We start from the raw sequence: 62,462 nt of genomic DNA, 5'->3' as shown, positions 1-62,462 counted from the left end.
ATGATCCACGACAGCTATCATGGTTTTGGGTCGTAGAGACCCACGACCAAGTTATGGTCATACGGTCGTAGACTACCGCTTGGTCGTGTGTGGAGAAGAATAAGCGAGTTGAAGTTGAAGTTGCTCCTTACCATATTTTTTTTTACAAATTGTACGTCAATTTGTGTGATTATTTTTATATAATTTTATTGTAATTTTTCTTTTTTAAATATTTACATTTTTTTATGCCTTCTGCTCTCTGTCTCTCTTGGTGGGATAATCTATTATGTTAGGTGAGCATCTCGATGGAATAAAATCAGGGAAGTTGCTCCTTACCATATTCAATCATCAGTTAGGTGGGTGTCCTTAGTGAGAGCTCTGCTACATTTTACAAACTGGACTCCATGCCTCACCATGTGCTCCTTTTATAAACAAATTCAACAATATTCTTTAAAAATAAAGGAAAATTAGTATTAAAGCAAGACAAATTAGAATCACAGGACTAGGGTGACTGCTATGTGCCCTGGCTTTTCATGCAATTCATGCAGTTTGATGAGAACATCCAACATGTTACATGTGACCCATCTCTATATAAGTGGAACTTTTTTTTTTTTTTTTGGAAGCTGTCCAAATCAATATCATTTGAAGTGTTTTGTGCAGAGCTTCTTGCGTGTGACAAAGAATGAAGTATGGAATTGGAAAATAATAAAAATCCTTCAATGTCAAAGGACCATTTTTTGTGTGTGGAAATTGACATATGAGGCTTCCATTAATGTTTTTTCCCAACGACAGATTTCCACAAAACAGCATAAATTCTTAAAGGGATTCTTGGAAAATAAAATGAGATAAAAATTTTGAAAATAATAGTAAGATAGTTTGTGAATAATAATAAAATAGTTTGAGTTAAATATTTATTAGTTTTGATAAAAAGCACTGTTACATACACAAAAAAATTATATAAAATTAAACTTACAAATTAATGTGATTTTTTAGAATTTGTTAGATCTACTTTACAATTAAAGTAACTTTACAATCTGACGTATCACATCAAACTATGTTAGTTTGTGTATTTATTTTTGTGTAATTTCTTTATGGTATTTGAATGATGTTTGCGTAGGAAACATAAAGTTTTAGGACCTAAAATAGAATAGAGATAGACACATAAAGTAATCTCACAATACTTATGACTACATGAGTAAATCTATCGAACAACATTAAATGTTCAATACATATTGTAAAACCAACCCTATACTCAATAAAGTCCGGACAACAGCTCTTAAAAAAATGAAACGAATACGTTTCTCTTAATTAGGTCTATAAATAAGTCAGCACGCATGTTTTGTTTTTGAATATCATTAACTTCCCCAATTCAAGCTTGAGTTTGTTTAAGTTTGATTCATTAATTCTGGACCGTTCGATGATATTACTCATAACTTATATAAATAAATAGGTATAATTAAATTCATATTTGAAACAGATAATCCAACCCCAAATTAGAATTCTCTCTACTTAAAAACAAAACGTATACGTTTAGTTTAATATATCAGAGTGTTGTATGACCTAGAACGTGAAATATAGTAGCATATAGTTATAATTTAAATGATTAAAATCGCTATTTCTTATCTGTTTAAACTTTTGAGACAAGTGATAATATAATAATAATTGATTTAGGTGCCGTTTGGATAATGAGATGAAATGAGTTGACATGAAAATTGAATAAAATATTATTATAATATTATTTTATAATATTATTATTATTTTGAGATTTGAAAATATTGAATTGTTTATTATTATGTGAGAATTTAAAAAAATTATAATAAATAAATGAGATAAGATCACTTCTCAATTCAAACTGGACAACTTTGTGTGTTTAAATTGGAACTGAGATGAGATTGTTTTAAATTATTAGAGAAGAGATAGACGTAGGTCTCACAAATGATTGTATAGTATTTATAATAATTTTATTTTATTTATAAATAAGTTTTTAATGGGAAATGGCCAATTTGTTTTGATAATAATAGAAACCAATAGAAACCATTTTAGAAGTGAGATTTATAAACTAAGTAATTTAATTTGATGTGTTAGATTTATTTTATATTAAAATAATTATAATATGATGTACGAAACCTCAAATCATATCAATTTATAAATATTTGTTTATAATATCAAATCATGTTAGTCTATAATTTTACTAGTAAACTATTTATATTGTTTAGCTTTAAAGATAAATAATAAAACTCGAACACCTATCCAAATAAAATTATTGTTTTAACATCCAACCACATTTTTGAATATGAGTATTGCTACGGCCATTGAATTTTTCCATCGAATGATGTGGTAGAAGCCACCTGGCAGCCTTCTTCCTCGTTCCAGCCCCCACACCTCGTCTAAAACCTAATCCAAAGCTATCAAATATCAAAGTTAAGGGTGTAACCGGTCCGGTCCAATCCAATCCGATTTTAGATAAAATTTAGGACCGAATCGGTATGTACCGGTTTTATTTTTTTCAAAACCGATTACGCACCGGTTACCCTCCTAAACCGGTACTTCCAATTTTACCGGTTTCCGATCCGGTTCGGTCCGGTTTTTCAGTTTTTTTAAAATGTAAATTTCACAATTTGTCACTAAAAATTTGTTCATAAAAAAAAAAAAAAATTGATTTAAAAAAAACTGTTTTATAATTTTATTAATATATTAGACTATATAATAGTATTAATATTAGACTATTGGTATAGTTATAAATTATATATTAGTATTATTTATAAACTTTTAGTGATTTAGTATTAACATTTTATGTAATAATTTATAAATTATAATAAGAAATTATTTCATATATGAATATATATGTTATATATAAAATTTCACATAAAAATTTATAATTATACATTATATATAAAACTTATATATATTAATATTTAATATATATAAAATATTTCGTATAAAACTTATATATAAAAATATTATTTTTTATTTTTTTTAATCAACTGGTTCGGTCAGGTCCAAAAAATCGGGGAACCGACCGGTTTTTATGTTTTAAAAACCGGTTCCGGACCGGACCGGTTCAAAACCGGTAAAACCGGTCCGGTTCGGTCCGGTCCGGTCCGGTCCGATTTTTCAATTTTTCGGTTTGAGTTTACACCCCTAATCAAAGTAATGATATACACCTAACATATTATATAATAACATTATAAAATAAGAGTATTTTTGTAAAATAATATTATTTTTATAAAATTTTTTACAAAAATATCTCTCATTTAAAATAAAATTGTATAATGTATTGTGAAAAATATTATGTGCAAATCATTTTCTTTATCGAAACCAAGCCAAGACACTCTCATTCCTCGAGAAAAACTATTTTGACACATAATTTTGACACAATCTATATATATATATTTACTTAATAATTAAGAAAGTAATTATTAGTATATTGATATGTTTTTAATATTTTTTAAAAATGTTTAAAATGTTAAAAAAATGGGAATAAAAAAATTAGAAAAAAATAAGAAGACAAATTTGTGCTAGGCGGCACACCCAATGGTCAATGCTAGGCAACAGCCTGGCACTACTCCTCATTCCTCTCTCTCCCCCTGTTCTTCATAAAATCAGTTACCTCGTCTGAAAACCAAGACACCATTTTTGAAGCTGCTCGTGAGAGCTCCATTTTCGGCTCCCCTCCCGTCTCCCTCGCTCTCCCACAACAGTAATCTTAAGACTAGGTTTGGATACAAAAAATATTTCATCTTATCTCATCTCATCATATATAATTATTACAATTTTTTCAAATTTCTTCACAAAATACAATAAATAATTCAATTTTTTTTCAAATTCTAAAATAATAATAGTATTAAAAAAATAATATTCTAATAATATTTTATTCAACTTTCATCTTAACTCACTATCCAAACCTCTCTAAGTGTTACGAAATTAATTAATCAATATATATATGAAAAATTACATTTATAATCATAGAATACGTAAATACTGTTCACTTTTTAAAAAAAAATAATAAATATGAGATCTATATAAAAAAATTAATTTTTTAATAATAAACTTCACTAAATCTAAAAAAGAATGCATAATACTTACAAAATGCATGAATGAATATACCATTAATCCGAGCGTTGGAAACAATCACAATAATCACAATAAAGCAACACAGGGCAAGGTTACCTAAGTCATAGTTCGTTTCGATATGAGTTGTTCTATGATATTTTTGCAACATATATATCACTTTTTTCTTTCTTCCATGGTGAGTTCTCCCCGTGGCGGAGCTCACTATGGAAGAAAAGCTAACATCTATAGTAAGTTTGTTTAGATTTAGAGAGTATTTAATCTTATCTTATCTCATTTCATAAAATAATAATATTATTAAAATATAATATTTTATTCAAGTTTCAATTTTCAATTGAAACTATCTTATTTCATTTCTGAATCTAAATGAGTCCAATGCTTTCGACCAAACAAAAATATAAAGAAAGATGTATTTTTTTTAATAATCCTACATATAGTCGTGGATTGTGCAAGTATTGTGCAGTCGTTTTAAAAAAAAATGAGATCTAATATTAAAAAATTAATTTTGTTCATGTGGATCCCGTATTTATTTATTTTTTTAAAATGATTGTATGATACTTGCACAATAATGCCTGCAAGTATCATTTTTCATTTTTTTTGGTGATCTTTTATTTTTAAATGACCAACAAAAATATTTTATAAAAATAAATCTAGAAATTGATAGGACTTGATGTGAAAAATTATTTTTATTATAAAATATATCTAACATATCATATGAAATTATGTCAATTTGTGAGTTTATTTTTAGGTACCGTTTGGATAGTGAATTGAGATGAAAATTAAATAAAATATTATTATAATATTATTTTTTAATATTATTATTACCTTAATATTTAAAAATATTGAATTATTTATTATATTTTGTGTGAAAATCTAAAAAAATTATAATAATTAAATAAAATAAATTTAGATGAAATAAAATACTTTTTGTATTCAAACGAAACCTTATACACTTCTCCGTACAAAATATGAGCAAAACATTTTTGGCATGCCTACGGTTTTCATTCGTTCACTGTCTCTGAAGTGTGAATATAAGCATTTCTTAAAGAGTAATGTTATATACATTCGTGGAATGCGTAAATATCGTGTAGTCATTTTGAAAAAAAGTAGAATTCACTCATAAAAAATTAATTCTTTTTATATGAATTTCATATTTATTTATTTTTTTAAAAATAATTGTATAATACTTACATATTCACAATTATAAATATTATTTCTCTTTTTTAAAAAATGTACCTTGTCGTGTACTTTTCACACAAGAGGCCAAAAAGGAAAAAAAAATAAAAAATAAATTCCGCTGCCGGGATTTGAACCCGGATTCTTGATAATGATTAGAATTGCCGTAGTGCTACAGCGGATTCATGTTCTCGTTCTCTTTCTTTTTATCATTTTATTAGTTTTTTTTTTTAAATTTTAAATTTCATAATTTTTAATATATTAATAATTTACATGTAAAAAAATAAATATTTTATAAATTTTTTTAAATATATTTTAATATTTTTCTAACATCATTTATAGCTGGACCATTACAATCTTAAAAAAGTCAAAATACTAATTATTTCTTAATATAGCTGATATTGAAGGTTTTTACATAAAACGATGTGTTAGATCTGTAAAAACTGAGGCTTATAAATAGGTTTTCTCGAAAATATATATCTCAAGTGTTATGAAATAAATTAATCAATCCATTTAGGTCTCGTTCACTTTTATAAAATTTATCATCTCATATCATCTAATTATTATAATTTTTTTAAATTTTTACACAAAATAAAATAAACAATTTAATTTTTTTAAATTTTAAAATAAAAATAATATTAAAAAATATATTCTAATAATATTTTATTCAACTTTCAATTTTTATCTCGATTCATCTCATCTTCAATTGAAAAAACAAACAAGGCAACCACAAAAAATAGAAAAGAAGAAATCGCATGTTGAAGACATTGTTTCATCACCAACAAACTTCGACCAATAATCTACAACAAGGAAAAAGGGTGGCTCGATGTGTCTAGTGCACTTCCGATACCCAAGTCAGAAATACGAGTGTATTTCTTAACAATAGTGGGTGTGGAATCGTACTTTGACTGCTGGTGTTAGCCCCTCATATAGGGGTGGACTGTTGTTGATAAAAATAATTTATTTTCTCAAAATCTCGAGATTCTGATCGCTATATTCTCGAGATATGGTTGTCAAAAGAAATGGTTGACATATCGTGGACTAATATCTCGAATATCTCGTTAAGAGTACATATCTACTATCAGTGTTAATTATTATAGTAATCTTGTATGGGGGTGATTCGATCTCGTGGTAACGAACATACGATGTTCCTGCATGCTTGTGGAACTGTTGGGCCCATTACAAGAGAGATTCAAATGACTCTCCATCGCCAACATGAGTTTATACATTAAGTTTGGAGTCTACAAGGAACCTCGAGAAATAGGTTTGTTTCTACACCAATAACACCATCACGTTCTTGTGGAAAATATATTTTAAAAAATGTTGTACAAATGTATTTTAATTGACTTATCAACACCTAATTATCCTAATTTTCAATTCTTCACAAGGACTTTTATGAATAATGATGACAATTATTCAACACGACTCATGGCTTTTATTGGAATCCCTTTGTGGCTACAATCTTCACCAAAATGTCTCTCCATACTTGTAAAAGCTTCTCCTTCTACTCTTATATAGCGTTTTCCAAGCTCTTTTCTTTCTGAATTAGTCTATATACAGTCCCCAAATAGAGATTATTTATGCAAATTTATATAGTTATGTTTTAAAAAAAACTTAAAATTACAATAATATCATTTTTAAAATATTTTTTCTTTTACCCTCATTAATCAATGAGACTGCATACGCAATTTTCCAATCAGGATTGCAAATAAAATTTCTCTTTCTTCAATCCAAATTATTGAAACTCTATGAAAAGATGCGCGAAATGTCATTTTCTTATACTTTTCTATTTTAAAGAACAAGATAAGAATAGATGACCAGAATTTTAGCTAATAAATAATGATATAGATACAACTATTTTACAATCAATCAATTTGACAATATCAGTTCATAAAACATAAAAAAATATTTTAAAAAATCTTATTTGAATTTCAAACTTTATATAACCATTCCATTTTAAATAGAATTAAAAAAAAAAAGGCTATATACTTGTCACCCCTCAAATTCTTTTATTTATTTATATAGTGGATTGGACCTTGGGCGAGGAGATCTTTTAAGGCTTTTTTTGTAGTTGGACCTAGGGGTTCATGGGTATTCACAGTCCATTTATCCAACAATATCAAGCTTGTTACAAGCCTCACAACTTTTTGTATTAAGAATAATTCTTCTCATAAGTTACTATTCACTGCACACATCTCATATCTAATAAAAAAATATAAAAAAAATTGTCAAATATAAAATATAAAAATAAATAGTGACTGATGCATAACAAAATCCTTATACTAAAGATATCAACTACGAATAAAGCCCGTTGCCAACATCATAACTACTCATGTTTAGCCGTTATTCATATCCGTTTTCTTAATCATGGACCCCCAACTTTATTCAAAATTCAATCCCAAGCAGTTTGTGTGACAAAAAGAGAAAACCAAGAAAACAGAAGAAGCTGAGCATTTATTTGTTCTAAACATTCATCTTAACTTATCATTTATTCCAACAGCTTAATATTGTTTTAACATTCCTTATATGTGAGCTAGACTCCCTTCAATAAAGATGTTTAACATGTAGAATACTTAATTAAAGTTGTAGTTTTAATTACTTAAATCATTTCTTAATATTTTATCATTCGTGTGAGCCAGACTTTTCTTTAATAAGTACATACAACATGTAAAATATTTAATTAAACGGAATAAAGTATAGAGTTAGAGTTTAAACAAAATTGTGCTCTAATACCATATTAAATCACATCTTAACAATTTAATTACCCAATGTAAGAGATAAAATATCTCCGACCCAACCTATCAAAGGGCCCCTGCTAAAAGACAAATGAATAGAGAGAAGGAATGGAAAAAGAGGAGACCAGGAAAAAGTAAATGTTAGAAGGAAATGAAGGTGGCCACGTAAAGGAAAATGAGAAAGTGGAGAAAAGTGAGGTGGTCAGACACGTAAGAGAAAAGGTTGTCGTTCTTCACCACGCCCAATGTAAGGGATAAAAAAGGATTAGACCAAGCGACAAAGGGGATTCTTCTTCTTTAGCTTCTTTAACCTCACGATGAGAGCTGCAGCGAGAATATCTCTTCCAGCGAATAGATCTTCAACTTCCGTTGTATAGTGAGAAATGAGAGATTGTAAAATAAAATGGATTTCCTCTCCCCAAACGCCCGTGGACGTAAGCATTATGCTGAACCACGTAAACTTGTGTGTTTCAACCTCTTTTATTTTTCCTGCATATATTTTTCATTCACTGCCATGGATGTTCGCATAGATATTGTACAACTGTACCGAACTACCGTCGGGAGCTCTAAACCACACCGATCGAGGCTTGAATCATCATAGCAGGCAGAAAATTACTCTTTCTCTCATTTTGACCTGTTATGCGATTTTTCGGCATTGGCGCTCAAATTAGATTCTTCATTCTCAAGCAAATTTAATATTTCCTAGCCAGATACAACTACTCATTGCAAAAGCATTTCAAATCTATATGACTTGGAGTTAATTAAGCAATCACAATATAATTAAATGCACTTGTCTTTTTCTTTTTCTTTTTTTTTTTCAAAGCAAACAAATTTTATCAGTAAAGGAAAAGATTATACATGTGGAGGGGGCGAGGTTCCCAACAAACACTCCAATACTATAACCACAATAGAAAAGTGATGGAAAAAATGAAAATAAAATGAATTTTGGGATCAATTTCTTGGTTCACACCGATGCCCTACAAAGAAGGCGCCATCTTAAAAGACGGTTTTTAAGTAAGCCACTGCTGGAAGCAGTATAAGTTGTGGGTATATTGCAGTTTGTTGTCTTGAGATATTTTTTGGAGAGATTCGTAATCCCTATTTCAATATCATCGGTTAGGAAAAACGATAACATAGTAGAAAAATCGACATCGGATGGACTGATCTGCGATGGATAATCTGTCTTTCCTAGCCTCTGTGGTGGCGCGTGGAGGCCATGTGCTGATGGTTAGGAGGTGAGGTGGGGCAGATCTGAAAGATCGTGAGGTGGGAAATCTATTGGTACGGCGCGTGTAGCTAGTAGAGTCATTGTGGTGCGGCGACGCATGAAGACCACGCGTGGAAGCATGCCGTGCATGAGGGTCACGCGCCGAGATTTTTGACACGGTTCAGTGTCATCCCAGTAGATCAGCGACAGTAGGGTTGCATGGTGGGACGTGTGTCAACTGATGGTGGCCGGAGTGCAATAGATATGACGAAAACCGAACCGGTGGAGGGGAGGAGCGAAAAAAAAAACTACCATATAAGCATATTCATACAGTGGTAGTGGAAAGGAAATGGGGATGGAGAGGAGGGTGAAAAGTATATCATAGCTCTCACCCTCTTCTCCTGCAGAGACACTCGGAGTGATTTGGACTTTCTAGAGAGAAAGAAGAGGTTCTCTTTTTAAAGAGAAGGCAAGGGCCGGATATCTCTATAAGGGAGGTTAATTAAATGCATTTGTATTATCATTTATCACTACTATTTTGTTAATTGAACGCATCCTTTAATGCAACCCTGGCCCTTACGGCTTTACATCCCAAAGAGCCCCCAAGTTTTTACTTAAAACCTAGAGTTCAAAAAGTATTGTTTCAATGTTTGGCAAAAAAATCATAAAATTTAAAGAGTAATGTTATTTTAAAATCTTTACACCACACATTATTTATGTGACATAATTTAATTTATAAAATAATTTTCCTACAAATCAAAATTTACTATTTAAATATTGTGAGTGATGTACTTTATACGCCGACTTAAAAATATAATAACTCAACCTTGAATGCTTTTCCACTTTTGGTGGATATATTGTACTACCACTTAATACTCTCCCTAATTAAATAGTTTGTTCTTGACTTCTCATGGATAAATACCAATTCATATTAAAAAGAAAATTCAATTTGATGGTATGATATTTTGTGAGTAGGTGAGCTCAGTATAATTACTACATCATTTTAAAACTTTGAGCTTAGTATAAGAAGAAACTCACTTTAAAGGTTTTTTTTTTTTTCGTAATCTTTTTATATCTGTAATACTTCTCAAACAAAAATAATAGCATATATATGTTTTGATGAAAATATGAATAGGTTTCAACCGAACTAAAGGTAGTTCGAAACTTGATAGTGTCAAGATCAGCGAATATGGCCGCTATTGAGCAAATGATAGAGATTCTTTATGTCAATTCTCATTTCAGCTCCTCAAGAGTTCTAAGTACTATTGCAAATTATGTGGGCACGATTTGGCAAAAGGGACAGTCTTTCTCTTAATTGAGAGAGGCGTCATTGCTGTAAGATCACTTTGATTATTTTGAGTATATTTATATAATTATGTTTTAAATTGATGATATTTATGTAAAACAATGTTATTCTTATTAGTTATTTTATAAAAATGCCGTTCATTTAAAATAGGATTGTGTAAAAAATTGTAGGTCATAAAGCTTGCATACCAATGGTCGCAAATGTGGGTCTTTAACTGTTATGATCCACGACATGTATCGTGGTTTTGGGTCGTAGAGACCCACGACCAAGTTATGGTCATACAGTCGTAGACTACCGCTTGGCCGTGTGCGGAGAAGAATAAGCGAGTTGAGAGGAGAAGAAGAGATGATAGTTACTAGTGAAACATAAAATTTCAGACAGGGTTTTTTTTATACATTTTTTGTATGTATGCATGTGAGTGAAATTTTGGGCACGTATGGTACTAACCTGCTCCCCACTTTTATACTCTCTTTTTTTTTAGTTAGGGTTGCCCGCCCGTCCTCTAGTGGGACGGGTGGACAGGCTGTCCGCTATCCAATTCTAATTGTTTGTGTATCATTTTCTAATTAATTTATCCCATTTATGCGTTCCTAAAACTATTCTTAAGAAGTTTATTTGCTAATTAAACTGAAACAGACACAAAAGTTTGACAAAGTTGAGTGAATTATTAATCAAGCTAGTACGTGCCTGATTAGCCAGTAGAGAGTAATAGACAAATAGCTGGAGGTTTTCTATTTTATCATTTATGTTGTAGCTGAATTTCCAAAATTCTTCAAAAAAAAAAAAAAAATACAAAAGAATCTAATGCATGTATGGAATATTTGTAAGCTGGAAAATCTAGCATTAGACAATGACTGCAGACCTATCAAAGATTTTACAATGTAAAACACTTCACTTCCTTGTTACATGATATTTCTTTCGTATCTTTTAAAAGATTGCAGCCACTTTCATAAATGAATTATATAAAAATAATTTAATAAACTGATGTAATTTTTTCTAATCTATTAAATGTATTTTATAATAAAAATAATTTTATTATAATCTGACGAATTATATCAAATTACGTCAATTTATGTGATTACTTTTATATAATTTTATTGTAATTTTTCTTTTTAAAATATTTACATTTTTTTATGCCTTCTGCTCTCTGTCTCTCTTGGTGGGATAATCTATCATGTTAGGTGAGCATCTCGATGGAATAAAATCAGGGAAGTTGCTCCTTACCATATTCAATCATTAGTTAGGTGGTGTCCTTAGTGAGAGCTCTGCTTCATTTTCCAAACTGTACTCCATGCCTCACCATGTGCTTCTTTTATAAACAAATTCAACAATATTCTTTAAAAATAAGGGAAATTAGTATTAAAGCAAGACAAATTAGAATCACAGGACTAGGGTGACTGCTATGTGCCATGGCTTTTCATGCAATTCATGCAGTTTGATGCATATCATACACATCATACATTACAGTTGGCCTGATTTTCTGTTTTCTAACTTTTTCTTACCTTTTATGTAGATTTCAGGTGAGAAAAAGATGAGAAGTGTTATAGTCCTTTAAAAAAAAATAATAATAAAAGTAAACTCATAAATAGATATGACTTTATATATGTTACGTATCATATATATCAAGTTATGTCAATTTTTAAATTTACTTTTAAGAGATATTTTTATAATTAAAACATTTCTCGAAAAAGATAGACACCTAAGTGATATAATACTTATTTCTTAGTTGAATGTATTGTTGTCCATATAAAATGAATCTTATAGTATTACTCGTTGTCGGGCCAACATCTACTTCCCCTCTCTCTCTCACTAATTTCATGAAATATGAGGATAAAAAAATAAAATTATATATTTTTAATTGGTATGTAAGAGTGTGAGGTTTATGTCTAAAATTTTTCTTTTAAATTTAGATAAAAACTTGGAAGATTGTGATTCATAGAAGATGCACAGAAGTAATGTGCTGCTTAGGTCCCACAGTTACACGCATTCTCTTTAATTACCTGGCCAACACTTGCTGCATGAAAATCCATGCACCTGCCCGCCTGCCTGTACTTGTAATCTGATCTCCTTAAAATATTATCAGATAAACTAGCAAATCCCCATCTCTCTCTCTCTCTCTCTCTCTCAAGAACACCCATGGGGAATGTGACATCTTGTGCTCCTTCCAGAATCTCATCAAGTGGAGCAGTGAAGGTCTTATTCAGCGATGGAAGATTCGAAGTCTACACAAAACCAGTAAAAGCAGCAGAGCTCATGCTAGAGAACCCTGGACAATTTGTCTGCGAATCCAGCACCCTCAAAGTTGGCCACAGGATTCAAGGCCTTCTAGCAGATGAAGAGCTTGAGCTGCGGCGCCAGTTCTACTTCCTCCTTCCCATGGAGCTCCTCTACTCGGTCCTTACACTCGAGGAAATGAGCTCTCTCTCTTACAGATCTTCCAAGGCTTTAAAGCATGGAGGCTTCAACAACTTGGGCAAGATCTTCCCTGTGCTTGGGGAGTTTTGCATGTTTCCTTCGGAGGCCAAGACATTAAATGGTGATCAAGACACTGATCATCATGATCTTCAGCAAGAACCAGTCCTGCAGAGGTACTCAAAGCAGAGATCATGGAAGCCTGCGTTGGAGACTATTGCTGAAACACCATGTAGACAATCATGAGATCTCACACATAGCTGTATTTTGTTTTCTTTCTTTCTTGAATTTCCTTTTCTTCATCAAGTCTTTTTGTGTTATATATTTTTTAGATTATGAGTAATAAGGTAAAGAGGAAAACTTTGATATTCTCGGATATTTCAATGTCTATACGATTTATATGATATATTATATGCATCTTTGGAGTACTTGCTCATTAAACTCAACATGGGTGGTTATGTAATATTTAAAACTCAATTCCAAAATGTTTTAGTATTTTCGATGGAACGATACTAAATATTATTACATTAATTATTTTTAAAATGAGTTATAAAATAACTATATAATATAAGACAATTTAGGGCTTATTTGGATACAGAAACACTCTCAACTCATCTCATTTCATCATTATAACTTTTCTAATTTCTTATAATAAATAATTCAACTTTTTCAAATCCCAAAATAATAATAATATTAAAAAATAATATTCTAATAATATTTTATTCAGCTCATCTAAAACCATCTTATCTCATTTCATTCTATCTCATCTCATCTTATCTCACTATACAAACGAGTCCTAATTTTTTTTTATTACTAAATTAGAGTTCTTCTCAATATTTGAATAGAGGACTTAATTTTTTTAGGATTAATTAGGTTTAATCATTAATAAAGAAGCACGATATAGATACAAAATTGAGGCATGATGAATTTTTAAAACTCTAAAATTATTTTTTTTTTAAAAAACTATAGAATTTATAAAAATATCTCACCTTAAATTATTAAAATTTATATAATTTAAAGTTTTTAATAAAAAAAACTTTGATGAACATTTATGGTTGTTTTTCATAGTGGGCTGAAAGTTAATGATCGGCTCGGCCCATTATAAACACCATTGATTCCTGTCTTTCATTCTCTGTTGCTCAATGCTCGTTGCTCTCCGCCTCGCCCGGTTTGTCTTTTGGTTTCTCGGCCGAACTTTATACTTCTCTTCTCACCCTAACATATCTATATTCCGGTTTTACATGAAAAAATCTCTCAACTTTCTTAGAAAATCAAACACATCTGGTCGGAAAGATTTTCCGGTGAATCTATTTGGTTCTTTCTTTGAATTTTCTCCGGCGGAGGTGTTGTGAACTGATTTTGTTTTGTGTTGTTTTGTGTTTTGCAACGTGATTTCGTAGCATATCGGGAGCTCAGAAAAATGGTTGTTATATGATTGTTGTTGGGTCTAACCAACTATTTTGGATCATTACAAAGGGCTTGAACTTCCCTAGCAGCCTGGAATTTTATCGACCACCTTCCTATACGCGGATTGATATTACGGTTTTTATCAGTTTGAAATGGTATATGAGCTTTGTCCTCCTTATTATAATGCAGCAGACTGTGATACAGATAAAGATATGGGCAGCGCTTCCAAATTCGTTCACGTTCTACTTTACCGCCAGCCTTTCCAATGGTAGGTGAAAGGTTCTTTCGAGTATTCAGATATTCATCAACTATTCATGCAGAATGCGCATAGTTAGTGAACAATTTATCTTCCCATTGATTCAAAGTTGGACAATACATAATAACAGGCTATGCCAGCGTGCGGGAGCATGAAGTCTAGACATAGATGCCCCGTCCAACTCTTCTCTTTATAGCCACAAGGTTGCCTTCTTTCGTTCGATGTTGTCGAAGGTTTTTTGCATCGGACAGTTTTGAAAACTCAGCCGAGGAAGAAATTTATTCTACTCTGTTGCGTAGATATGCCGAAAAATCTGACTCATATCACGGAAGAGGAATTCATGCTAAGTTCGTCAAAGGTTCTCTTCCCTTTTCTCTTTTCCTCCGTAATCACTTGCTCAATATGTATGTCAAATGCGGTGATCTGGTCAGTGGTCTCCTACTGTTTGAGGAAATGCCCGAAAAGAATGTCGTGTCGTGGTCAGCTGTCATTGCGGGTCTCGTTCAACATGGCTGTCCTAATGAAGCTCTTTCTCTGTTTTGCCGTATGCACCGTGATGGAACAACGAAGCCCAACGAGTTCACCCTCGTCAGCACACTCCACGCATGCTCGTTAGTGGAGAATTTGACGCAGGCATATCAACTTTATTCATTCGTTGTTCGCTTGGGATTTGAGTCAAACATTTTCTTGCTGAATGCCTTCCTGACAGCTTTGATTAGGCATGGTGAATTGGCAGGGGCTTTGGAAGTCTTTGAGAATTGTCGAACTAAGGATATTGTGTCTTGGAATGCCATGATGGCTGGGTTTTTGCAGTTCTCTTTTGCGGACGTGCCCAAATTTTGGTATCGAATGACTTGTGAAGGTGTGAAGCCTGATAGTTTCACATTTTCCAGTGTTCTCACCGGGCTGGCTGCCCTTTCTGACTTTAAATTAGGATTGCAGGTTCATGCTCAGCTTGTCAGATATGGTTATGGTGTCGAGATTTGTGTGGGGAACTCTTTGGCAGATATGTATATAAAAAATCAGAAGTTGGTTGAAGGGTTTAGAGCTTTTGATGGGATGCCAGTGAGAGATGTGTGCTCGTGGACTCAGATGGCTGCAGGATGCCTACTGTGTGGAGAACCAAGCAAAGCACTTGAGATTGTTGCAGAGATGAAGAAGATGGGTGTAAAACCAAACAAGTTTACCCTTGCGACTGCCTTGAATGCCTGTGCTAATTTGGCTTCATTGGAGGAAGGGAAGAAAGTTCACGGCTTGAGAATCAAGCTCGGAACTGACATTGATGTCTGTGTAGATAATGCTTTACTAGATATGTATGCAAAATGTGGGTGTGTGGACAACGCATGGACAGTTTTCCAATCCATGAATGATCATTCTATTGTCTCATGGACAACAATGATCATGGCATGTGCAATAAACGGCCAAGCTAGGAAAGCTCTCAAGATTTATGATGAGATGAGGCTGAAGGATATTCAGCCAAACTACATAACCTTCATTTGTGTGCTTTATGCATGTGGCCAAGGAGGGTTTATCGATGAAGGGTGGGAGCTATTCTCCTCCATGACCCGTGATTATGGAATCCTTCCTGTAGAAGATCACTATGCATGCATGGTAAATCTTCTAGGTCGAGCTGGATGTGTCAAAGAAGCCGAGGAATTCATTTTAAGAATGCCATTTCAACCAGGTGTGCTAGTTTGGAAAACTTTGCTCGGTGCTTGTCATGTATATGGTGATATGGAAATTGGGAAGCGTGCAGCGGAGCATGTATTAAATCTGGACGGAAAAGATCCGTCAACCTATGTGGTATTATCCAACTTGTTTGCTGGCTTGAGCAATTGGGATGGGGTAGGGATGCTGAGAGAATTAATGGAAGCTAGGGATGTGAAGAAAATGCCTGCATCTAGTTGGATTGAAATTGAAAAGAACCATTCCCTACTTCCAAAACTTGAAGGATTTATGTAAGGGAAGACGACTCTACTTTTCCCTGTTCTTGCGCTTTGGTTCTTTTTGTAATGTATGGCCAAAAGTTCAAGCATGGGAGGGACTTGCAGGTTTCTCTACAGTTTTTTGGTTATCGGGTAAAGTTTCATAAATCTCAACTTTTTCTTTGAAATTGATTAAAATACCTGTCTGAGCTTTTATTGATCAATTTGTGCACAAAGCTACAAACCAAAATTAACACAGGGGCTCACAAACAAATCCCCTCAAACTACTATGTAATTTGTAGCGTCCTCTCTAAATTTTCTATTTAGGCAATGTACTCTACAAGAAAATTGCAATCTTCTATCTCTAAATTGTTTTGCTTCAAAAAAGTGTTCACCTTCTGTGCTTTTTCCAGTGGTATACGAAAAAGATTGCCAAGCCAGAAAAACTGCTGTCAGTTATTCATTATTTTATTATTACTTTTTACTTACCTTTTACTACTATTCTACATTTTATCATTATTTTTTCATTACTTTTTTTACTATTATTCACAGGATACCTAAGATTACCTCGCTACCCAAACACAGTCTTAATTGTCCCTGATTTTAGAGGGTCAGTAATCTCCATACCTCGCTACCCAAATACATTTTGCATATTTCTTTTACAAACTATTAAAAATTGACACTTTATACTCTTCATTAAAATTTGACTCGATATTGTGTTAAATGTATCTACTTTTTGTTAGTTGAACAATGTAATTGGGATGGTTTATATAATGAAAAGTACCAAATTCCTAATAATTTGAGGAGATAAAGTGTATTTTTTCCTTTTACTCCTAGTTTGTTGGGTGGAGATGCCATAGGCTAAAGAACCCTTAATTTGTACATTCCGTTTTTATTAGATTAATATAGTTTTTTAGGATAAGAATCATCATGTGATTGAACTCAATTATTCAAGGTTTTGGGATTTTGATCCCAAATATTATGCAAATGGGATTTTACAATTTATTAACATTCTCCAAAACAGAGATATGTTTAATATAAAAGAACATTGGGTTATTTGCTTTACTGACAATGCATTGATAAGTTCAAGACCCAAAAACAAATAAATAAATAAATAAAAGCCTTGTAAAAAAAACTTAATCAAAATCCTCACTGCTTTACTCTAAAGCAATGGGTATTATATCTGAAAGTGAAACTTGACAGACATCTCTACCACAAACTTGGGGTAGAGCTAAATTCCAGCAACTTGAACACAGTTACTAAATTAAAAAGCTGAAAAATATATATTTTTCTTTTATTCTAAGCAAATTTGATAGCCATTACTGTTGCAGTACGGACACTTACATAGAACCAATTTTTTATACGGTGAATTAGTATATTGAAATGAGATGAGTTGAGATAAAAGTTAAATGAAATATTATTATTATTTAAAAATTTAAAAAAATTAAATTATTTATTATATTTTGAGATAAAAGAGTTTTTATATCCCACCCTCCCGTAAGTGTCACTTATTATTTGTATATTATTAAAAAAATTTAAGGATAATCCAAGGAGCCAAAAAAATCTCTCAATTTATCCATTGGAAGGAAAATTAACTGGTCTAAAAGGAAGTTTTTTTTTTTTTTAAAAAAACCCATGAATTAGTACTCATTTATAAATAAAAAATTTTACTCATTAGTCATTATTTATTTTTATATTTTACACCAACTGCTAATATATGTATATACATGCTAAAGGATAACATCAACTGCTAATATTCTAACCAACCAAAAAGGATCAAAGAAGAAAAAGCTAAAAGCAAAGTCCTCAAAAGCCAAAACCATTTTTTTTTTTGGGTAATTTATTTTGGGCAAATAAATATAAAAGCAGCTGATGCAGAGATGGATAAATTAGAGAATATTTAAATCATTAACAATCAATGAAGAATCCCTCCAAAACAATGAACAAAAAGATCCAATAAAAAAGATAATAAAAAAAAAAAAGAAATTTTATCCTGCCCCGCCACTACAGATCCCACTGAGTGAAATCGAGAATCTGCAGAGCGCCCCAGCCATCGCTGCCCCATCATCATGTTATTTTAAGGGGTGTGATCACCAAACGGTGTACCCCTTGGAATGACATTCTCTAACATGGTGATTGTTCCCATGAGGGGTGATGTTAAAGGAAGTGTCAGGAGACACAACCTTTTGATTTAGTCAAAAGGTTGTGACTTTTGGGTTACCATTGGTTTACCAATGGTTGTGCCCTTTCACAATAGGATGTGTCACTCCTTAAGGTTGTGACCTTTGGGTTACCATTGGTTAACCAATGGATGTGCCATTTACCAACCGGTGCATGATGGCCTATAAATAGGGGTCATTGGTGCACAAACAAACTCACTCAATTCTCTTTGCTCATCACCAACTTGTGGGACAAATACCCTCATGGGAGTGTCACCATATCGTTGTAATTTTCGCTTCCATTTGTTGTTTAATTCTCTACACATCACTATCGGTGGCCAGCGGAAGAACCCTTCCGTCGGCGAACAACAGCCGTCCGTTTCCGTTCCTCTGCCAATGCTGTTGCTGCAGCACCACCACGCCTTCGAGCTCTGCCGCGGCCGCACCGAAGAACTCTCCGTCACCGAACCTCCGCTCCACCTCGAGAAACTTTCCCAGCGAGGCTGGCTTTGCCTCGTTGTCCTTGCAAAGTTGCCACCACCTCCGCCACCGCTCTACCATCGCCTAAGGTGGCTGAGCGTTGTTCTTGTTCTTCCTGGGCTTCTTGGCCCTCCGGGACACCGCGGAAACGGACACCGAAACGGACGTTTGGGGGTCCCGGTGCTGAGATGGGGCTCTGAAGGTAATGGCAGGGAAGCTCACGCCCATTAGAGTCCCCAGAGTTGTGCTTCTATCATGAAAAAAGGACCCTGTAGACTGTAGTATTCATAACCCAAAACAAAAACAAACAAAAAAAAACCCTGCACAAATCAAAATCTATAGAAAAAAAATTTGAATGCATTGGACAACATGAAAGAAAAAGAAGAGATTTTTAAAAGGCCCTGACCCATATGTGACTCTGTTGTGGGGAGTCTTGTTGTTCAGATAGTGTTGGAAGGCCCTGTAGTTCTAATTTGTAATTTTTGAGTCATTCCTAGTCGTGCATTAATCATGTATTCATAATTTGTTTAGATGTCTTGCTATTAGTAATGGATTTTATTGAATATGCTTCAGAAGTCGCCATTGAAAATAGTTCACATTCCAGCTCTATTTGAAGGCTTCTCAAAGTTGCAGATAGTTTCTTCAATTGTCAATGGCTATTTTGGATTTGTGTGCTCGTGCTTGGGAATTTGGGTTTTAGAGGAGAAGTTGAGGAAAACCAAGATTGCTTATTCAAAAATGATCCCCTCAATGTGCAAGAATGTCTAAGAAGAATATTTTAACTGAATGGCCCTTCCTATCTCGAGCATCTTCATCAATGGAGGTATTTTAGAAAAGAAGGGATAGAATGTTTGAGATAGTTAAGCAACTTGGGTTTACAGGAGACCCTGTTTTACAACAGGAAATGATTATGATCCAATCGTGATTTGTAGCTAGTTTATATCAATTGCAACATGAGATCATTAATACTTAAATCACTACAGATCCAACTTTGAATTTCATTGACCTTTAGCTCCCATTCAATCAATTATGTCTACAAAAAAGTCGTTTAAGGGAGGTAAGTATCTATCCATTCAGCATGCTTATCAAAAAAATAATGATCATGCCTATGGCCCTCTGAACTCAACTCTTCAGGATGGTTAGAATATGCTTCTAGAAAAAAATATATGAGATAACTATATCAGAATTCCATCTTCCCCTAAAGCTAACATCAAATATATCGAAACAATAACGTTGTATTAGAAGGATCCCACCTCTGCATTCCAATTCCAACATGATCTAATAATCCTACCTCCCTAGCTATCCTACAAAAGAGCCAATTTCAAAGAACCACCCTTTCTAATACTAGTAAAAATACATAGGAGAGATTTTACCCGGTCAGAAATGGCCATAGAATTAGCTTTTATGACATCTGCTTTCACTGAATACTTGCAATATGAAAACTCTCAAATGTTTGAAACCAGCCCTCCGTTCAGTTCTCAGAAAACCTTACAAAAACATCAATCTTTCTCCAGGTTCTCAGCAAACTTACGCAGACTTTACCTTTAAAAAAGAAAAGACCATGAAGAGTATAAACGAAAGAACTTTTATCCTCCATTCTCTTTCTTTTTCCTATACTCTCTCGATAACCAGCGTAATTTTATGCGGCCAAAAAAATTTTAAAAAATACTCCTTACAATAAAGAAAGACAATTTTTTTTAAATCACGAGAGCTGAAGTGCTAGTATTGAACCTGACTTAAAAATATATATTTTTTTTTCCTAAAAGAAGTGCCAAATACAAAGATTCCTTATAATAAATAGATTATTTTGAATTAAAATATTGAAATCGCAAATGAGAGTGTGTGGAAACATTTATTAAAATTTCTTAAAGTCTTTGCTATAAAAAATCATAACTTAAAATCTCTGTATATGATCTAGGTCACTGTCACGCCTCCCTATACTAAGTCTCGTCCTGCAGCTCTACTTTCATAAATATTTTGACTTAGAGTGGTAGTCCGATTTGGATTCGCAACTCATCTCAATACTATTCACTAATATTCATCAACTTTAACTCACAAATCTTATTACTATTCACAATTCATCTCACTACTATTCACAACTCATCTTCAAATCCAAAAAGACATAAAACAAATTAAAATGATTCGATGACTCAATAAGACACCATCGTAACGTAAACATACTTAATATAAGGTTTTTCATAAAATATTTCATGCCGAGAATTTAAAATCTTGATTTATCATACTGATGCTTCGCTATGCAGGACTGATTTATCTGACTGATATGACTGGCCAATACACTTAACCCTATGTGCGAGATTGTGCACCGGCCTCATGTCCCGAGGTCGCAAGGGGAGCCGTTGAGTAGTATTCTGGCCTATAACAGTGGACTATGTGTGGGTCCATGGCTTGCACATCCACCCTGAAACTGCATTGGTACTATGCATCTGAATGGTCATCTGATTAAACTGATCTGAACTTATCTTACACTTGATCTTATGAAAGCTTACGTGTCTTATGAAACATGAGATATATGAGATACATAATACGTACATAAATATAATATGCGGAATGAAACATGATGAATGATATGTTTGCAAATATCATGACACATGTGGTACAAAAACACCGACTTTCAAAGAACTGGTTTTAATAATAATATATATAACTAGCTAACGTATGTTAATCCTAGTTTATGATCCAGCAACTTATCATATAGCGTTAATCTAATATTTTCGGCTTGAAATCGATCTCGTGAACTAGAAGGAGAGAGAAAACGTGAGAGATATTGTGAGAGGAATGAGGCAGTCGGCTATTGGTGTGGTGAACATGAGACACGCATGTTGCTGGACTACGTATCTTGGATTCGATTGCTGCACTTATGGAAGTTTATGATTTTTTCCAGATAACACACTAAATGAAGATATTTATAGAGAGATTTGAGAGAGGGTGAACGCGTTTGAGTTGGACTCGATTAATATATGTAATGACACTAATCTGTTGAACACTCAATCGTGATCATCTAAGAAGAGAGTATGATTTTAAAAACATGATCTAGCAGTTCATTTAATGTAGGATTGACAGTGATTGAGATTGCATAGCGGATTTCAATCGATGATTTTAAATTGAAATAAATTTATAATGGCCAGTATTTAAATTCTAAAGGGATTTTAACCAATATTTTTAATCTCGTACCGTACCAACTGGTATGGCCGGTATTTGCCGTACCGACCACTGGGCCGGTACAGGTACCATATATGTTTTGTACCGGTCTAAATACTGACTTATATTTCGGCCTGTACCGTCCTGTATTTCGGTTTTTAATTTTTTTTTTTTCATTTTTTCAAACTACAAGCTTATTTTTTTACCCTCAATTCAGACTAGTCTATTTATAATTTTTATATATATGTATTTATATATAATTTATTCATATATAGACTATTATTTTAGAATATAATTTATATATATAATTTATTCATATATCGACTATTCCGAAACAGTACATGAAACGGTACCGGTATCGAAATATTTCGTTCCAGTGCCTTGACTGGTATGACGTCCGGTACGGTATTCAAAACATTAATTTTAACTCGTTTAATAATAAATAAGGTTTAACCTAATTGTTGAACCTAATTAAAACTCTTAATTAATTTCAATAATTTATTGCTCACAAATTTATCAAATATGGTCTATTAAATATAATGCAGGCCCAAAAAAAAAAATGATCAATATTTCGATTTTAAAATTACTGAGCTGGGTCTTTATAGTTTCTCCGGGAACTACGTTAGGTTTGGTATAAAGGACAAGTGGCCCACTAAGGGATTGCTTTTAATGAAGTGGAGGTGATGGTTTTTCCTGGTTGTGGACCAAGAGATATGAGCTAGATTTGAACATTAGCTCTGTAGCTTTTTGTCTTTTAATAATTTTAATAACCCTTTGTCTTTTAATAACCCTTTGTCAATAATAGCGGCGCTGCAAAAAAATTTGTTACAGCATTAGTATTAGATTGATATCTTATTTTTTAAATTTTAATTAATATGTAATTTTTTTTAACTTTAGTTAATCATTTAAAATTTAAAATCTACATTAGATTTATCATCACACTTTTTATTATAATAAAATTTTATTATTTTTTATTATTTATATTTTTTAATTAATTTTTATTTTATTTTCATAATCTTTAATAACCTACAACACATCGTATTTATTTTTATTTTTACAATCAAACAATTTATAATATAATAATCTCATATGTATATATAGATGGTAAAATCTCATTTGAATAAAAATTTCATATCTATAATATAATAATCTCAAAAAATAATTTTAAACTTATTATAGTTATTTTCATATTTAAAAAGAAAAAGTGTAGGGATGTAAATCGGTCGGTCCGAACTGGAGAAATTGACCGGACTAGACCGACCAAATGCATAGTCGGTTTCGATCCAATAAATAAGAAAATTTTGGTCTTTGGTCTGGTCCTAGGGTGGAGATTTCTTGGACCGGACCGGACCGGACTGACCGAATAAAAAATAAAAATAAATAAAATATTATAGATATTATTTATATAATAATTGTACAATTAACAATATAAAATTTTAAATATGTTATTAATACTTGTTAATATTCTATAAATTAATAATATTTTATATATATCTTCATATTACATATCACTATTTAACAATATAAAATTTTAAATATTTTATTAACACTTGTTAATATTCTATGAATTAACTAATATATAATATCAATTAGTTAATTATATAGTAATTATATAAATTAATAATATAATTTTCATTTAATTTATTATCATTGACCATATAAAATATTTTTTTATTGAGTTTGTTACATAATCCACATTAATAAATCACTTAATTTAATTTAATATTTTAAATAATTTTTTTATTAATTGATTTAAAAAAAAAAAAGATCGGACCAAATGGACCGATTGGTTTCCACCCAACAAATTAAATTAACTAGCTAAATTATTAAATATGTGAATATATGTCAGACCATAAAGTCAAAAAAGTATATTTATATAATTTCTGGCATTCTTATCAAGCAAGCAAACTATATATGGACGAAATAATCTCAAAATCAAGCATTGTAAGTAATTATAGTTTGTAACCAATCAAACAGCTAAATATATTATATGTTAATTAGGACCAGTAGCTAGAACCCAAGCAGCTTAGTAAGGCACAACCCTGCATGCATGTTTTATCGAGCTTTAAGTATTCGTAATAGATAGTTCGTAACGCTGATATATTTAGCATATGGATGATGATCTACCTAGAAATACTTCGGCTTTATGAAGGGATCATAATAATTAGATCACCCACTAATTAAAAAGATCAACACTAGAGGCAGCAGCTGTGGCTATGGTAACAATGAGGCACCCGACACTTAGGATTTGAAGGCAAATCCATCTTTTGCTCCACTTTGGTATCTCCTTTTGCACCATATATATCTCCACTGGGAAGTAAACTGTGATAGGCCAAAAGGCCAAAATCTGAAAGAGTTTAAGCAGGTCCAGGTAGATTGCTAGAAACATTGATAACACAGTGGTTGTGATCACGAAAAGTGTCCTCCAAACCAGTCGAAAGAGGTTGAGTTTGTAGGGACCAAAATGCCTGCTTCCGGTCGGGATTTTAATGTCTTTGGCGATGAATTCATTATCCGGGAATCTCTTTGCTAGGGTTTCCTCAACCATGGCCAAAATGGGTAGCAAATAGATCTGGTATCCTCCAGCAAATTGGATTACAATGGCAGCACTTGCTATCATGTCAAGCAGCCAATATGGTTTATAGAAGCCATGGAGGAGGAATACAGGCCGAGATTTATTTCCAAAAGCAGCAAAATGGAAGCAGCCATGAAGCATGGAGACAAAGGTTGTGAGTATAAGGCTAAGTCCTGTGGCTTTTTTCATTGTCTCGGCTTCTGATGGTGGGGATTTAACTGTATCCTGTTTTACATGATTTGGTTAATTAGTTGATCAACAAGGTATAATTAATCATGCATGTTAAAAATAAAAAATAAAAAAATGAAGCTATGAATTCATGATATACGTACTTTGGACAAGATATATATATATATATTATATATATATATATATATACCTCGATCTCAATAAGGACGGCTGAGAAATCGTATGCATGAGCTATATCCCCGATTGCTTGGACGATCTTCAATATATTTTGGGCTCGAGTCATAGTATTATTACTGTCCGTTAATGGAAGGTCATCAGTATAATGATAAATCCCATGCACACCTGACAAGAAGATGATCTAGGTATTTTAGCAAAATATGGCAAGAGAATTATCAATGAATTTAAATGTACATATCATTAATATACATACATAGCTAATTAATTAAGAAATCATTTATGGATATTAAAACTAAATTCTAAGAAAATCTTGATATAATTAAACAATTAGCACAAAGATTTTGGTTATAAAATGAAAACTTTGAGGTGAAATGTCATGCTTGACAGATTTTTTGGGAGATCTAGCCCCGTGTGAATTGAGAAACCATCTCAACTCATCATTACAATTTTATTAAATTTTCACATAAAATATAATAAACAATTCAATTTTTTCAAATCTCAAAATAATAATATTTTTAAAAATAATATTTTAATAATATTTTTAAAAAATAATATTTTATTAAACTTTTAACTTTTATAAAAAAAAATATATCATTTCATCTCACTGTCCAAACAGAAGCCTTGTCTAGCAAGATCTTTATGCAGCAAAGCTTTGGCCAAGTGTGAGTCATGGTCAAGTTGTCCAGTAAAATCTCCTGTTACTTCGATTTTTTATCCAATTTTAAATCAAACTCAACCCAAATCAGTTCGACTACCTGCAAATTTTATCATTTGAATTTGTGAATGCATCGTTTTTACACTAACACCATGCAATGTTCATTTTTTCCAGTCAGATTCCGATCGAAGTTTAAACGATTTTCTTGTAATATAATTGAGCAAAACGTACAAAACTTGCACGCACGCACGCACGTACCTGCAAATTATTCATCAGAAATTAAGATTAAAAGTAGAAAAACATAAGTTACAGCTTGTACGTACGTACCTGCAACTTTAGCGATAGCAAGGCCAACACCAATTCCTGAATAAAGTAGGAACATCATAAGACACAGAATGGAGAAACTGCGCAGCCGGGAAAACTTGCTGGGAATTTGAAAGAGAATTATTTGAGCAACGGCGAAAGCCATGAAGTATGGCATGTGATTAACATAACATGCACCAGCTGCGTTGCGACATGAATTAGAGAGCCAGTTGATATCCCTGTTTAATTGAAAAAAACAACCAGTACCACCACCCAAATGTCCCATAATTAATTAGGGACTAAATTAAAGGACTAACCAAACTAAATGATAAATAAGATACTGTACGCATGATTTCAAACCTAGCTACGGGACTCATCATTAGCGAAGCAAATACAGTGTACTCGCTGGCTGCTCCAAGAAGGTTCAGGTACTGAATCACCCAGCATATTTTGACCTTTGCCCCATCTAGAAAGTAAATTAAAAACCATGAAAAGCAAACAAAAATATATATATATTTTAACATTGTTACTTTGATTGGAAATTTTTTTCCTTTTACCCAAGTTGGATTGAATGGCATCCGTGTAAGTATGGTTTCTCTTGGCAGTGACGGGTGAACGATAGCAAGCGCAGAGCAAAGCGGAGGTGCAGTAAGTCACGAGGGAGAAAAAAATGATCACGGCCGGACCAGCAACCCATCCAAGTTGTGCAACGTTCCCTGGCAAGGACAGAAACAAAGGGCTAGCCACACTAGCCATTGTTACGAAAACACTTGCAGTCCAAACCGTCCCTGCACCGTCGAAAGTTAAATGTTTATATAATTAGGCCAGAAGAGCTAGCAAACACATGATTCAGCACAAAACCAAGAGCAATTTGTACACGAGCTCTATCCCTTTCGTTTTCTCTCTAGCTCCGAACGAAAAACACCCGTTTTTCGTCCAAAACCTCAAGACCTGCTGAAAGGGGGTGGGAGCTTCGGCTCCTCGCCCCCTCCCCTTGCCCTCTCCCTCTTCTCTGGTTAGTTTTTAACTTCTGTGTAGTGTTTTTATTTTTCTTTGTGTTTTTAGGCCGAATAAGGGAGGATCGCCGTTCGAGCCTTTCCGGCCACCAGTTCTCTACACCCGCCCCAACGGTGTGAAGCCCAGCCGCCGATCTTCAAAACCTCCAAATCCGGTGTCCATCGGAGTGGCGCGTAGACCGCACGCGCGGGACGAAAATCCGGACAGCGTTGGCGCGTGGCCCTCACGCGCCACCGACGAACCCTCTACCGACACCACGCTCGGTTGCTGTGGAACCGCTGGCTCCAGGTCTTCCAAGTCTGACCATCGGCTTTCCTCCCAGCGTGAACAGTCCTGCACGAAATATTGCCGACCAAATGTGTACTGTTCATCCGTTTTGTTTTTTGTACTGTCTTTTGTTTCGTTTCTATGTTGTTGTCCGTTTCAATTTTTTGTAGCTTGTCTTGTTTTCTTATGGTGGTGTTGTTTTTGTTGACCCGAGTGAGGTTTGGACCTTTAGATCGGACGTAATCCGGGGCAAGGCTTTCGAGAGTGTTGGGCGATGTTACGGCCGGTGGTTATACGGCCGGGCTGTTGTGGTCTGTATGTACGCTGGGTGCTCGCTCCACCAGAGCTCGAAATGACGATGCTTGCGGTGGGTGTGTCGTCTGAGGTCTCATCAGAGCTTGTGGTCTTGTTGTTGTTATTGTAGTTTTTTATAGTAGTTTGTTAGCGTTAGTTATAATAAAATAGGAATAGGCTTTGGATTTGATGTCCATAGCAGTGTCCCGTACTCTTCTTCCCTGGGAGGATAGAGAGGACCCTTAAGTTCTGTTTTTACAGAGCGCTTTCTCGGGTTCGAGAAAATTTGATTAGAAGTTAAGACAATGTCTACCACAAATGTATTTGTGTGTAGGGAAGCTACAGATCTGTTGAGTTAGTTGGCTTATTACTGGATATTCTGTGTATTGGAATTTCTTGTATCGATAAGTCACATTTGTAACTTCGTTTTCTTAATGAGATGAGTATGCTCCATTCAAAAAAAAAAAAAAAACACATGATTCAGCACGGCATGGACTAGTTTGAACCACAAACCAACCCTGCATGACAGAAACTATTATTTTGAACACCGGCCTGCCTTAATTACCTGCTCGCTTTGGGCGGCGGCCATCGTCGTCGATGGACTCAGAGTCGCCGCAGCCTCGTGAGAGCAGATCTTCGTCGGAAAGCTGGTGCTTTGTGTCAGTGTTCTGAATCTGATGCATCTTTATGGACTGCATATATGGTATTTATAAGAACGCATCATGAACATAAACAAGAATGAGTTTATTTAACATATATGATGCATTTTTATGCACCATATATAAAAATTTATATGAAATGATCGAAGTGACTAGGAAGAGCTCAATACAGAACTCCAGCGATTTTGGTTATTCCAGAGTTTCCATTATGTGTGTCACTGTGTGTTCATGGGCATAAACGAGAGAGAGAGAGAGAGAGAGAGACTAACTTCACCGCTATCGCGTGAGTTCTTATCATGACTGGGAGCTTGAGTTCCCATGGCCATGGCTATGTTCGCTGGAGACAATTGCAGAAACCCTTTAGATCAGATGGCGGAAGAAAACGTGAATGTAAATGCAAGTCTCGGCTTAATAACGAAATTTCTCTGAACTTAAGGAGTTTGGGCCGGGCCACAATAATGAGAGAGTGTTAGTACATTGATGCAGACGATGACCGACCCGCCGGAGTGGGGTTGGTCATTACTTATTAAGGTTGCGTTTGGATGTTGAAGTGAGTTGAGTTGAATTGAGTTGAGATAATAAAATATTATTAGAATATTATTTATTATTATTATTATTATTTTGAAATTTGAAAAAATTGAATTGTTTATTATATTTTGTTTTGGGATTTGAAAAAATTATAATAATAAATTGAGATGAGTTGAGATGAATTGTGGTTCCAAACGAAGTTAATCAAATAGTAATGAATGGGTTAAGTTGATTGACAATAATGCCTGTTTCCTAGGCAGTCTCTACACCAACAGTAGTCGTCAATTAGTTAGGTGGGTGTCCTTTGTAGTGCATCTAGAGGGAAAAAAATGATCAAAACTTCGATGATAAGGAATGCTCCCTAGAGGAGCTTAGAAGATTCTTTTTCAACACTTTATCAGCTCATTTGACAAAATGTAGCTCGATGATAAAGTCATGCTTAGCATGTGTTTGAATAAAAAATTAAATTAACAGAATATATAGTTTGAACCTTCAATACTTGGCTAGACTAGGCTGATCAATTATAGCCATAGCCGTGCCTCAAATGAATGGAAGGAAAAAACCTCAGTAGTCAAGAGGTCATTAATGCTCTTACCCTCCTCATTTTCCCAAAACCTCAGCAGCCCATCAGTTGAACCTGAAAAGGACATCATTTTTTTAAGAAATATTGGACCAGCATGGCATGACGGAAAAGCAAATGGAAAGATTAACACAGCTAACAGAATGGGTGATAAGGTTCAATCAACCTGTTATTATTCCTCTGTCCAATGGGGAATACTCAACACATAATATTGGACCAGCATGGCATGCTAGAGCCTAGAACAGCTTCACACGTTCCCCTTGAAACCGACCACGCTCGTGCTGTCCAATCATCACTACCAGTAATTAAGGTATCGCCAAGGCCAACCATTCTTATTGACCTGCATATTTTACAGTCAAAGCATCTTTACTATCCCTACCAAACTATAGAAGCAAGAAAATATATATTATATGATCTTTCATCTCACCCAATCCATTTGCTCTGCCCTGACAGCTTGTGCATCTGCCTACCTGCACGGATGTCCCAGATATTTGCAACCCTTTAATGCATACAGTTATTTAAATTGCAACCCTTTAATGCCCATGCCACTAACTAAAATAAACTCGGTTCCTACTGATCCAATGCAGCAGTCTCGCAAGCTGGCCCCTGCCGTTCATGACAGTATGAAGCCCACGAGCCGAAGGCCACTTGGACTGTTACAATCCACCTCCTAATATTAACCCACTACTTAGAGGTGGAGCTCGAAATTGATCTTTGTGCGGAAGGGAGTGAACCAATATTATATAATAAATAACTATTTTTTATTTCTTGAATAAATATATTTTGCTATATGTAGTCATACAAAAATGATTTTATAAACCTAATTAAAAAAAATATGTATTGTAATGTTCATCAGTTTAAGGATATATGGTGCATACCTATTATGGTAGTGAAAGATCACAGACTAAATATATTGATCCAAAGAAGGTACAAGTCATACCTGGGCCTATACTCCAAAATGATTAGTTTGTTTTTTTATAAATAAAAATATTATATATATATATATCAATAGGAGTAACCAAGTACACTGGACGTATACAAGAAAGCACCTAGCTCATACTAGAGAACTCCTAATGACCCAAAAAGCCTGTGAAAAACTACCCAAAATACATCAAGCCCGAATTGGAATAAAACACACCACCCTAACCCCAACCCCTTGTTTCCCATAAGACTAATACTCCACCCAAAACTTCCTCTATGAGAACGTCTTCATGATACCCTCCCTTTAGTCTTCCCTTGACTTGAGCTACCACCCTTAGCGTTGTAGTTGATTGTCTAAGAAAGATGCTTTAACTTCCTGCTTTTCTTAAAACTTGATTTGGTTTCAAGCGAGTGGCTCGCCTCAATCGCAATGAGTAGTGCTTAAATTGGTCTTCACATCCTCCATGTGTGAGCCCCACAATATGCTAAATCTCGTTAACCTTATGCAGAAACCAATCTCAGATGGTGAACCCGCTATATTGTTTATCAGAGGGAGAGAAACCTCGGGAACAACATTATCCCTTGACACAGTACCCAACTGCACTCCCGACCCTAGACATTCCTCCTCACAAGGCACCAACGACAAACCCATAATTTCCTCCCTGCCATATCCTGCATTCAAATCCCGAACCTCCTCAACAGCTATCTGGTTGCTGTCCATTGTTGCTGTCACCATTAAAGGTTCATCCCCTCCATCTACGAGGACATTGCTTGCATGCGCTCCAACCCCTGACGATCCTTTTTGTGCCACTTTGTCAGACCCTATTGCTCCCTCAAGAAGCATAGAACAGGTAGGGGAAGCACTACCTTCTGTTACTCCATTTTCATCTTGAGAAAAACTTAGGGCTGTATGGGTGTGAAAAACATTTTCCGACCGGCCAATAACAAACAGACACGTAGGCAATCTATTCATCACTGAAATGCACCCGCATGTATGAGAAAAACACCCATAGCACAATCCGACACTCTCTCCCTCTCCCTTCCATCTTCACTCTCCCTCTCCCTCTCCCTCCGAGCCCTCTCCTTTCTCTCCCTCCCATCTACACTCCTCCACGGCCAACGAAAGCCCAAAAAAAAAAAACCCCAAACAAAAAAATCAAAACAAAAATAATGTACCCAACAGTATTCAATAAACCTATTTAGTAAATTATATAAATAAAATCCTGAAACCTCTCTCCCTGCTCATGAAATTTAGTATCGGTTGATAAGAAGTTGAACCCCAAGGTGCCTCTTCACAGTATCTCTCTCCTCACCGCATACCTGTACTGACCTCTCTGAATGTTGTCCAGGCGCTTCTTGTACAAAAACCCGGCCACTACTACTAGCCCTGCCGCCATGATCCTCGCTTTCTTGCCCCTACTCATCTTGTCGGACGAGCTCTTTTCTTCTTTTTCGTTGTCGGATCTCTTTTCCAGATTGATGTTGTCAGCAACTGGAGGCTTCGGCGTCGGAGCCTGTGATTTTGGAGTCGGGAAGGAGTCTGGGGAGAGATTTGCTGGAAAGTCAACAACGGGTTCACCGGAGCTCAAACATTTGGTTATGGGGCCAGTGGTGGCAGAGAGTTGGCGCCAAATGGACTGGGTGAACTATCGGGAGCATGTGCAAGTACGGAGAGTCCCACCAAGGAGGGAGAGTGAAGATGGGAGAGAGAGAGAGAGAGAATATCGGATTGTGCTATGGGCATCTTTTCTCATACATGCAGGTGCATTTCAATGATGAATAGATTGCCTACATGTCTGTTTGTTATTAGCCAGAGGGAAAATATTTTTTCACACCCATCCAGCCCCAAACTTTTCTCTTTCATCTTCTAAAAGAGGTTGGTCAATTTCTTCCAAAGTACTCAAGACCCTAGAAGGACCCTCATCTTCAACTGAAAGTGAACCCTGAAAAAAAGTACCAACCCCATTAGCAACTGGTGACTGAGGGCAGTCAGACGACAAGCTACCAATATCCTGAGTGACACCGCCGTGAACAGTGATGTCGGCATCCAACAACCCTATCTATGACGGCGTTGAAACGCTATTTGCCAGTGCACTCGATCAAACACGTAGTATCTATCCCCGCCCCTCTTTGTCGGTTTTCGACCCACCACCTAAACCCACAACTAGGTCCAGCCCCTTATCCATTTTAATCATGAGATGACTCGCATACTCCATAACTCCCGTCAATTGAGCTTTGACAGCCCACAAGACCCCTCCACTTCTCCCAATGTCAACTTATAGCCTTTGTCTCCTACAAGTGTCATACCCTTCCTTCAGCCGTGGAGCTATTCTCGGCTGGACTACCCACCAGTGACCTCAACACCAAAGCGTACAAATCACCTTTGACCGAGGAAAGCCTTCCCATTGTCTTTTTATCAACAAACTCCTCTCTGTTTGCATGCTTCAGAATAGCGGCTTTGGACCTAGTAACGCTTCGAATGGACTGCAGAAATCCTTTCCATCCAATGCCATTTGCGCCTTCAGGAATCACCAACAAACATTCCTCCTTTCATTCCAGAATTATGAGAGTTAATAAAAGCTACCCCTTGCATTAATATGATGTTGAATGATGAGATCTCCATTACCCATCCTTAGCTCCTTGAAGAATCTTTCATGGCAGTTGAGTTCTAAACAATCCTCTATCCCCTTAGCTTCCCATGAAGCTGCCGTCCCACCTAAACACATGAACTTAGCCATCATTTTACTATGTTCAGAGATGCGAAAGCTATTTCCTCCCTCTTTCGTAAAAAAGAAAGGTTTTTATTCTACCTTCAACCACCTCTCACCTTCCATCTGAGACAAATCCACGTCGTGCGTTGTCATCGTCTGATCCCAAGTCACAAGATCATCTCCCAGGATAATCTCGCTTCATCATCTCAAGGATTATACGAAAATAAAAAGCAGATCATAAACACCAGGTCTGCGCCGATGAAAATGAAAATAAAAATCCCTATCGTCAGAAGGGAACCGACATCTGAGGGCCCTCAAAGGAGTCGTCAGAGCATGTCGGTCTTGTCTGTGGCAGTGGCGGAGGCACAGCTTCGAAGGTCAATGTCACCTCCAAGAAAGACAGAGAGAATCTTGCGAAAATCCAGGTCGCTGTAGCTAGGACCTATGCCAGACGACCCTCAGCGAAGTCACCGGGGCCTGTCGGCCTTGTCTGTGCCGGTGGTGAGGTGTCACTCACCAGTCTAGGGTGGGTGAAGGGTGGCAGAGGGTTTATGATGGGCAAGAACTTCTTTATATTAAATAATGTGAGATCTCATTCACCACTCCTCATATTTAATCCGAGGTATTACATTAAACTTTAAGGTTTCACAAAAAAATCAAATTTTTGGATTTGGGACTAAACCTTTTGTTTTAGTAAAAACCAAAATACATGTATTTTCTATTAGCTTTTGAGAGCTAAGGGGCATGGCATGAGACCTTTTTTTACCAATTATTTGGTTTTAAAATCTCATTGAACCTAATGTTAATGCATTGGCCGCTCTGCCACAAATGCTTTATGCATACACCCTTTTTATTCCATACTCCTTTCTTTTTTTTTTCTTTTTTTTTGCAATCAAAGAAAGATGCATTGAGTACACAAAACCTGTCCATCGTGGCCTTTTAGCTCTTCCAAAAGCTGAGTTGTTTGTTTGTCCCATACTAAAATAGACAGGTCATCAGATCCTGATACCACCTTACCTTGATCTGAACTTATTGCACGGACGATTCTACAAATGAGCCAAGAAAGAAGAGTTAATCCATGGTGAGTCAAACAGCAATAGGGAGGCAAGGGGAGTAGGAAAGATTGGCTTCAATCAGAGGGGGGAAAGAAAACCTTGTATGTCCTTTCAAAGTTGCCCGAAGTTCAGAACCGCGAAGATGAGGATCCCAGATCTTAACCTGCATGATTGTAGAAAATGAATACCCATAACATCTTTAAGACCTGCATGACATTTTATAAAAAAGCCTCTCAAGCAAGTTAGAAGATAAAAGCCAAAAATTCAAACTTACAGAGCAGTCTGTACTTCCACTGATAAAGAAACCTGCATCTTCACGGTCACCCACCAGATCCCACACCTCTCTTCTTGACACGCAATGTAGAGCAGTAACAGCACCGCTATGACCCCTAAGTATGCAAACATTGGTTTGAATTTTCTTATGCCCTCCAGCCAATAGATCTTGTTTGCGAGGAGTCCCATTCTCATTTGTGTCTAAGATTGGAAGACAATAAACCATGTGGTTGTAGTAAGATTACCTTAACAGAAAAACTAATGATGCATGCATGCAACGATGACAAAAGAGTACCTGCATTGCCAGCATCAGAAGCCCATCTACGAACGCGACTAAAAGAGTTTGTTCTGGATGCTGTGTCTCTGCTGAACATGCTCTGAACCCAGCTCCTTCCAACACTGGAAGCCTCGGCAGGTGGCTGATTCTCATATGTTTCCTCTTTTGAACGTGGGGATGGTAATCCTAGAGACGACATGGATTGGGATTTTGTAGAAGTGATTCTCCAGTATGCGAGATGTAGTTGCTGGGTATGTGACAGGAATCCTCTAAGTTTAATCTGTGACAAAGAGGTAAAGTATGGTTTCAGCAAAGGAAATTATAAAAAGAAAATCGAATCAAATGGAATGGCAAAAAAATCATAACAAAAATTGAATAAGAAAAAAGTGGCCAAAAAACATTAACCTAGCAGCTTGACACAAAACATCCAATGAGTCAAAAAGGCATGAGCAGAATTAACCTAAATCCATAACAATTTTCTTTGTTGACTATCAAACCCAAGAGCTGATCAACAATAATTATTAAGACAGGCAATAAATCGAATTTCAACAAAGGGAAGCATCATCAAACAATGGATTGACCAAAAGGAGGGCCAAAGGACAATAGAATGTCCAAGACCATTGAGCCGAAGTTGCGTGCCTTTTGTGAATGTCTCTATTACTTGGAAAAAGAACTGGTGAGTACCCAGTTGGAATCCAATCCAAATGCACATCAGAGCTGCTCTCTAGAAGACCACTGTTTGAATGTGCTTCAAAATGAAACAGATTTCAATGGCCTCACTTTGAAGCCCCATCAGAACACTGCTTCAAATGCCCAGCACTTTAAGAAATTTATTAGTTAAACTTTTTTTTTTCTTTTTGAATTTTGAACATTAGGGTTTCTCTATGAATATATCAGTGTAGTCACCAAGCATATAAAATCTCAATAAGTTGAGCCATGGCTTGTTAAGAAAAGGATAATTTTTTTCATGGTTAGCTCTCTATCATTTCGGGTGGATTTTCATAAGGTAGTGAAACAATTTATCTCGCTGTGTATCTCTTTGGTAGATTTTCATAGACAAATGAGCTACTTTTTCCAAGTATTGTCTAATGTCTCTTTCTTGATCACCATAAGATTTGGTATTGAAACTTAGGTTTCAATGGCTCCTCACGGTTGCCATGTGCTAGACATTAAAAGGGTAGTCCTCAAGCATAATATTTGACATGCTATAATGGATGACTTAGACAAGTAGAAACAATTCCATCAGTGTCTAAGTGCTACAAATCTAAGGGGTGTGACGATGGGCATCATCGCTAAAAGTATAATACATCAAGCAATGAAGAAGGGGGGATCAAGTGAAGAAGTTTCTTTTCTCCATTAAACTCAAAGGAATTACAAATTCCAATGAGATTATGGCATTGAGGTCGATATTACAATATTTTGAATGAAAATACATCCGAATGAGTTTTTAGATGGCGTAATGTCCAAGAGAATGGACATATTGAGAGTAAGGATCAGTCACTGAACACTGAGGAGGAGCATAATTATGAGTAAGGTACCCTATGCCTCAACTATTAGCTCTCAGATGTATGCTATGGTCTGTAGGAGACCAGACATTGCCCATGCAATGATAGTTGTGAGTAGATACATGAGCACTCCAGGAAGCAGCACTTGGAGGCAGTAAAGCGAATTTTGAGGTACTTGAGGGGTTCTTCAGATGTGTCTTTGCTTTACTCCGACTGGTCTAAAACTGCAGGGTTATGTTGATGCTGATTTAGCTAGTGATACTGACAACCAGAAGAGTACTACAAGTTTTGTATAGACTTTGGGTGGTATTGTTGTGTCTTGGTGTTCAAACTGCAAAAGACTACTTCTCTATCTACCACAGAAGCCTAGTATGTTGCTGTATCTGAAGCCTCAAATTATGATTTGATTACAAAGTTTTTTGGAGAAGTTGGGTAAGAAGAATGAGAAGGGTGCTCTACTCATAAAAAAAAAAAAAATGAGAAGGGTGCTCTTTATAGTGACAGTCAGAGTGCCGTATTCCTTGCCTAGAACCTAGCGTTTCATTCCAAGACCAAACATCTTCAGATTATATATCATTTTATTCTATCTCTTCTTGATGATGGCCAGTTGATACTTGATAAGATTTGTGAAAGCAAGAACCATGCAATTGTGTTGACTAAGGGTGTTACACTTGAGAAACTGAAGTTGTGTGCAAATTCAAAAGGCCCCTCTTGGATAGTGAAAGTGTTTCATTTCATCTCATCTCATTATTACAACTTTCTCAAATTCTCATATAAAATATAATAAACAATTCAACTTTTTCAAATCTCAAAATAATAATAATATTAAAAAATAATATTCTAACAATATTTTATTCAGCTCATCTAAAATCATCTCATCTCATCTCATTTCATCTCATCTCACTATACAAACGAGTACCTCTTTTTTTTGTTTTACTAAATTAGAGTTCTTCTCAATATTTGAATAGAGGACTTAATTTTTTAGGATTAATTAGGTTTAATCATTAATAAAGAAGCACGATATAGATACAAAATTGAGGCATGATGAATTTTTAAAAAATATATAGAATTTATAAAAACCTCTCACCTTAAATTATTAAAATTTATATAATTTAAAGTTTTTAATAAAAAAAACTATGATGAACATTTGTGGTTGTTTTTCATAGTGGGCTGAAAGTTAATGATCGGCTCGGCCCATTATAAACACCATTGATTCCTGTCTTTCATTCTCTGTTGCTCAATGCTCGTTGCTCTCCGCCTCGCCCGGTTTGTCTTTTGGTTTCTCGGCCGAACTTGATACTTCTCTTCTCACCCTATCATATCTATCTTCCGGTTTTACATGAAAAAATCTCTCAAACTTTTTTAGAAAATCAAACACATCTGGTCGGAAAGATTTTCCGGTGAATCTATTTGGTTCTTTCTGTGAATTTTCTCCGGCGGAGGTGTTGTGAACTGATTTTGTTTTGTGTTTTGCATCGTGATTTCGTAGCATATCGGGAGCTCAGAAAAATGGTTGTTATATGATTGTTGTTGGGTCTAACCAAATATTTTGGATCATTACAAAGGGCTTGAACTTCCCTAGCAACCTGGAATTTTATTGACCACCTTCCTATACGCGGATCGATATTACGGTTTTTATCAGTTTGAAATGGTATATGAGCTTTGTCCTCCTTATTATAATGCAGCAGACTGTGATACAGATAAAGATATGGGCAGCGCTTCCAAATTCGTTCACGTTCTACTTTACCGCCAGCCTTTGCAATGGTAGGTGAAAGGTTCTTTCGAGTATTCAGATATTCATCAACTATTCATCCAGAATGGGCATAGTTAGTGAACAATTTATATTCCCATTGATTCTGAGTTTTAAAATACATAATAACAGGCTATGCCAGCGTGCGGGAGCATGATGTCTAGACATAGATGCCCCGTCCAACTCTTCTCTTTATAGCCACAAGGTTGCCTTCTTTCGTTCGATGTTGTCGAAGGTTTTTTGCATCGGACAATTTTGAAAACTCAGCCGATGAAGAAATTTATTCTACTCTGTTGCGTAGATATGCCGAAAAATCTGACTCATATCACGGAAGAGGAATTCATGCTAAGTTCGTCAAAGGTTCTCTTCCCTTTTCTCTTTTCCTCCGTAATCACTTGCTCAATATGTATGTCAAATGCGGTGATCTGGTCAATGGTCTCCTACTGTTTGAGGAAATGCCCGAAAAGAATGTCGTGTCGTGGTCAGCTGTCATTGCGGGTCTCGTTCAACATGGTTGTCCTAATGAAGCTCTTTCTCTGTTTTGCCGTATGCACCGTGATGGAACAACGAAGCCCAACGAGTTCACCCTCGTCAGCACACTCCACGCATGCTCGTTAGTGGAGAATTTGACGCAGGCATATCAACTTTATTCATTCGTTGTTCGCTTGGGATTTGAGTCAAACATTTTCTTGCTGAATGCCTTCTTGACAGCTTTGATAAGGCATGGTGAATTGGCAGGGGCTCTGGAAGTCTTTGAGAATTATCGAACTAAGGATATTGTGTCTTGGAATGCCATGATGGCTGGGTTTTTGCAGTTCTCTTTTGCGGACGTGCCCAAATTTTGGTATCGAATGATTTGTGAAGGTGTGAAGCCTGATAGTTTCACATTTTCCAGTGTTCTTACCGTGTTGGCTGCCCTTCCTGACTTTAAATTAGGATTGCAGGTTCATGCTCAGCTTGTCAGATATGGTTATGGTGTCGAGATTTGTGTGGGGAACTCTTTGGCACATATGTATATAAAAAATCAGAAGTTGGTTGAAGGGTTTAAAGCTTTTGATGAGATGCCAGTGAGAGATGTGTGCTCGTGGACTCAGATGGCTGCAGGATGCCTACAGTGTGGAGAACCAAGCAAAGCACTTGAGATCGTTGCAGAGATGAAGAAGATGGGTGTAAAACCGAACAAGTTTACCCTTGCTACTGCCTTGAATGCCTGTGCTAATTTGGCTTCATTGGAGGAAGGGAAGAAAGTTCACGGCTTGAGAATCAAGCTCGGAACAGACATTGATGTCTGTGTAGATAATGCTTTACTAGATATGTATGCAAAATGTGGGTGTGTGGACAACGCTTGGACAGTTTTCCAATCCATGAATGATCATTCTATTGTCTCGTGGACGACAATGATCATGGCATGTGCAATAAACGGCCAAGCTAGGAAAGCTCTCAAGATTTATGATGAGATGAGGCTGAAGGATATTCAGCCAAACTACATAACCTTCATTTGTGTGCTTTATGCATGTGGCCAAGGAGGGTTTATCGATGAAGGGTGGGAGTTATTCGCCTCCATGACCCGTGATTATGGAATCCTTCCTGTAGAAGATCACTATGCATGCATGGTAAATCTTCTAGGTCGAGCTGGACGTGTCAAAGAAGCCGAGGAATTCATTGTAAGAATGCCATTTCAACCAGGTGTGCTAGTTTGGAAAACTTTGCTCGGTGCTTGTCATGTATATGGTGATATGGAAATTGGGAAGCGTGCAGCGGAGCATGTATTAAATCTGGACGGAAAAGATCCGTCAACCTATGTGGTATTATCCAATTGTTTGCTGGCTTGAGCAATTGGGATGGGGTAGGGATGCTGAGAGAATTAATGGAAGCTAGGGATGTGAAGAAAATGCCTGCATCTAGTTGGATTGAAATTGAAAAGAACCATTCCCTACTTCCAAAACTTGAAGGATTAATGTAAGGGAAGACGACTCTACTTTTCCCTGTTCTTGCGATTTGGTTCTTTTTGTAATGTATGGCCAAAAGTTCAAGCATGGGAGAGATTTTACAATTTATTAACATTCTCCAAAACAGAGATATGTTTAATATAACAATAAATCTACTCAACCTCCTACTATTCATACAACCTCCATACTCCACATTATTTTTAATTTTTATTATTTTTTTCTTTTATTAAATATTTATTATATGAATAATGAGTAAATAATTTGAAATAATTTAAAAAGAATAAACTCAAAAAAAAATTTAAAAAAATATTAAAAATTTAAAAAAGTGTGGAGTGTGGAGTGTGGTGGAGGTTGAGTAACAAAGCTCTTAATATAAAAGAACATTGGGTTATTTGCTTTACTGACAATGCATTGATAAGTTCAAGACCCAAAAACAAATAAATAAATAAATAAAAGCCTTGTAAAAAAAACTTAATCAAAATCCTCACTGCTTTACTCTAAAGCAATGGGTATTATATCTGAAAGTGAAACTTGACAGACATCTCTACCACAAACTTGGGGTAGAGCCAAATTCCAGGAACTTGAACACAGTTACTAAATTAAAAAGCTGAAAAATATATATTTTTCTTTTATTCTAAGCAAATTTGATAGCCATTACTGTTGCAGTACGGACACTTACATAGAACCAATTTTTTATAAGGTGAATTCTTATATTGAAATGAGATGAGTTGAGATAAAAATTGAATGAAATATTATTATTATTTTAAAATTTAAAAAAATTAAATTATTTATTATATTTTGAGGTAAAAGAGTTTTTATATCCAAACTTCCCGCAAGTGTCACTTATTATTTATATATTATTAAAAAAATTTAAGGATAATCCAAGGAGCCAAAAAAGTCTCTCAATTTATCCATTGTAAGGAAAATTAATTGGTCTAAAATGAAGTTTTTTTTTTAAAACAAAAAAAACCATTGAATTAGTACTCATTTATAAAAAAAAAAAAATTATACTCATCAGTCATTATTTATTTTTATATTTTACACCTAAAATTTATTCACAGAGTATGAAAATATTTTTCATAAAATGTTAGAGTGTTTTTGATAATATGTAAGATATAAGGTAATAAATAATGACCGATAACAAAAAAAAACAAAACTTATTGGAAAAAGTTATTGACAATGCCACACATACATAATATATATATATATATGTATATATATATATATATATGTATATACATGCTAAAAGGATAACATCAACTGCTAATATTCTAACCAACCAAAAAGGATCAAAGAAGAAAAAGCTAAAAGCAAAGTCCTCAAAAGCCAAAACCTTTTTTTTTTTTTGCATAATTTATTTTGGGCAAATAAATATAAAAGCAGCTGATGCAGAGATGGATAAATTAGAGAATATTTAAATCATTAACAATCAATGAAGAATCCCTCCAAAACAATGTACAAAAAGATCCAATAAAAAGGATAATAAAAAAAACAGAAATTTTATCATGCCCCGCCACTACAGATCCCACTGAGTGAAATCGGGAATTTGCATAGCGCCCCAGCCGTCGCTGCCCCATCATCATGTTATTCTAAGGAGTGTGATCACCAAACGGTGTACCCATTGGAATGATATTCTCTAACATGGTGATGGTTCCCATGAGGGGTGATGTTAAAAGAAGTGTTAAAGGAAGTGTCAAGAGACACAACCTTTTGATTTAGTCAAAAGATTGTGTCACTTCTTAAGGTTGTGACTTTTGGATTACCATTGGTTGTGCACTTTCACAATAGGATGTGTCACTCCTTAAGGTTGTGACATTTGGGTTACTATTGGTTAACCAATGGATGTGCCCTTACCAGCCGTTGCATGATGGCCTATAAATAGGGGTCATTGGTGCACAAACAAACTCACTCAATTCCCTTTGCTCATCACCAACTTGTGGGACAAATACCCTCACGGGAGTGTCACCATATCGTTGTAATTTTCGCTTCTATTTGTTGTTTAATTCTCTACACATCACTATCGGTGGCCGGCGGATGAACCCTTCCGTCGGCGAACAACAGTCGTCTGTTTCCGTTCCTTTGCTGATGCTGCTGCTGCTGCTGCTGCTGCTGTTGCTGCAGCACCACCACGCCTTCGAGCTCTGCCGCGGCCGCACCGAAGAACGCTCCATCACCGAACCTCCGCTCCACCTTGAGAAACTCGCCCAGCGAGGCTGGCTTTGCCTCTTTGTCCCTGCAAAGTTGCCACCACCTCCGCCGCTGCTCTACCATCGCTTAAGGTGGCTAAGCGTTGTTCTTGGGCTTCTTGGCCCTCCAGGACACCGTGGAAACAGACACCGAAACGGACGTTTGGGGGTCCCAATGCTGAGATGGGGCTCTGAAGGTAATGGCAGGGAAGCTCACGCCCATTAGAGTCCCCAGAGTTGTGCTTCTATCATGAAAAAAGGACCCTGTAGACTGTAGTATTCATAACCCAAAACAAAAACAAACAAAAAATAACCCTAAACAAATCAAAATCTATAGAAAAAAAATTTGAATGCATTGGACAACATGAAAGAAAAAGAAGAGATTTTTAAAAGGCCCTGACCCATATGTGACTCTGTTGTGGGGAGTCTTGTTGTTCAGATAGTGTTGGAAGGCCCTGCAGATCTAATTTGTAATTTTTGAGTCATTCCTAGTCGTGCATTAATCATGTATTCATAATTTGTTTAGATGTCTTGCTATTAGTAATGGATTTTATTGAATATACTTCAGAAGTCGCCATTGAAAATAGTTCACATTCCAGCTCTATTTGAAGGCTTCTCAAAGTTGCAAATAGTTTCTTCAATTGTCAATGGCTATTTTGGATTTGGGTGCTCGTGCTTGGGAATTTGGATTTTAGAGGAGAAGTTGAGGAAAACCAAGATTGCTTATTCAAAAATGATCCCCTCAATGTGCAAGAATGTCTAGGAAGAATATTTTAAATGAATGGACCCTTCCTATCTCGAGCATCTTCATCAATGGAGGTATTTTAGAAAAGAAGGGACAGAATGTTTGAGATAGTTAGGCAACTTGGGTTTACAGGAGACCCTGTTTTACAACAGGAAAGGATAATGATCCAATCGTGATTTGTAGCTAGTTTATATCAATTGCAACATGAGATCATTAATACTTAAATCACTATAGATCCAACTTTGAATTTCATTGACCTTTAGCTCCCATTCAATCAATGGTCTACAGAAAAGTCGTTTAAGGGAGGTAGGTATCTATCCATTCAGCATGCTTATCAAAAAAATAATGATCATGCCTATGGCCCTTTGAACTCAACTCTTCAGGATGGTTAGAATATGCTTGTAGAAAAAAATATATGAGATAACTATATCAGAATTCCATCTTCCCCTAAAGCTAACATCAAATATATCGAAAAAATAACGTTGTATTAGAAGGATCCCACCTCTGCATTCCAATTCCAACATGATCTAATAATCCTACCTCCCTAACTATCCTACAAAAAAGCCAATTTCAAAGAACCACCCTTTCTAATACTAGTGAAAATACATAGGAGAGATTTTACCTAGTCAGAAATGGCCATAGAATTAGCTTTTATGACATCTGCTTTCACTGAATACTTGCAATATGAAAACTCTCAAATGTTTGAAACCAGCCCTCTGTTCAGTTCTCAGAATACCTTACAAAAACATCAATCTTTCTCCAGGTTCTCAGCAAAGTTACTCAGACTTTACCTTTAAAAAAGAAAAGATCATGAAGAGTATAAACGAAAGAACTTTTATCCTCCATTCTATTTCTTTTTCCTATACCCTCTCGGTAACCAACGAAATTTTATGCGGCCAAAAAAATTTTAAAAAAATACTCCTTACAATAAAGAAAGACAATTTTTTTAAAGCACTAGAGCTGAAGTGCTACTATTGAACTTGACTTAAAAATATATTTATTTATTTTTCCTAAAGGAAGCACTAAATACAAAGATTCCTTATAATAAATAGATTATTTTGAATTAAAATATTGAAATCGCAAATGAGAGTGTGGAAACATTTATTAAAATTTCTTAAAGTCTTTGCTATAAAAAATCACAACTTAAAATCTTTGTATATGATCTAGGTCACTGTCACGCCTTCCTATAGTAAGTCTCATCCTACAGCTCTACTTTCATAAATATTTTGACTTGGAGTGGTAGTCCAGTTTGGATTAGCAACTCATCTCAACACTATTCACTACTATTCATCAACTTTAACTCACAAATCTTACTACTATTCACAATTCATATCACTACTATTCACAACTCATCTTCGAATCCAAAAAGACATAAAACAAATTAAAATGATTCGATGACTCAATAAGAAACCATCGTAACGTAAACATACTTAATATAAGGTTTTTCATAAAATATTTCATGCTGAGAATTTAAAATCTTGATTTATCATACTGATGCTTCGCTATGCATGACTGATTTATCTGACTGATATGACTGGCCAACACACTTAATCCTATGTACGAGATTGTGCACCGGCCTCATGTCCTGAGGTTGAAGGGGAGCCGTTGAGTAGTATTCTGGCCTATAACAGTTGACTATGCTTGGGTCCATGGCTTGCACATCCACCCTGAAACTGCATTGGTACCATGTATCTGAATGGTCATCTGATTAAACTTATCTGAGCTTATCTTACACTTGATCTTATGAAAACTTACGTGTCTTATGAAACATGAGATATATGAGATACATAATACGTACATAAGTATAATATGCGGAATGAAACATGATGAATGACATGTTTGCAAATATCATGACACACGTGGTACAAAAACACCGACTTTCAAAGAACTGGTTTTAATAATAATATATATAACTAGCTAACGTATGTTAATCCTAGTTTATGATCAAGCAACTTATCATATAGCGTTAATCCAATATTTTCGGCCTGAAATCGATCTCGTGAAATAGAAGGAGAGAGAAAACGTGAGGGATATTGTGATAGGAATGAGGAAGTCAACTATTGGTGTGGTGAACGTGGGACACGCATGCTACTGGACTACGTATCTTGAATTCGATTGCTACACTTATAGAAGTTTATGATTTTTTCCAGATAACACACGGAATGAAGATATTTATAGAGAGATTTGGGAGAGGGTGCCAACGACTTTGAGTTGGACTCGATTAATATATGTAATGATACTAATCTGTTGAATACTCAATCGTGATCATCTAAGAAGAGAGTATGATTTTAAAAACATAATCTAGCAGTTCATTTAATATAGGATTGACAGTGACTGAGATTGCGTAGCGGATTTCAATCGATGATTTTAAATTGAAATAAATTTATAATGGCCAGTACTTAAATTCTAAAGGAATTTTAATCAGTATTTTTAATCTCGTACCGTACCGACCGGTATGGCCGGTATTTGCCGTACTGACCAGTTGTATGGGAAGAAATTTCGACTCTGTTTCCACTCAGGATGGGGACAATTAGCTCTGTAGCTTTTTGTCTTTTAATAATTTTAATAACCCTTTGTCTTTTAATAACCCTTTGTCAATAATAGCGGCGCTGCAAAAAAATTTATCAGAGCATTAGTTTTGAATTGACGATATTTTTTTTTAAATTTTGATTAATATGGAAATTTTTTATCTTTAATTAATTATTTAAAATTTAAAATTTATATTAGATTAGTCATCATATTTTTTATTATAATAAAATTTTATTATTTTTTATTATTTATATTTTTTAATTAATTTTTATTTTATTTTCATAATCTTTAATAACCTCCAACATATCATATTCATTTTTATTTTTACAATCTAACAATTTATAATATAATAATCTCATATGTATATATAGATGGTAAAATCTAATTTGAATAAAAATTTCATATCTATAATATAATAATCTCAAAAAATACTTTTAAACTTGCTATAGTTCTTTTCATATTTAAAAAGAAGAATGGATTTACTGTAGCTTATAGTTTGGATGAAAACAATTTAACTAATTCAATGTGGAGTAAATATGGATGATATTTGCTAAATTTGAAGATGAAAAGACATTTAGCTAATCTAATGCCAATGCTCTTAGGCATATAGGAAAATGGAGATCGGAGTATATCTCTTTAGAAAAATGACAGCGGGAGTCACCAGCGGCTCTATCATGTATTTTTTTTACAATTATTTTTATATATATATTTTTAATAATTTTAAATATTTAAAAAATAATAAAAAAATTTATAATATTATTAAAAAATACTTCCTTAATCGTGAAGTAAAAAAAAATTATTTTTTTATTTTACTTCGTGATTAATGAAGTATTTTTTAATAATTTTTTTTTACTTCATGATTAAGGAAGTGTTTTTTAATAATATTATAAATTTTTTTATTTTTTTAAAATATTTAAAAGTATTTAAAAAATTTCTATAAAACATAACTGTAAAAAAAATACATAAAAAAACACATGCTAGAGCCAGCGATGGTTCTAGCATTACTCATCTCTTTATACTTAAAACCATCTGTAAGATATGAGCAGTAATAAACAGTGATAAATAGTAATTCTCGTTTAACATTTTTACTCCATCAATACTTTTAGTAGTTAGGTTTTATTACGATTTTAACCTTATTTTTTGTGTTTTACTTTTTTCATTTGTACTTTGTCAGCCACTCTTATTTGATTTGTTATTACGATTTTAATTTTCTGGTTTTGTCAGCCAATCATTCATCTTGTGTTTTTAGATTTGATCTAACGGTAGAGATTAAAACATTGAAAATAAACTGACTTAAATAGATAATTAAAATATAAATATCATATAGTATATTTAAAATTAACTTTAATTTATAAAATATTAATCTTTTATCATTAAATAAATGATGAAATTTTGTTAAATATTTTTAAGAGAGTAAAACCATATAAATAATTAGAAATTTTAATATAATTTAAATCTCATAATAATTAGGGTATTTATTAATCAATCTTATGTACTCTGAACTAACATATAATTTAATTATTTAAGATTCTGTACTGCATGTAGGGAGTCACACTTTATTTACAATTTGGACACATTATTTTCAAGAATTTTATTTTTTCTTTCAATTAAACAAATGTTACAAACGTACTTTGCAAGTTAAACCACCGCTAGTACTCCTAAAAGTGAGGATCTTGTCAAGGATTAATATTAATGGTAATTGCTAATATGGATACGATCATGGATTCCTATCATTAATGATGATCTGCATGGCTCACAGCTAGCTTAAAGTGAGAATCTTTTCTGTATATCCTTAGCTGTTAATTGATTGGTTACAAACTATAATTAATTACAATGCTTGATTTTGAGATTATTTCGTCCATATATAGTTTGCTTGCATGATGAGAAGGCTAGAAATTATATAAATATACTACTTGTTGACTTTATGGTCTGACACATATTCACATATTTAATAATTTAGGAGAGTAGGTAATTTAATTTGTTGGATGGAAAGAATTTGAGCTAGCCAAGGTACTTTATTTTCTTGGCAAAGTACTCAAGTGTACGGATGTAAACCGGTCGGTTCGGATCGGAGAAATCGATCGGACTGGAAGGACCAAATGCATAGTCGGTTTCAATCCAATAAATAAGAACATTTTGATCTTCGGTCCGGTCCTAGAGTAGAGATTTCTCAGACCGGACCGGAGCAGACCGACCGAATAAAAAATAAAAATAAATAAAATATTATAGATATTATTTATATCATAATTGTACAATTAATAATATAAAATTTTAAATATGTTATTAATACTTGTTAATATTCTATAAATTAATAATATTTTATATATATCTTCATATTACCTATCACTATTTAACAATATAAAATTTTAAATATGTTATTAACACTTATTAATATTCTATGAATTAATCAATATATAATATCAATTAATAAATTATATAGTAATTATATAAATTAATAATGTAATTTTCATTTAATTTATTATCATTGACCATATAAAATATTTTTTTATTGAGTTTGTTACATAATCCACATTAATAAATTACTTAATTTAATTTAATATTTTAAATAAATTTTTTTATTAATTGATTTAAAAAAAAAAAGATCGGACCGAATGGACCGATCGGACCGAACTAGTAATTATTGATAACTACCGGTCCGGTCCAGACCAGTAGTTATCGATAACTACCAGTCTGGTCCGGTGATGGACCGAATGGACCGACCGGTTTACACCCTTACTCAAGTGTGCCAAAGTACTTAGGATCATGCCAAGGTAGTAGTACGGCTTCGTTGACTAAAATATCCTTTCATATTAAAAATATTATTTTAAAACTACATTTAGATGTTAAACTAAATTGAGTTGAGTTAAGTTATGATGATAAAATATTGTTAAAATATTATTTTTTAATATTATTATTATTTAAAAATTTAAAAAATTTGAATTATTTATTATATTTTATATTAAAATTTGAAAAAATTGTAATGATGAATTGAGATGAATTTAATAATCAAACGAAACCGAGCTTAAAGTTATTGTTTGAATATTTTAATTTTCTTTTTATTTAATAGTTAAGTAATTGATTATTAATAAAATTGTATTTTTTTTTTATTTTTTCTTTAATAATTAAAATTGTTAAAAGAATATTTTAAAAAAAAAATGAGAATTTGAACTCCGAGATCAAAGCTGCAACTAATTGGGTTAGGTATGGTTTCGGTCTCTCTTGGCAGTACTGACAGGTCGGCAGAGCAAAGCGGAGGGGATTAATTGGGTTAGGTATGGTTTCTCTTGGCAGTACTGATCAGAGGCTTTATATGGAGTACTGCGTATAACAACTCTTCAAACGGCGAACGCGGCGGAGGCCGGAAAACAAGAGATCGGCACTTCTATATAATATGATCGGAAAATTTAGAAAATACCTGAAAATTATAATAAAATATTATAGACTATACAAACAGGAGGAGGCTGGACTCATAAACTGACCAAACACGTCGATCACGCTCCAATCTCAATATATTCCAGCATATCTGTCTATTACTTAAAAGTATTTATATGTGTACAATTTATTACTATTCATCAACAGTAATAAACAGTAAATCAGTTTTTTTCATATTCTATTACTGTTTATAGAGTTTTTTTTTTTTTTTCCGTATGAATGCCAATATACGACGTAATACTGCAATCGTGCATAGAGAATGAAAGAGAGGAAGAAAGAAAAAGTAGAAAAAAATATTGATTTTTGAATTTTAAATGAACAATAAAGAATCTGTTTTTTTTCTTCGCATGTTTTTTTTCGCATATCCTATTACTGTTTATTATATCATACACTAAAAATCAACTTTAATTTATAAAATACTAATTTTTCATCATTAAATAAATGATAAAATTTTACTGTACATTTTTAAGAGAAAAAAACTATCTAATTAATTTGAATTTTTAATATAATTTAAATTTCATAATAAATGATGAACATAAATAAATAATAATTTTATTCTTATACATTAGACTATTTTAATATTCGAAATTACACTTTATTTTTTTCTTCAATTTGACAGATGTGGCAAACGTGCTTTTTTTTATCAATTAGAAAATCTTACGTCATACAGAATTTTAAACAAGTACCACTAATTTTAAAGTAACCAAGTTTGATCAAATGGTAAAAATTTAAATACTGATTTCTAATATTTCATCATTAAATAAATGATGAAATTTTGTTAAATATTTTTAAAAAAGTAGAACTATATAAATAATTAGAGTTTTAACATAATTTAAATATGATAATAGTCTTAATTAACTAAATAGAACTGTTACAACTAACGAAAAAGTAGTCCGAAAATATGTCCTGAATGTGTATTTCATTTTTATATTTTTCTTTTCTTTTTTTTCTTGTATTTTTTTAATCATCATAAATATTTTTAAAAAAATAAAAAATTTACAACATCATTAAAAAAATACTTCCTCAATCACTAGATTAAAAAAAATAAAAAAGAAAATTAGGCAAACGTCCCTTGGACGTTACCTACTGCTAGTATATATATATATATATATATATATATATATATATAATATATCAATAAGATCACAGTATTGATACTAAAAGAAAAATAGATTTTTGTGATTAATTTATTATAACTAAAAGACTATTCATAATTAATTTTAATTATAAATAGTCATTTCATTAGAATTAGCTGAAGATAAATAAACAATTTTCTTGTAATATAAAATCACTTTTTTTTCTGCATCTTGGCTCAAATTCTTTCCACCCAACAAATTAAATTACCTAGCTAAATTATTAAATATGTGAATATATGTCAGACCATAAAGTCAAAAAAGTATATTTATGTAATTTCTGGCATTCTTATCAAGCAAGCAAACTATATATGGACGAAATAATCTCAAAATCAAGCATTGTAAGTAATTATAGTTTGTAACCAATCAAACAGCTAAATATATATGTTAATTAGGACCAGTAGCTAGAACCCAAGCAGCTTAGTAAGGCACAACCCTGCATGCATGTTTTATCGAGCTTTAAGTATTTGTAATAGTTCGTAACGCTGATATATTTAGCATATGGATGATGATCTACCTAGAAATACTTCGGCTTTATGAAGGGATCATAATAATTAGATCACCCACTAATTAAAAAGATCAACACTAGAGGCAGCAGCTGTGGCTATGGTAACAATGAGGCACCCGACACTTAGGATTTGAAGGCAAATCCATCTTTTGCTCCACTTTGGTATCTCCTTTTGCACCATATATATCTCCACTGGGAAGTAAACTGTGATAGGCCAAAAGGCCAAAATCTGAAAGAGTTTAAGCAGGTCCAGGTAGATTGCTAGAAACATTGATAACACAGTGGTTGTGATCACGAAAAGTGTCCTCCAAACCAGTCGAAAGAGGTTGAGTTTGTAGGGACCAAAATGCCTGCAGCCGGTCGGGATTTTAATGTCTTTGGCGATGAATTCATTATCCGGGAATCTCTTTGCTAGGGTTTCCTCAACCATGGCCAAAATGGGTAGCAAATAGATCTGGTATCCTCCAGAAAATTGGATTACAAAGGCAGCACTTGCTATCATGTCAAGCAGCCAATATGGTTTATAGAAGCCATGGAGGAGGAATACAGGCCGAGATTTATTTCCAAAAGCAGCAAAATGGAAGCAGCCATGAAGCATGGAGACAAAGGTTGTGAGTATAAGGCTAAGTCCTGTGGCCTTTTTCATTGTCTCGGCTTCTGATGGTGGGGATTTAACTGTATCCTGTTTTACATGATTTGGTTAATTAGTTGATCAACAAGGTATAATTAATCATGCATGTTAAAAATAAAAAATAAAAAAATGAAGCTATGAATTCATGATATACGTACTTTGGACAAGATATATATATTATATATATATTATATATATAATATATACCTCGATCTCAATAAGGACGGCTGAGAAATCGTATGCATGAGCTATATCCCCGATTGCTTGGACGATCTTCAATATATTTTGGGCTCGAGTCATAGTATTATTACTGTCCGTTAATGGAAGGTCAGTATAATGATAAATCCCATGCACACCTGACAAGAAGATGATCTAGGTATTTTAGCAAAATATGGCAAGAGAATTATCAATGAATTTAAATGTACATATCATTAATATACATACATAGCTAATTAATTAAGAAATCATTTATGGATATTAAAACTAAATTCTAAGAAAATCTTGATATAATTAAACAATTAGCACAAAGATTTTGGTTATAAAATGAAAACTTTGACGTGAAATGTCATGCTTGACAGATTCTTTGGGAGATCTAGCCCCGTGTGGTTTGAGAAGCCATCTCAACTCATCATTACAATTTTATTAAATTTTTACATAAAATATAATAAACAATTCAATTTTTTCAAATCTCAAAATAATAATATTTTTAAAAATAATATTTTAATAATATTTTTAAAAAATAATATTTTATTAAATTTTTAACTTTTATAAAAAAAACATCTCATTTCATCTTACTGTCCAAAGAGAAGCCTTGTCTAGCAAGATCTTTATGCAGCAAGCTTTGGCCAAGTGTGAGTCATGGTCAAGTTGTCCAGTAAAATTATCTCCTGTTACTTCGATTTTTTATCCAACTTTAAATCAAACTCAACCCAAATCAGTTCGACTACCTGCAAATTTTATCATTTGAATTTGTGAATGCATCGTTTTTACACTAACACCATGCAATGTTCATTTTTTCCAGTCAGATTCCGATCGAAGTTTAAACGATTTTCTTGTAATATAATTGAGCAAAACGTACAAAACTTGCATGCACGCACGCACGTACCTGCAAATTATTCATCAGAAATTAAGATTAAAAGTAGAAAAACATAAGTTACAGCTTGTACGTACGTACCTGCAACTTTAGCGATAGCAAGTCCAACACCAATTCCTGAATAAAGTAGGAACATCATAAGACACAGAATGGAGAAACTGCGCAGCCGGGAAAACTTGCTGGGAATTTGAAAGAGAATTATTTGAGCAACGGCGAAAGCCATGAAGTATGGCATGTGATTAACATAACATGCACCAGCTGCGTTGCGACATGAATTAGAGAGCCAGTTGATATCCCTGTTTAATTGAAAAAAACAACCAGTACCACCACCCAAATGTCCCATAATTAATTAGGGACTAAATTAAAGGACTAACCAAACTAAATGATAAATAAGATACTGTACGCATGATTTCAAACCTAGCTACGGGACTCATCATTAGCGAAGCAAATACAGTGTACTCGCTGGCTGCTCCAAGAAGGTTCAGGTACTGAATCACCCAGCATATTTTGACCTTTGCCCCATCTAGAAAGTAAATTAAAAACCATGAAAAGCAAACAAAAATATATATATATTTTAACATTGTTACTTTGATTGGAAATTTTTTTCCTTTTACCCAAGTTGGATTGAATGGCATCCGTGTAAGTATGGTTTCTCTTGGCAGTGACGGGTGAACGATAGCAAGCGCAGAGCAAAGCGGAGGTGCAGTAAGTCACGAGGGAGAAAAAAATGATCACGGCCGGACCAGCAACCCATCCAAGTTGTGCAACGTTCCCTGGCAAGGACAGAAACAAAGGGCTAGCCACACTAGCCATTGTTACGAAAACACTTGCAGTCCAAACCGTCCCTGCACCGTCGAAAGTTAAATGTTTATATAATTAGGCCAGAAGAGCTAGCAAACACATGATTCAGCACGGCATGGACTAGTTTGAACCACAAACCAACCCTGCATGACAGAAACTATTATTTTGAACACCGGCCTGCCTTAATTACCTGCTCGCTTTGGGCGGCGGCCATCGTCGTCGATGGACTCAGAGTCGCCGCAGCCTCGTGAGAGCAGATCTTCGTCGGAAAGCTGGTGATTTGTGTCAGTGTTCTGAATCTGATGCATCTTTATGGACTGCATATATGGTATTAAGAACGCATCATGAACATAAACAAGAATGAGTTTATTTAACATATATGATGCATTTTTATGCACCATATATAAAAATTTATATGAAATGATCGAAGTGACTAGGAAGAGCTCAATACAGAACTCCTGCGATTTTGGTTATTCCAGAGTTTCCATTGTGTGTGTCGCTGTGTGTTCATGGGCATAAACGAGAGAGAGAGAGACTAACTTCACCGCTATCGCGTGAGTTCTTATCATGACTGGGAGCTTGAGTTCCCATGGCCATGGCTGTGTTCGCTGTAGACAATTGCAGAAACCCTTTAGATCAGATGGCGGAAGAAAACGTGAATGTAAATGCAAGTGTCGGCTTAATAACGAAGTTTCTCTGAACTTAAGGAGTTTGGGCCGGCCTCACAATAATGAGAGAGTGTTAGGAGTCGTTTGGATTTGAAGATGACTTGAGATGAGTTGAGATGGATTATAAATAGTAATGAGATGAGTTATGAATAGTAGTAAAATTTGTGAGTTAAAATTACTGAATAGTAATAAATAATAAGGAGATGAATTGAAATGAGTTGAGATGAGATGAGATGAACTGTGAGTACAATGATGCAGACGATGACCGACCCGCCGGGGTGGGGGTTGGTCATTACTCATTAAACCATGCAATCTGCCTCTCAGTCCTCTCTATGTCATTAATTGATCTAACGCAGGAAAAATCAAAGACGCTTACGCACTGTCATTTCTTATATTTAAATTTTTTCTTTTACATTAATTTTTTAATACTTTTAAATATTTTAAAAAAAATTATAATATTATTAAATAAAAAAATAATATTTATAATCTTAAAATGTGTAAGTCTTATATATCCTTTTTAAAAAAATAGATTAATATAAAATTTATATTAAAAAAATTAATTTTTTAATAATAAACTTTACTTTTTTTTAAAATAAAATGAAAGAAACTTAAACATTCTAAATTAAGTAAAATAAAAATTAATTAGGAACGAAATTGCAACGTGAATCATTTTCGTTATAAATTGCGTGTAAGCATTCTCACTTCGATAAATCATTTTCGTTAGGTTATAAAATCATATTATTTTTACAAGATGATTTTACAAAAATAACTCTCGTTTAACACGTTGTTATACAAAAACAGACACGTAAATGGGGACAAGGGACACGACAAGGGACACGTAAGGTGTTGTACGGACCAGTAGTTTTTCAAATAAGATGAAATAATCAAACAACCATAATAACAAATCAAGAAGTCTGAGATTCCACCACCAACTTTAGCCAAGTGGGTCAGAGTTCACAAAACGGCTCGACGTGAATGATTATATGCATCAGAGTTTAAACAATTTTTATTGTATTAAAAATGAGAAAATATATTTATAATTATGAATTGTATAACTTTTATGTAATTATTTTAAAAAAAATAAATAAAATATAAGATCTATATGAAAAAATTAATTTTAATATTAAACTCAACTATTTTTCAAAATAATTACACGGTATTTACATACTCTATAATTATATGTAGAATTACACGTTAAAAATATGAATTTTTCTCTTTTATTTTAGAATATCAAAGATTATGAAATCTCCACTTGTCTCAAAAGTAAGTAGGGGCAATTTATGTTTGTAAATAATGTTCGTGTTGTGTCAAGTCATATATAATATTCGACCAAATGGATCAATCCGAATCTGATCTGTTAAGATATATGTGTCAAACTTTCAAACCATAATCTAACCCATTTAAATTGACATGTTTTATAATTTATTAAAAATATTTCAATATGATATGACTCATTTAAACCCGTTTCATGCAAATGAGTTGAACTAATATGAAAAACTCATTTGACATGATTAACATAATTTTACATAAAAGTTAAAATCTATTTTTATTAGTAGTCACAATATCTTTAAAAAAATAATAAAACTACTTACTAACAAAAAATATCAGTATTTTTCAAGTTTTAACCTATAATAAAACAAACATTACAAACCTTACAATAAAAAATATGAGCATAGGTGCACAATTACAATCTTAACAATATAAATATAAGTATATTGAGAAATATCAATATTACAACTCAAAAATATTATAATTCTGGAAAAAAAAAATTAAATGGATTATTGCGGGTTGATTTTAGATTAAGAGACTTGACCTATTATTGATCCGTTTATTAATTAAGTCTTAACGGGTCAACTTATTTTGACCCGATCTCATTTATATTACACTTAAATCTGTTAATTTCGTGTCGTATTTTTGTTGGTCCACAATATTATTAAACAATTTTTTCTTAATTTCTATATAAAAAAAAAAAAACTAAAAATAATAATAATAATAATAAAGGGATGCTTGAACGGGATCCTTGCATTGCCCTTGAAACAATACGTGTACTACGTGTAGGTTGAGATGAGAGGACTCACATGCTGTTTTATTTGGAATGTTCTTTCTAAATATGTTGGTGGTGCGCGTGCATCACTTTGATGCTCGAAGATCTAATATTTTTTTTATGGAATAGAAAAAATAAACAAAAATAAACAAAAAGATAAACTATATTTAATTTTGAGCATTTTCAATGGCTTATTTATTTTATTCTTTAAAAAATTGTCATCGAAACTTTTTTTATTTATTTTACATACTAACTTTTACAATATATCATACATCAATTTATCTATTTTTTATTTATATCATTTAAATATTATACTTTTATTTATTTCAAATATTATATTCTCTACACAGTACACATCATATATTTCAAATATCTCTATACATCATATATTTTGATATTTGTAATATTTCTTTATGTATAATGTAATATTTTAAACTACTTAAAAAAAGAGTAAAACAATAAAAAAATACATATCTTTATTATTAACAATATCAAAATTTCTACATGCATAAAAGTCGAAATGACTATAAACAGAGTGCTAAAGAGTATATAAGAGATAAAATAGTAGGGCCTGTGTAAAAGTAATAAAATGGTTAAAATGAAAATAAGATAATAAAGAAAGAAGATGAAACGAGAGAGAAATAATAAAAAATTGTTTAGAGGAATAAACAGTAACCTCCACATGTAGAGGATTTACTGTAGCTAAATGTAAAATAGAAATAGAATAGATGATTTAATAGATGAACTTTTAGCCATCTTTCTTTATATTTTATAGAAAAATGTATTTTACAATAACTATTGGGAGTATTCTAGCATCCTCATTGGCCAAATTCATTTTTAAAATTTAGTCAATATCACACTTTTTAACATCAGCCCTGCTACATGTACCCGGCATTGAGTACCTTTTGGGGAATCGACTCCCACGTCAGCCGATATTATTTAAAAACAAAACAAAACCAACTGTGATGGATGGCCTGGAACTTCTTCTTTGCTTCTTCTATGAACTTTGAGTTCCCCGAAGCTGAACAACGATTGGGTGCCAACTCTAGCGCAACAAGTAAAATATGTTTCGTATAGCAAGGTTCTACAATTCACACAGTTTCTCGCATATCCTAGTAAAAATTTATCGTTTCCGAACCCTTCTCTTTTTCTCTTACAGGAAATCCCGTAAACCAAAATCCTCTTGCAGTTGAAAAATTATCATAAAAACTAAATTTTCATGATCTGGAAGGAACCCATATGTTCATTTGAGAAACTAAGCTCAAGAAAAGTTTTCTAGGAGATGTTTTTAGATTTAAAAGAAGACCCATTTGATTGAATCGTGAAGAAAATCCTTCGAAAAAAGCTAACAAGAAAGGTTTCCAACGCTAACCAGTGCAAGTTTCTTATAAGCATTCCTGAGCTCCGACGCAGTGCATTCCTTTTTCATCCCAATGGCTCATTTGGTTTTCATGGCAAAGAAAGGGAGAGGAGAGAAGAAAATCAGCCTCAAGAACACTCCAGAAACCGGTCTATTTTTATATAAGCATTCACTTTTACATTTATTGTTTTTTATTTTTTTTTGGTTATTTTCATAACACTACAATAATTTAATATCTCGATTTTAACAATTAATTCCAAGTGTTTCATTATCTGTTGACTGTGTGATAAGGACATGGGTGCGGTTGAGATTGCAGGGTGGTGGTAGATTTCTTTTCCAGATTGTGTCCAGAAACTTCTGTTTTAACTATGAGGTCTTTTTTCACAGCACACTTTGTGAGATTGATGAGAAATGAAACCCCAGATTTGGGTATCTCAATTGGCATGAAAAAGAGGTGGAGGAAGACGCACTTTCGTCTATGGCGATTGGAAGCTTGCTCCCGATGCTGTATATGTTTCGTGGGTATACCAAAGGAGTTCTGCGTTTTAGATGAGAAGAAGATGCAAATAAAAAGATAGAAGAAACAAGTTACAATCAGTCGATCATCTGCAGAGGCAGAGTACTGAGCCCTTGCAACAACAACTTGTGAAATTCAATGGCTTTTATATGCATTGCAAGACCTGGATATCAATCATTCACAGTCAGCTTTGTTATAAACTAACAGTAAATCAGCAATATCCTTAGCCACAAATCCAATTCAGCATGAGAGAACAAAGTATATCCAGATTGATTGACATTTGATTAGAGAAAAATTGCAGCAGAATGTTATTAAACTCTTCCATATTCCATCGAGATTACAGATAGCAGACATATATACAAAGCCCCTTGGATCTCTACCCTTTCATCATAATCTTCGCAAGATGAACATCATTAACATCCATGTTCATCTTGAGGGGGGTGTTGGAGTGTTACATCTCATATTGAAAGCATGGAATTAAAAAGGAAAGAAGAAATACTTAAAATAGATAGAAAATCAGAAAAGGAAAGTTAGTTATTTCAGTTTATTCTGTTATTATTTTGTTGACGTATTATAAATAGGACTCAAGTCTGATTTAAATTTTCAATCCATTCAATTCAGTCATTTTACCCAATTCAATTGCCTTCTCTATTTTCGATATATTTTGCCTTCACCAAGTTCAGATTCAAGACTTCGTCTGATTCTCAACACCATGTTCGATCCCCAGTAACTTTAAGAAATCCCTAGCTAAAGTTTTAGTATCATCATCTAAGGTACTTGATTTATTGAGAATTTTTTTATCTTGATAACTTGATTTAACCTCCATCTTATTTTCATCCTCAAGGAACTCAGATATAGGCCGAAAATGACTTTTTTTTCTCATTCCGGCCTGTTGTGCGATTTTTCAGCATTGACACTCAAATTAGATTCTTCATTCATAAGAAAATTTAATATTTTCCTAGTCAATTACAACTACTCATTGCAAAAGCATTTCAAATCTGTAAGACTTGGAGTTAATTAAGCAATCACAATATAATTAAACGCACTTGTCTTCTTCTCTTTTTTTTTTTCAAAGCAAGCAAATTTCATTCGTAAAGGAAAAGATTATACATTAGGAGGGGGTGTAGTTCCCCAACAAACACTCCAATACAATAACCACAGTGGAAAAGTGATGGAAAAAATGAAAATAAAACGAATTTTGGGACCAATTTATTGGTCCACACCCATGCTCTACAAAGAGAGCGCCATCTTAAAAGATGGTTTTTAAGTAAGCCACTGATGGAGGCAATGTAAGCTATAGGACTGCAGTTTGTTGTCTTAAGATATTTTTTGAAGAGATCTGTAGTCTCTATTTCAATATCATCGGTTAGGGAAAACAATAATATGGTAGAAAGATTAGCATCGGATGGACTGATCTAGACGAATCATCTGCCTTTTTGTGCCTCTGTGGTGGCGCGTGGAGGCCATGCGCCAATAGTTGGGAGGTGAGGTGGGGCAGATCTGAAAGATCGTGAGGTGGAGAATCTGCTAGTACGGCGCGTGTAGCCGGCAGAGTCATCATGGCGTGGTGGTGCGTGAAGACCACTCGTGGAAGTAAGCCGTGTGCGAGGATCACGCGCAGAGATTTTTGATGCGGTTCAATGTCATCCCAATATATCGGCGACTATAGGGTTGCGTGGTGGGACGCGTGTCGACTGATGGTGGCCAGAGTGCAATAGATTTGATAAAAACCAAACCGGTCGAGGGGATGAGAGAAAAAAATACTACCATGGAAGCATATCATAGCTCTCAACCTCCTCTTCGGCAGAGACACTCGGAGTGATTTGGACTATCTAGAGAGAAGGAAGAGCTTCTCTTTTTAAAAAGAAGGCGAGGGTCGGATGTCTCTATAAGGGAGGTTAATTAAACGCACTTGTCATTATCATTTATCACAAGTATTTACTTAAAACCTAGAGTTCAAAAGTATTGTTTCAATGTTTGGCGAAAAAAATCATAAGATTTAAAGAGTACTGTTATTTTAAAGTCTTTACACCATACATTATTTATGTGACATAATTTGATTTATAAAATAATTTTTTTACAAATCAAAATTTACTTTTTTTTTTTTTATTGGAGGAGGGGGGTTTCGAACTCCTGATCTCAATTTTAAAGGCTGGGGATTATGCCAATCAGGCCACAAGCCTTTGGCAATCAAAATTTAATATTTAAGAATTGTGAATGATATACTTTATACGCCAACTTAAAAATATAATAACTCAGCCTTAAATGCTTTCCCACTTTTGGTGGATATATTGTACTACCACTCAACACTCCTCCCTAATTAAATAGTATGTTCTTGACTTCTCATGAATAAACACCAATTCATATTAAAAAGAAAAATCAATTTGATGGTATGATATTTTGTGAGTGGGTGAGCTCAGTATAATTACTACATCATTTTAAAACTTTGAGCTCAGTATAAGAAGAAACTCACTTTAAAATTATTTTTTTGTAATTTCTTTATGTTTGTAATACTTCTCAAACAAAAATAATAGCATATATGTGCTTTGATGAAAATAATGAATAGGTTTCAACCGAACTAAAGGCAGTTTGAAACTTGATAGTGTCAAGATCAGCAAATATGGTCGCTATTGAGCAAATGGTAGAGATTCTTTATGTCAATTCTCATTGCAGCTCCTCAAGAGTTCTAAGTACTAGTGCAAATTATGTGGGCACGATTTGGCAAAAGGAACAGTCTTTCTCTTAATTGAGAGAGGCTTCATTGCTGTAAGATCACTTTGATTATTTTGAGTACATTTATATAATTATGTTTTAAATTGATGATATTTATGTAAAAAAATATTATTCTTATTAGTTATTTTATAAACATATCATTCATTTAAAATAGGATTGTGAAAAAAATTGTGGGTCATAAAGCTTGCATACCGATGGTCGCAACTGTGGGTCTTTAATTGTCATGATCCACAACGGCTATCGTGGTTTTGGATCATAGAAACCCATGACCAAGTTATGGTCATACAGTCGTAGACTACCGCTTGGTTGTGTGTGGAGAAGAAGAAGTGAGTTGAGAGGAGGAGAAGAGAGGACAATGACTTGTGAGACGTAAAATTCCGGGCAGGGTTTTTTTTTTATACGTTTTTTGTATGTATGCATGTGAGTGAAATTTCAGGCACGTATGGTACTCACCTGCTCCCCACTTTTATACCTTTTTTTTTTTTTTTTGAGTTAGGGTTGCCCGCCCATCCTCTAGTGGGACGGGTGGACGTCTATGTATCATTTCCTAATTAATTTATCCCATTTATACGTTCCTAAAACCATTTTTAAGAAGTTTATTTGCTTATTAAACTGAAACAAACACAAAAGTTTGACAAAGTAAAGTGAATTATTAATCAAGCAAGTGCTCCTATTATAAATAGGGAAGTTTATAACCTGAACAATTTTTGGACAAGTCAGAAGGGAGGAGCAGAAGCTTAACCCCCGTCTGGGTTGAGAGGATGAGATGTTTGGGTGAGCAAAATCGTCTCTGAGAGACAAAAAGGTCCCTAAAAGATATTTATGACAAGTTTGGAGAGTGAGATAAGATGAAAATTTTGTGAATAATAGTAAGATGGTTTGTGAATAGTAGAGAGATAGTTTGAATTTTGAGAAATGAAAGAAAAAAAATTGAATAAAAAAATATAAAGTTAAAATGTTATTAAAATATTATTTTTTTAATATTATTTTTATTTGAGAATTTGAAAAAATTGAATTATTTTTTATTTTTTGTTTAAAAATTTAAAAAATTTATAATGATTAATTTAAAAATATTTATATTTAAATGATGATTGAGAATGAAATGAAATATGAACGTTGAGATAAATTATTTTTTCAAACAAGTCCTTACTGTATCGAACTTTTCTACCGTACATTATCAATCAAATAGTAATGAATGGGTTAAGTTGATTGACAATAATGCCTGTTCCCCTAGGCAGCCTCTACAACAGCAACTCTTTTATAAAATATAATTATTATAACAAAATTTAGATACATCAAATCAAAATGAAAATAAAATTTAAAAAATATATTATTTAATTCACTAATAGTAGTCGTCAATTAGTTGTTGGTTATCTTTGAAAACTCTGATAAGTATCATTCAACTACCATTCTCTACGATGGATGTCGGCTATAATTTTATTTCATCAGTTATATTTATTTTATAATAAAAATAGTTTTATAATTTGATGAATTATATCAATTCTTATTAATTTATAAGATTATTTTTATATAATTATTTTGTGACTTAATTTTATATAAAAGAAGTTTAAACTATTTTTTGACACTTATTTTTGGTAGGGGTGTCAATATGTGATACAACTCATTAACCCAATACGAACACGACACGATAAAAGTGGGTTAGGGTTTATCCTTAACGGGTTCGGATCAAAACGGATTGACCTGTTAAGACACGATAGCTTAACGGGTTGATAACGGGTCAACCCGTTATGACCCGTTAAGAAAATTAAAATTACAATTATACCCTTATACCTAAAAAATAAAATTGTTGAGATTTTAATTTTGATATTTTTATTGTTTAGATTGTAATTTTAGACTTGTAGTTAGTTTTATATTTTTTATAGATATTATGATTTTAACATTTATATAAAATTATGTTAAACTTAACTAGATTAAAGAGGTTAATTTTGGGTTTGTTTCAATCCATTTATATAAATAGGTCAAAACGGGTTGACACGACACCACCCGTTATGTTATTGGGCCGTGTTAGGATTTGAGATTTTGATACGATAAGCTTAACAGATCAAATTAGGATTGACCTATATAATATAATATATATATCTTGACACGACACGAACACGACCCG

General features: G+C 33.7%; 5 protein-coding genes and 2 pseudogenes across 7 annotated transcripts; 3 read left to right on the top strand and 4 right to left on the bottom strand.

Moving 5' to 3' along the window:
• The first annotated feature begins 12,610 nt into the window (after positions 1–12,610).
• LOC108994880 lies at positions 12,611–13,132 on the top strand. The gene has a single exon (XM_018970273.2). It carries the CDS (start codon positions 12,611–12,613, stop codon positions 13,130–13,132), a length of 522 nt encoding a protein of 173 aa, XP_018825818.2.
• A 905-nt stretch (positions 13,133–14,037) lies between these two features.
• LOC108994941 (pentatricopeptide repeat-containing protein At2g13600-like) lies at positions 14,038–19,705 on the top strand. 3 transcript variants are annotated; one of them, XR_004801675.1, is made up of 2 exons: positions 14,038–16,627; positions 19,687–19,705. XR_004801675.1 is itself a non-coding variant. In XM_018970380.2 (2 exons), exon 2 carries the CDS (start codon positions 14,718–14,720, stop codon positions 16,509–16,511), a length of 1,794 nt encoding a protein of 597 aa, XP_018825925.1. In that variant the 5' UTR covers positions 14,038–14,561; positions 14,680–14,717; the 3' UTR covers positions 16,512–16,753. The 3 variants fall into 3 exon arrangements, 2 of the variants coding, with proteins under 2 accessions (XP_018825925.1, XP_035546497.1); XM_018970380.2 differs by lacking the exon at positions 19,687–19,705 and having other exon boundaries at positions 14,038–14,561; positions 14,680–16,753; XM_035690604.1 differs by lacking the exon at positions 19,687–19,705 and having other exon boundaries at positions 14,038–14,907; positions 15,034–16,753.
• LOC108994943 lies at positions 18,463–20,504 on the bottom strand (annotated as a pseudogene).
• A 3,944-nt stretch (positions 20,505–24,448) lies between these two features.
• On the bottom strand, positions 24,449–28,734 carry LOC108994879 (amino acid permease 3-like). Its single transcript, XM_035690766.1, has 7 exons — positions 28,678–28,734; positions 28,315–28,441; positions 26,729–26,959; positions 26,532–26,637; positions 26,196–26,410; positions 25,227–25,378; positions 24,449–25,072 (listed from the first exon to the last, which is right to left on the bottom strand). Exons 1-7 carry the CDS (start codon positions 28,732–28,734, stop codon positions 24,449–24,451), a joined length of 1,512 nt encoding a protein of 503 aa, XP_035546659.1.
• An 8,773-nt stretch (positions 28,735–37,507) lies between these two features.
• Positions 37,508–40,070, top strand: LOC118348700 (annotated as a pseudogene).
• Positions 40,071–41,460: 1,390 nt separating this feature from the next.
• On the bottom strand, positions 41,461–42,721 carry LOC108994875 (uncharacterized protein At3g17950-like). Its single transcript, XM_035690765.1, is given in 3 exon segments — positions 41,461–41,540; positions 41,973–42,414; positions 42,707–42,721. Coding segments are annotated over 3 exon segments (537 nt in total).
• Positions 42,722–50,548: 7,827 nt separating this feature from the next.
• On the bottom strand, positions 50,549–53,612 carry LOC108994874 (amino acid permease 3-like). The gene is made up of 7 exons (XM_035690764.1): positions 53,556–53,612; positions 53,206–53,332; positions 52,829–53,059; positions 52,632–52,737; positions 52,296–52,510; positions 51,329–51,477; positions 50,549–51,172 (listed from the first exon to the last, which is right to left on the bottom strand). Exons 1-7 carry the CDS (start codon positions 53,610–53,612, stop codon positions 50,549–50,551), a joined length of 1,509 nt encoding a protein of 502 aa, XP_035546657.1.
• Positions 53,613–62,462: the final 8,850 nt, after the last annotated feature.

Source organism: Juglans regia, chromosome 6 (assembly GCF_001411555.2).
Source record: "Juglans regia cultivar Chandler chromosome 6, Walnut 2.0, whole genome shotgun sequence".
In the NCBI taxonomy this organism is placed as follows: Eukaryota; Viridiplantae; Streptophyta; class Magnoliopsida; order Fagales; family Juglandaceae; genus Juglans; species Juglans regia.
Note: the sequence above shows the minus strand (reverse complement) of the source record. Positions and strands in the feature narration are given on the sequence as shown.

Coding starts and splice junctions, on each gene's coding strand:
- LOC108994880 (XM_018970273.2), top strand. CDS start 12,611: ATGGGGAATGTGACATCTTGTGCTCCTTCCAGAATCTCATCAAGTGGA.
- LOC108994941 (XM_018970380.2), top strand. CDS start 14,718: ATGCCCCGTCCAACTCTTCTCTTTATAGCCACAAGGTTGCCTTCTTTC.
- LOC108994879 (XM_035690766.1), bottom strand. CDS start 28,734: ATGGCCATGGGAACTCAAGCTCCCAGTCATGATAAGAACTCACGCGAT. Junction 26,638..26,728: donor TGCCATTCAATCCAACTTGG/GTAAAAGGAAAA, acceptor TTTACTTTCTAG/ATGGGGCAAAGGTCAAAATA. Junction 25,379..26,195: donor TGCTATCGCTAAAGTTGCAG/GTACGTACGTAC, acceptor TCTTCTTGTCAG/GTGTGCATGGGATTTATCAT.
- LOC108994874 (XM_035690764.1), bottom strand. CDS start 53,612: ATGGCCATGGGAACTCAAGCTCCCAGTCATGATAAGAACTCACGCGAT. Junction 53,333..53,555: donor ACTCACGCGATAGCGGTGAA/GTTAGTCTCTCT, acceptor CCATATATGCAG/TCCATAAAGATGCATCAGAT. Junction 53,060..53,205: donor CCGCCGCCCAAAGCGAGCAG/GTAATTAAGGCA, acceptor TCGACGGTGCAG/GGACGGTTTGGACTGCAAGT.